This window comes from Phacochoerus africanus, chromosome 13 (genome assembly GCF_016906955.1).
Source record: "Phacochoerus africanus isolate WHEZ1 chromosome 13, ROS_Pafr_v1, whole genome shotgun sequence".
In the NCBI taxonomy this organism is placed as follows: domain Eukaryota; kingdom Metazoa; phylum Chordata; class Mammalia; order Artiodactyla; family Suidae; genus Phacochoerus; species Phacochoerus africanus.
In genome coordinates, this window is record NC_062556.1 from 49,911,517 (window position 1) to 49,983,605 (window position 72,089).

General features: G+C 41.5%; 1 protein-coding gene across 1 annotated transcript; it reads right to left on the reverse strand.

Annotated features, from left to right (window-relative positions):
* Window positions 1-20,123: 20,123 nt before the first annotated feature.
* EDNRB (endothelin receptor type B) lies at window positions 20,124-48,542 on the reverse strand. Its single transcript, XM_047756224.1, has 8 exons — window positions 48,169-48,542; window positions 46,840-47,376; window positions 27,113-27,225; window positions 26,773-26,977; window positions 24,424-24,573; window positions 23,890-24,023; window positions 22,957-23,065; window positions 20,124-20,635 (listed from the first exon to the last, which is right to left on the reverse strand). The coding sequence occupies exons 1-8, from the start codon at window positions 48,403-48,405 to the stop codon at window positions 20,501-20,503; spliced, it is 1,620 nt and encodes a 539-aa protein (XP_047612180.1). The 5' UTR covers window positions 48,406-48,542; the 3' UTR covers window positions 20,124-20,500.
* Window positions 48,543-72,089: the final 23,547 nt, after the last annotated feature.

The following is a 72,089-nucleotide window of genomic DNA, read 5'->3' on the forward strand; positions in this document are numbered from 1 at the left end:
AGACAGGTTATTATTCATACTGGATCACTAATTACTAGACCTTGAGGAGGCTCTGTGACACAGTTACCTTATCCATAGAATAGGAATGGTTAAACATCCTTATTTTTAGTTGAAGAACTCCTTTATCTAGAAACCCAATGTATTAACCAGAAATAAGAGGATTTGCTTCATCTGGAATGGGCTGAGAAGCTAAGCGCCTCAAGTTTTGCTCTTGGGGTGGTGACCTCTCTCTCTTGTGGGTAGCACCATCACAGATCGCTAGGAATCTGCAGTAAGGAAATCGCCAACCACATCATCTGTGAATTCCCCCTCAGCAACAAGGACTATATGGGTCATAGCTTTTCAGTTCTGGGAAAATTTTCTTCTGCTGCATTGTATAGATTTTACCACTGCGAAGAAACAGCTGGCATTAAAGAAGCGCAAACGGGTTATTCATAATCTTTTACATAAAATGTCTAATCTCAAAGCAATGTGTTAATAATATTTTACATAGAATTCAAAGCAGGAGTTCCTGTTGTGGCTCAGCGGTTAATGAACCCGACTAGGATCCATGAGGACTCGAATTCCATCCCGGGCTTTGCTCAGTGGACTAAGGATCCGGCGTTGCCATGAGCTGTGGTGTAGGTCGCAAATGTGGCCAGTGGGCTAAGAATCCAACATTGGCATGAGCTGTGGTGTAGGTCATAGATGCAGCCAGTGGACTAAGGATCCAACATTGGCATGAGCTGAGGTGTAGGTCGCAGATGTGGCGGCTCGGATCCTGGCTCCTGGCATAAAATAGTGGCTACAGCTCCTCATCGACCCCTAGCCTGGAAACCTCCATATGCCATGGGTGCAGCCTAAAAAGACAAAAAAAAAAAAAAAGAATTCAAAGCATATAATGCGAGTCGGAATCCAGAGTGTTTTGTAAAGGAGAAATTGTGCTGTAAAAGGGTGAGAGATTTCCCTGCCCATCTTAACTCAAAGCATTAGGAGAGATATGCCTGTAGTTTTTGTAATAAAACCTCTTCGAGGAGTTCCCGTGGTGGTGCAGTGGTTAACGAATCCGACTAGGAACCATGAGGTTGCGGGTTCGGTCCCTGCCCTTGCTCAGTGGGTTAATGATCCGGCGTTGCTGTGAGCTGTGGTGTAGGTTGCAGACGCGGCTCGGATCCCACGTTGCTGTGGCTCTGGCGTAGGCCGGTGGCTACAGCTCCGATTCGACCCCTAGCCTGGGAGCCTCCATATGCCGTGGGAGCGGCCCAAGAAATAGCAAAAAGACCAAAAAAAAAAAAAAAACCTCTTGGGAGGAGTCAACTCTTAACACATCATTCTCATAATGAGTGAACATCTTTCATAGATTCACCAAACTCTTTCTGACAGCTAGCACACACCCATTCCTGAACCAGGTACTAGGGAATCTGTTTAAGAGATGAAATTTCTTTTATGTAGAAAACATTGTCTCTTTAGAATACTCTATTGGGATTTATTGGGAGAAGACCAGTCTTTGTAAATGACTAAGATTAGGTTTTGGAACCCTGATAATTCTCCTTCATTTCTGTGATGAAATCAGCTCTATCTGTTGACACTCAAATACCCAAGGTCATCCTTTGGAGAACCCAGATAATAACATAGTTAAAATAAGAATAAGAGTTGATCTGTGCTCCCTAATGGGGAAATGGGGACCAATTAAATGGAAAGATGTTGAGATTAGGAGAAAAGGCGAACCAACAGAAAGACTGATTAAACAAAGGACTTTACGTCTGCTAGGAAATTGGCTCAGAAATTATTTTAAGGAATTTTCGTAGTCACGAAAGTTAGAATTGAACCTTTCTTGCCATTAGTTCAATTTGATTATCCATGGAACACTGGTTTAAATTCCAAAAAAATGGTAGAATGGCATTTTTACCCTAGACCTCTAAAATTTCTATTTTCTTTTTAAGAGCAAGGGAGACTTAGTTAAACTCTAGGGAAGGGATCTAAGTACTGTTACTGTTTCTTTATTCCTACTCTCATCTCTTGAGGCTTGGATTTTGTCAGGTACCTAGAGGAGTACCTGGAATTCAAATAGCATTTTGTGGATTTAATAAAAATGTACATTTCATCTAATAAGATGTATAGAAAATGTGTGTTACTGTTTCTATCTTTATAAATTGGGAATAATAAGCTTTTCTCAGTTTTTCGAATAACAGAAAAGACCAATTTAAGTAGAGCTTATTGTTGTTTCCAAATTATGTTGTTCATTACTGATATAACTCATTTATTAGATCTGAAGTTATCCAGTGGCTTAGAATCCTTCTCAATAAGAGGACACATTTTTTTTTTCTGTAGGCAGTTTTAAAGTTGGTGTTATGAAATGATCAGGACGTAGATATACTCATGTTGACTTGTTCAACTGAAAAAGTTTGCTACATGCAAAAAAACTGTTTCCTGTTCCTGAGTTGTTGCTATCTTATCTAATTCAAATGGACCACGTTAATTATCCATAATCGAATGTCTAAAATGCAAAGAAATAGGAAAGTTCACTTTGCCCTTCTTTGATGCACTTTAAAAGTGTGGAATTTTTTTTTTTCACTGCATAGTTGTTACCTTCTTGATTTTTAATTTAAAGCATCTATAAGAATATAACATACCATGCGGGCACCACCTCATGACCTTTTAAATACACAGGTTGCAGAAAAGCTATCAATTCTTCTAAGCAATTATTGGAAACACTAGTTTCCAAGTAGAAGACAGTATGACCTACTAGAAAGAGCACAGGACTGGGGATTGAGGGACCTGAGCACTCCTTCTGGCTCTGTGTCCAACCAGCTATGTTATCCTGGGCAAGAACATTCAACAATAACTGGCCTGGAGTTCTTGTTGTGGCTCAGTGGTTAACAAACCCGACTAGTGTACATGAGAATGCAGGTTTGATCCCTGGCCTCACTCAGTGCATTAAGGATCCAGCGTTGCCCTGAGCTGTGGTGTAGGTCGCAGACATGGCACAGATCCCGTGTTGCTGTGGCTGTGGTGTAGGCTGGCAGCTACAGCTCTGATTGGACCCCTCGCCTGGGAATCTCCATATGCTGTGGGTGAGGCCCTAAAAAGACAAAAGACAAAAACAAACAAACAGCAATAACTGGCTGGAACCCAACAAGTTCATCATAAATACTAGGTGAAAGAACAGATTAACTCGGCCAATACGTGTGTGGTGTGTGTCCATCATGTTCCAGGCACTGCTGTCTGTGGGCGGGTGAGAGCAGTAAACCAAAGATTCCCTGCTTTTATAGAGCTGTGGTTCTAGCTGAAAATGACCTCAAAACAAGTACATTTATAGGGTGGCAGATCTGATAAGCATTGTTATTGTTGCTGGAACTCAGCCTCTGCTCACCGATGCCGAGTAGAAACTTGAAGACAGCGTTTTGGGTGAAGGAGGAGAAAATAGCTTTATTGCTTTGCCAGGCAAAGGAGGGTCACAGCAGCCTAATGCCTTAAAGACTGTGCACCTCCTCCCCGCTTAGGAAAGATTGGGAGGTGGATTCATCGTTTTAGAGTTTGGGGAGTGAAAAATAGGGCTGCAGATAAGGATCAGGGTAGAGGCCAGCTTGCATTGTTTTCACAGCTGGTGTTCGGTGATCTGGTGGTCTTCTTTCCAGAATAAAGAATGCTTCGTGAGCATCTTCCTTTTGTTGGGGGTTTTGGTTCTGCAGAAGAACTCAAAGATAATGTTATCTATATTCCTTGAGGAGGGATCAGGACCCTGTCCCAAAGCTGCACCTTGTGTGTGTGTTTTGTCTTTTTAAGGCTGCACTTGTGGCATATGGAGGTTCCCAGGCTAGGGGTCTAATCGGAGCTACAGCTGCCAGCCTACACCACAGCCACAGCAGCACGGGATCTTTAACCCACTGATCAAGGCCAGGGCTTGAACCTGTGTCCTCATGGATCCTAGTCAGGTTCATTAACCGCTGAGCCACGTTGGGAACTCTCGCACTATTTTTTCATGACTGCTTCTCCCTGGTGTCTGCAGCCCCTCCCTTCCCTGATTAGCAACTGTTTGAATCTGTCCTCTGGAACTCGGGGAAGGTCATGGAGGCTGAAATTTATTCCCCAAAACAAGAAATGGGGGACAGAGAAAGGCTTGTGTGCCCAGGAGCCCCACAGGGCCCTGCTCGGTTTCATCATGGGGAAAAATAAAGCATCAGAAGAAGGTGCCATAGGTGGTTTGTGTCCCCTCAACACTGACATGTTGAAACTTAATCATCAGTGGGATGGTGTTGGGAGGTGATTAAGACATGAGAATGGAGCGCTCACGAGTTGGGGTTAGTGCCTTTCTGTAAAGTGTGAGCACCCAGAGAGCTCCCTTGCCGAGAACACAGGGAGAAGACAGCCGTCTATGAACCAGGAAGAGGGTTCTCTAGATACTGGCTTTGCTCTGACTTCCCAGCCTCCATAACGGATAAGGAGGGCTGCTGCTGAGGGAAAGGAAAGTGTGTTTTGTTTTGTTTTCTTGTTAGGGCTCTACTTGCGGCATATGGAAGTTCCCAGGCTAGGGGTCAAATTGGATCTTCAGCCTCCAGCCTACACCACAGCCACAGCAATGTGGGATCTGAGCCTTGTCTGCAACCTACACCACAGCTCACAGCAACATTGGATCCTTTAACCCAGTGAGCGAGGCCCGGGATCGAACCCTCATCCTCATGGATACTAGTTGGGTATGTTACCAATTAGCCACAATTGAGGTTTTATTTTCTCATGCAGGGCTGGGTTTTAAAAACACTTTGTGGGAGTTCCCGTCGTGGCACAGCAGAAATGAATCCGACTAGGAACCATAAGGTTGCAGCTTCGATCCCTGGCCTCACTTGGTAGGTTGAGGATTCGGTGTTGCTGTGAGCTGTGATGTAGGTCACAGACGCAGCTCAGATCTGGCGTGGCTGTGGCTGTGGCATAGGCCAGTGGCTACAGCTCCGATTAGACCCCTGACCTGGGAATCTCCAAAACATTTTGTGGTGTTGGAGGTGGGAGTCTGTCTGTGAATGCTCATTGTGTGTGTGCGCGCGGCGCGCTCATACGTGGTGGGGTAAAAGCAGGGTGAGGTAAGCTGTTAGAAAAACTCCTCTCCTGGCAATTGCAAGTACCACTATTTAGAAGGCAGGAATACATGCAGATCCTGGCTGTAAGTGGTAGCAAATAGCTGTGATGTCTCTTCCCATCCGCTTCTTATCAGCTCCCTTTGCATACTATGTATTTACGATCAATCTCTGAACAGGACGAAAAAACATGCAGTATCTTGATTTTGAATTTCCCTTTTGATTTCATACTACATGTGGTCTTACTTCTTACCCACTTTTGGCACAGTTGATTTCCTAGGAAAGACAAGATTTGGAGAAAAAGATACCCTAAGAATCTTTTTTACTGACTCATAACTCTTCTCCTAAGTAATAGAGTTGAAGGTTGAAGCTAGGTAATTGCCTAGAAGTGCTTTTTAGTAGATTTTTTTTTTTTTTGGTCTTTTTGCTATTTCTTGGGCCGCTCCCGCGGCATATGGAGATTCCCAGGCTAGGAGTCCAATCGGAGCTGTAGCCACCGGCCTACGCCAGAGCCACAGCAACGCGGGATCCGAGCCGCGTCTGCAACCTACACCACAGCTCATGGCAACGCCGGATCGTTAACCCACTGAGCAAGGGCAGGGACCGAACCCGCAACCTCATGGTTCCTAGTCGGATTTGTTAACCACTGCGCCACGACGGGAACTCCGCTTTTTAGTAGATTTTAATGGTTTGGGGTAAGCAATAGGAGCAAGAAAAACAGGCTATTCCCTTTACTGTGTCTAAGTGGTGGAATATACTACAGAGAACTCATCATGACAAACAGTGATGGGTTTTTTGAGTTGACATCAACTTCATTTATTTTTTTCTAGTTGCTTTCATGAGCTGAATAGCCTATAATTGGTTTTTTTTGATATATTGGACTTTATCTGAATTTATTATCCTATTTGTTATGCCTTGACCTATTGACATTGGATTAGAACAGGTTAAAAAGCTAAAGCCGACCTTCAAAAAATAACTTCTCAAGCAAGAGTCCTGGAAAAATAAAAACCACCTGCCGCTTTTCCCTAAGGTGATTTCTTGGCTCATGTATTCTTGGTAAAGGCACACTTAAAATGTTTCATTAGACAGAGTACATGTTTAAGGTACTTGGCTATGTAAGTAGGCAATTTTTTTTTTTTTTTTAAGAAGGAAACGGAAAAATGAATCTCATTTCACCATACTGATAGGGCTGGAGTAGGCACAGGTAGTTTAGAAGTCCCAGTAAGGGACCACAGATGGAGAGGGAAACCTAAGGGACTTCGGGGAGATCACTGTATGTTAATAACTGTGGCGCAGTGGTTAACGAATCCGACGAGGAACCATGAGGTGGTGGGTTCCATCCCTGGCCTTGCTCAGTGGGTTAAGGATCCAGCGTTGCCGTGAGCTGTGGTGTAGGTCGCAGACGCGGCTTGGATCCTGAGTTGCTGTGGCTCTGGCGTAGGCCGGCGGCTACAGCTCCAATTGGACCCTTAGCCTGGGAACCTCCATATGCTGTGGGAGCGGCTCTAGAAAAGGCAAGAAGACCAAAATTAAAAAAAAAAAAAAAAAAAAAAAAAAAAAAGAACAAGGCAGGCTTGCTTGACTAGCAGAGGCTTGAAATATGCCTGGGATCATTGGGTGGGGAATGGGTGAGGCCTGCGTTCAGGTTCAGACCAAGGGCAGGTGTTTGAGGACCGCCCTTCTGCTGATTCGAATAAGCACCATGTTCGTCCTCGTTTGACTTCATAGGGTCAAATACTCTTTTAATGGATACGCAGGAAGAGCTACCACTCAAAGAAAGAGGAAGAGGCGGTCCTTTCCCACCCCACTCCCCTTGGATGATAAAACTGTAGCCCACCTAATTCTCCGGGCAGCGCCTCCTCACCTGCCAGCTTGCATCTCGCACAAGCGTCCTAAGTTAATAAATCTGTTTCTTGCCCATCACTTTGTCTCTTGCTGAATTCCGTCTGCGCAGAGGCACAAAGAACATGAACCTCGGTAAGTCCAGACACCACGTGAGTGTTTCTGATTTAAAAACTGTGGGTTCCTCATGGACTTGGAGAACAGACTTGTGGTGGCCAAGAGGGAGGAGGAGGGAGTGAGAGGGGCTGGGAATGTGGGGTTAATAGGTGCAGACTATTGCCTTTGGAATGGATAAGCAATGGGATCCTGCTGTGTAGCCCTGGGAGCTATGTCTGGTCACTTGTGATAGAGCATGAGAATGTGAGAAAAAAGAATGTCTACATGTATGTGTGACTGGGTTATCTTGCTGTGCAGTAGAAAATTGACAGAACACTATAAATCAGCTATAATGTAAAAAAAAAAATCATTATGCATATATAAAAAAAAGTAGGTTCAAGCCCCAATCTGGGTTTAGGCTGGGTTCAGGCCATAAATGCTGTCAGTTTCAATATTATCAATCACCTCCTTTTCCATAAAAGAAAGGCCATTTCCCCTCGCAGTTGATCTGAGTTAATCAAATTGCTCTGCTTATGACAAGTAAGATGCGGTGTTCCCCCAGAACACCGGGGTCAGAATAGGCCCCAGGCTTGAGGAAAGATGAAAAATCATACCCTACTAGAACATCTCTTCTCATTGCTCTTTTACTGACCAGTGTAAATGAGTGGGAGTAAAGAATTAAATCAATTCAGGAAAGAATTATAAAACCAAGCAATGTCTTAAAGGAAAAAAAATCTTTGAAAGTTTTCTGGGAGTTGAATTTTTTGTCCAGAACAAGAGCACGTTTAAAGCTGAACAAACAGTTGTCTCACAATTATTTCAGAGATTATTTTTTTTCTTTAAATAGGGAGTGTTTCACTCATTTAATAACTACTTCTTGGGGAGTTCCCATTGTGGCTCTGCAGTTAATGAACCCAACTAGTATCCATGAGGATTCGGGTTCGATCCCTGGCCTTGCTCAGGGGGTTAAGGATCTGGCGTTGCTATGAGCTGTGGCGTAGGTCACAGACATGGCTTGGATCCTGCATTGCTGTGGCTGTGGTGTAGGCTGGTAGCTGTAGCTCCAAATCGACTCCTACCCTGGGAACTTCCATATGCCACCAGTGCGGGCCTAAAAAGACAAAAGAAAAAATAAAATTAAACAAACAAACAAACAAAAACTACTTCTTCACCCTAAATGTCGCCTGCCCCAGGAAGCCTTCCCTAGGCTCCTCTTCTGTGTTTTTCCTATGAGAGTTCTTACCGAACTCCATGCTGTGTGATTGATTTTTCATCTGCCAGTAAGAGTCAATGAACAAGGGTGCTGATCTCAGATTTCTAACTTGGCTTTCTTCACAATCTTTTGAATATGCACTGAACAGTGAGTCTCCAGATTTGACTACAGAGACAATGAAAGCAACCAAAATAGTTAAGACACTCCTGGTCTGGAAGTACACGAAAATAATACTTATTCATATCATGTTGATTACACTATATTTCAACCTTCTGGAAAATATAAGTTTTCTAGCATCACCTACAACATATTAAAATGATCTTTAAGGGGATCCTGTCGTGGCGCAGTGGTTAACGAATCCGACTAGGAACCACGAGGTTGCGGGTTCGATCCCTGCCCTTGTTCAGTGGGTTAAGGATCCGGCGTGGCCGTGAGCTGTGGTGTAGGTTGCAGATGTGGCTCGGATCCTGTGTTGCTGTGGCTGTGGTGTAGGCCGGCGGCTGCAGCTCCAATTCGACCCCTAGCCTGGGAACCTCCATATGCTGTGGGAGTGGCTCTAGAAATGGCAAAAAGACAAAAAAATTAAAAAAATAATAAAATAAAATGATCTTTACTTTCAGTGCCTTACCATTGTTTTCTTTTTCCCCTCTGTTTCCTTTGATTTGCTAAAAAAAAGTTAAAACTTTAAAGAATTAATTTAGTAAGGCATTAGAATTTAGCTGCTTATTGTATTAAATATGTTATGGTTTTCAAATCCCCTTTGGGATTTATTTGCTTAATAGATCTTTAGTCAACATTTCAAAATGCTTCTTTATTGCCAATTTAGTAAAATAACCTTGTTATAGTTCTGCCAACCCCAAAGAACGCAGCCACTGCACATAATAAACACCATTGTGATTAATAAGCAGCATGAAAAATCTAGTCAGAATGATTATATGCTTATGACCCAGGAAATGTGTTCACGGGACTTACTCTACCATTATTCCAATTTAAACATTAATTTTTATAATTACTAAACTAACATATGTACCTAGTTTACTGTAAGAAGACTTATAACCAATAATAGCTACTTCCTGCCCTTTCCCCATATCCTTTGCTCTGGTAAATTCCACACTCTTAGTTAATAATTTCCCTTTTTTCTTTTTTTCCCCCCCAGCCTTCCTAACCTTTTCAGGCTTTTCCTTTCATATTTCTAAATAACATCATTTTACTGCTATTTCTTGGTTTTTCAATTAAGGTTGAGGTGTTATCTATAATTATCCTGTTTTTGTTTTTGTTTTTGTTTTTTACTGCACCTGTAGCATGTGAAATTTCCCGAGCCAGGGACTGAACCCTCACCCCAGCATCGACCCAAACTACTGCAGTGACTGCATCCTTAACCTCCTACGGCACAGAACTCCCTTGTTTTTTTTGTTTTGTTTTTTTGTTTTGTTTTTGCCTTTTTGTCTTTTTAGGGCCGCATCTGACGCACACGGAGGTTCCCAGGCTAGGGGTCTAATCAGAGCTATAGCCGCCGGCCTACACCAGAGCCACAGCAACACCAGATCCGAGCCACGTCTGCAACCTACACCACAGTTCGTGGCAAAGCCAGGTCCTTAATCCACTGGTCAAGGCCAGGGATCGAACCCTCATCCTCGAGGATACTAGTCAGGTTGGTTACCACTGAGCTACGATGGGAATTCCCTCCCTGTTTATTTATTTTTTAATTTAAATTGTGGACTATGACACAACCATAGAAGAGGGCATAAGACATGTATACTTAAAGAATTATAAAAATTCAAGAGTACGGGAGTTCCCATTGCGGCCTGGCTGTTAATGAACCCAACTAGGATCCATTAGGTTGTGGGTTCGATCCCTGGCCTCGCTCAGTGTGTTAAGGATCCAGCATTGCCCTGAGATGTGGTGTAGGTCGCAGACATGGCTCGGGCCTGGCATTGCTGTGCTGTGCTGTGTGCTGTGGCTGCAGCTGTAGCTCTGATTCGACCCCCTAGTCTGGGAACTTCCATATGCCAAGGGTGTGGCCCTAAAAAAAGGCAAAAAAAAATTAAGAGTAGGTAAAGTATATCATATTTTATGTAATATATGTGTCATGTATTTTATACACTATGTGTAATTTTCCAAGGTACACATGTAACATAGACTACAACCTATAATATACATAATACAGCTATATGTTAAGTATACAGATTTATATATAATACAGTTATATATTAGCATATATAAATATTACATGCAATTATATAATGTACATGTTTACATAGAGAGTAACTATAAATTAATAATATAATAAATAATAAACACCTCTCCAAAGCCAGAAGAACCCTGTGTTTCCCTTTTAAATCACAACGATCTCCTATCTTCCATGAATAACAATGGTCCTAACTGTATAGTTATTTTCTTGCTTTCCTTTATTTTTTGTCATCGATGTATATGACACAGTAAAATGTAGCTTTCTTTTTCAAGATTTTGAACTTTGTGCTAATGACCAGCAGTGCAGTGGTTCTCAGCAGGAGGCACTTTGGTCCCCAGGGGACACCTGTGAATGTCCAGAGGCATTTTGTTTGTCACACCTGAGAGGGGGGTGCTGCAGGTTGGAGGTTGGATGTAGGAATGTTGCTGAAGCTTCATCCTGCCGTGAACAAGAAAGATACTAGAATAAAGAATTTTCTGGCCAAAAATGTAAATAGCTCTGAGGCTGTGAAGTCTGTAATGGAGGGTTTCATTGTATGGCTCTACCACAAATTGCATCTATAGAAATTACCATTGATGGAGTTAGAGATTTTCCATTTTTGACTGTCAAAATACTTCTATGAGCATTCTGATATCTATATCTTGGTTACATAAGCAGTTTCTCTACAATTTTTTTTTTCCTAGAAATTTTGGTCATAGGATAAACATATCCTCAGCTTTTTAAGATAGTCTTCAATTGTTTTCCCAAGTGGGTATTAGATTTTTACTATAAAAATTGGGGTTCCTGTCATGGCTCATTGGTTAACAAACCAGACTAGCATCCATGAGGATGAGGGGTCGAACCCTGGCCTCACTCAATGGGTTAAGGATCCAGCATTGCTGTGAGCTGTGGTGTAGATCAAAGACACGGCTCAGATCTGGTGTTGCTATGGCTATGGTGTAGGCCAGTAGCTACAGCTCTGATTAGACCCCTACCCTGGGAACCTCCATATGTCTTGCTTTGTCTCTCCCTAAAAAGACAAAAAAAAAAAAAAAACACATCAATTTACCTTTGTTGAATGATAACCATCACACCCTTTTCTTCCCCCTTTTTCTTCCAATTTATTTATATCACAATTCTATTTGTGTCACAAGATTATTTAAAACAACCTTCAGTATCTGTATGGATGATACAACATATTCAAGTCATGTAGCAATGATTATATACTTTTTCTCTACAAGAAAAAATTTTGAAGATTAATAATTGCCTAATTACTTTTTGTTTGCTTAACATTCTATGTTAACTAGTACTCATTTGTCCACAGATGCTTTCATGGACTCACAAACTCCTATAGATATGGCTAAATATAACTGGCAATCTTTCTGTTCTTTTTTTTCTTGGAGATATCCTTCCTTTGCTTTTTAAACTCCTGACCAGATTGATTGCATTGTAGGCAGATTAAACAGCGTTCACCATCCCTCCCCCCCAACCCCATCATCTTGGGAATAGTTTTTGAGTCCTTCCTGTGTTGGATTCACCTGTTTCCTGGATTCCTTAACTTCCTTCCTCAGTTTAGCATAAGCACAGGTGGGTAGAATAGCTTTACGTTCTATTTTCCTCCACTTCATCTTTGAAACCCTTTAATTGTATTTTATTTCTCCCATCATATTTTCATTTCCCAGGAGCATGTTTTCTATCTTTGAATGTTCCTTTTGCTCACAATAGTATCCTGTCTTTGCTGTTTGTTTTCTATTGCTCTAGGAAAATCAATTATAATTTTGTTGCCTTCTTTTCTTGCGCTCCCTGCACTTGTTTGTTTCCTCAGTCTCTCCACTTTTGTTGTGTCCCGTTTTATTTCTTTACAAGACCTTTTTCTAAAATATCTACTGGACTTTGCCTACTTGTTCTTGAAAAGTGTGGCACTAAGAGGAAAACTGGAAATTCTATGGATGTGGCAGGGCGGAAAACCCATGCCAGTGACACCCTTCCTCACCCTCAATATTGATGGCTGTGGGTATTTTTTCCTTTGCGTTGACTGGTTATTTCCTCAGAACAGAATCTTCAGAGCCTTGCTTGGGACACTGAAGGCTGTAGTCACTCTTCTGGTGTGTCTAGTGGGGGATGAGGGCTGGAGCGTTCAGTGTCTACAGGCAGGGCTATGCTTTATCCTTTCGATTCCAGTTAAGGGGCCTCCTTCCTTTCCCACCTTCAGTTGTCCTCAGCGTGGCCAGTGTGACCAATCCTCATGGATAGTCTGGTACAGTCTCTCCAGAACATAAGCCACATGTCTTTAGCCGACTAGGGACAACCCCTGGTTGTAGAGGCTGGAAATGGATGCTAGAAACGGATGCTAGAGCCTGATCTCTTGGACTTTCTTTCTTTCTTTCTTTCTTTCTTTCTTTCTTTCTTTCTTTCTTTCTTTCTTTCTTTCTTTCTTTCTTTCTTTCTTTCTTTCTTTCTTTCTTTCTTTCTTTTTGTCTTAGGACTGCATCAGCAACATATGGAAGCTGCCAGGCTAGGGGTCCAATCAGAGCTGTAGCTGTCACCCTACATCACAGCCACCCCACATCACAGCCACAGCAATGCCAGATCCGAGCCATGTCTGTGACCTGCACCACAGCTCACAGCAACGTCTGATACTTAACCTACTGAGCAAGGTCAGGGATCGAATCTGCATCCTCATGGATACTAGTCAGATTTGTTTCTGCTGAGCCATGATGAGACTCCCCCTTGGGTTTTTGTTTGTTTTTGTTTTTAAGGTTTTCTTGAAGTATACTTGCTTTACAAGGTTGTGATAATTTCTGCTGTACAACAAAGTGACTCAGTTATACATGTACACATATCCACTCTCTTTCAGATTCTTTTCCCACATAGATTGTCACAGAATATTGGGTAGAGATCTCTGTGCTCTATAGCAGGTTCCCATTAGCCATTCATAGACTTTTAATTAGTTCTTTTGTTTCTGGCTTCACTTCTGTCCCTTGTCTTCAAAGCCACCTGCTCCTCCAGCTCCTGAGTCTCTTCTGTGTGGTGAGACATGTCTGTCTGCCTTCCTGGCAGCCACTGTGTAGAGAAAGCTGAAGTCTCCCTACATGGTCCCTCCTCTCTCTGGTTTTCATCTTACACAATTCTGTTAAAGTTTCTAGACAGCTGATAGCTCCTCTTTCATCTCTATCTTTATGGATTTATATCATTTCCTTTATTTTTTTTGTATTTTAGTGAAGTTTTAGAAGAAGGATGAGGAAAAAGGGGTATATTTTTAATACACTATCTTTAACCAAAAGTTTAATCCTTACTGCTAAGGGGACATGATATATGAAACACACACACACACACACACACACATAAAATACCAGAGGTCCATGATGTTTCTCAAATTGCCAGTTTCAAAGGTCACTTTAACATTCTTATTTTACTCTGATTGCCAGCCTCATCCTGTGTTTTTGCATTACCTCCCCCTGCCTTTGGAGATACCACGCTTCCTTGTTCCTTGCAGCCTCTTCTGAATTTCTCTTCTCTGTTCACCCCTCGTGCATCTGTGACCCCTGTTATTTTTTCCTACTTTTTCTGATTCTCCTTGAACATTTCCATTCACCCCTTTAATGAGCATCTCTAGGAATAAGGCAAGGATGCTCACTCTCAATACTTTTATTCAACATAGTTTTGCAAGTCCTGGGCACAGCAATCAGAGAAGAAAAAGAAATAAAAGGAATCCAGACTGGAAAAGAAGGAAAACTGTCCCTATTTGCAGATGACATGATACTATATTATACACAGAAAAATCCTAAAGGTGCTGTCAGAAAACTACTAGAGCTCCTCAGTGAATTTGATAAAGTTGCATGATGAGCACATTTTTGCCTTGAATCTCAGTATAGCTCCTAAATTTCTCTGCCGATCTCCATGGTACCTTAAGCTCATTCTACCCCAAACAGACTTCACTTCGTCCCTAGAATTCTTTTTTCTCCTCTAAACCAATTGCTGTCTCTCCTTACCCTTAATGTTGTTTATCCCAGTTGGGGGTTGGCAAATGTTTTCAGTAGAGGCCGGATAATGAAAACTTCAGGCTTTGGGGGCCATGCAGTTTCTGCCACAATTGTGCTGTTGTGGGGAAAGGCATCTATAGTCAACATATAAACAAATGGATGTGGCTGTCTTCGCAAAAGACTTTATTTACCAAAACAGGCCAGTAGGCTGGCTTTGACCCTTGGGTCATAGTTTGCTGATCCATGATGCAGATTAATGGTCATTCCAGGCAGAAGCCTCTTAAAAGCTTTACCTGCCGTATCTATCTGCTCGGTAGATTAGATGACTCTATCTTTCCAGATCTGCCCTCCACATCTCCACACACTTTCCTCTCTCAGACCCTCTTCTCTCTCACCTGGCAGTTGCAGTAGCTGTTTATCTATCTCCTTGCTTTCTGGCTCATAGTCCATGCACGGCTTCCAGAGCAGTGACTTACTAGAACAGAACCGACCCTGTTACTCCTTGTTTAAAACACCCAATGCTTTGCCAATATCTGCACTGTGGGGCTTCCCCAATTCATTAGAGCTACTTGAAGCCTTTGTTGACTTAAAGGCTAAATTAAAACCCCAGAGGTTCTGATTATATGAATCAGAGTTAGAGGCCAGGAATCTGCATTTTTTTTTCTTTTTACGGTCGCACCTGTGGCATATGGGAAATTCCTGGGCTAGGGTTCAAATCGGAGCTGCAGCTGGGACCTATGCCACAGCCACAGCAACACTGGATCTGAGCCACGTCTGTGAACTAATGTGCAACTTGCGGCAACTCCTGATCCTTAACCTACTGATCAAGAGGCCAGGGATTGAACCTACATACTCAGGGACACTGTCAGGTTCTTAACCTGCTGAGCTACAACAGGAACTCCTGGGAATCTGCATTTTAAACAAACATCCAGATGAATCTATGGCATTCAATCCTTAGACATTTGAGGAACACTGACCGTGGGAATGGGCAGAGCCCTTTGTCTGGAACACTGGCCTTGCCTGACTTGCCCATGTCTCCAGCCCCACCTCTCACAATTCCTCCTCCAAAGTGTTGGAGGTCAGCCCTTTTCCTGTACTGGCCATGCTGGTTCACCCCTTTCAATTTCCCCACAAAATAGGTATTTAACTCCTTGTCTGCTTGGCAAACTTCCTTTAAGGCCCAGATACAGGAGTCCCTGTTGTGGCTCAGGGGCCAAGAACCAGAAATAGTGTCCATGAGAATGCAGGTTCGAACCTGGCCTCGCTCAGTGGGTTAAGGATCTGGTGTTGCCATGAGCTGTGGTGTAGGTCAAAGACATGGCTCGGGTCTGGCATTGCTGTGGCTGTGGTGTAGGCCAGCAGCTGTAGCTCTGATTCGACTCCTAGCCTGGGAACTTCCCTATGCGGCAGGCATGGCCCTAAAAAGAAAAGAAAAAAAAGGCTCAGGTACCAACCCATCTGATGAGTATCTTTGAACTCCCAATTCTTACCATACTACAGTACCTATAACATATTAACTGCTTTTATTTGTTTATTTTGTCTATTAGATTGTGAGTTTCTGGAGGGCAGGAATTATGTCTTCTGCATTTGAGTATAGCTATATTTTAGAGGATATGATCAAATTATACAGTAAGGATGCTAAAAATTTGTTGCCACATTATAAGAATTAGGGTGGGATATTACTATCTATATTTTATAGATAATTAAACTGGGACTCTGAGATGTTAACTGACTTCTTTAAGGTCAACCATATTGCTGAAACTATCAAGGGTTTTTTTCTGTCTTTCTTTTTTTTTTTTGACTTTTGGTATTTTTCCATTACACATGCTGCCTTTGTACCATGATGAGGTTATTCCCTGTGCTCCAGTGAGCCTTGAATCCTGAAAGCGTTCAGTGGGATTGTCTAATTTGGGTATACACATTCTATCTGTTGATTATTTAATGTTGTCACTTCTGAGGCTGACTAATGACCGAAAGCAAATAGATGCAGCCAGAGTCATTGCTTTTTACAAACTTGGCCTCTGCATTATTTGGATTTCTGGACATTTCCATCTTAAGGCTGCCACATCTTTTGGTTTTCTTCCAAGATTCTAAATTGTATTTATTTTGCCTACTTTTTTTTTTTTTGGTATGAATTGTGTGGGCATTATTATTATTGTATAATGATTTTTATTTTTTTCTTTATAGCTGGTTTACAGTGTTCTGTCAATTTTATACTGAGCATTATTGTTATTATTGTAACTCGACCCCTAATGGTTCAAGAGAAGGTAGGCTTTTTTTTGGTGACTCCTTAGAGAGGGTTCTGCCTGGTTTTTCCTTTATGTAGCCCCTGGAATTCAGAACACCTCTCTCAAAATGCCCAACTCAGATTAGGCAGCTGATATCCAGCAACAGTGAGAAATGACTCATTGAAAGTTCTGAACACTAGGTTGAGTTAAAGACGATTATTTGGAAAAAGAGTAAATGCTAGTTCTTGCTTATTTTTGTCAGGGAAAGGAAAGGATTATGTGTGTGCTAAGAGACAGAGATTTGGTTGGTATATAGTTATTTAGTGCTCACTTCATTTTGCATATTAAATTTTTTAATTATTTCTATCTCCTAGCAAACAGGAGCCTTTCCTCATTTTATTAATTTCACCCCATCTTGCACATAGTCAACAGTCAAAAGGAGCTTGCGAAATGAAATGAGGGATTCCAAAATCTCATTTCAACCTTTCACATTTGACCTGTGGTACAATGATTTAAACACTGAAATGCTCCAAAGGCAGGAAATCAGAGAACAAAAGACATGAGGTGCGGCGTTCCCTTCATGGCTCAGTGGTTAACAAACCCGACTAGGAACCATGAAGATGTGGGTTCCATCCCTGGCCTTGCATAGTGGGTTAAGGATCCAGCGTTGCCATGAGCTGTGGTGTGGGTGGCAGATGCAGCTTGGATCCTGAGTTGCTGTGATTGTGGTGTAGGCCAGCAGCTGTACCTCTTATCTGATTCCTAGCCTGAGAACTTTCACATGCTGTGGGTGCTGGTGCGGCCCTAAACAGCAAAACAAAACAAACAAAAGCAATAAGGTGCCTTTGGAAAACATCAATCAGATGATCAGTCTCGTAAAATTGAATGCATATGTATCTGGTTACGCACAAAAAAATGTGATAGAAACTTGGCATTTTAATTTCACTGCTTTCATGTTTCCTTGATAAATTACATGTTTGACATAAATTATGTCCATTGTAACATTTATATTTCCTTTAAACACTTAATAATAAATTAGTATTTAATGAGTTATTGCCTACACAGTGAAAAACAAACTGATCTCTTTTTTTTAAACAAATTTTTATTGATTTTGTTTGCATAATAAGGAATTAGCAACTACCGTAGCTGCCACTTTAAGTGACCACAGGAAAACAACATAGATAATTATTTTACATGGTTATATTACAATTTTATAGTTAGTTGCAGCATACCCATGTTTTGTTCTAAACTATATTCCTTTGGCCATCTGTCATAAGTTCTCAATACTAACTTGCGCCCATATTAGCAAATACAAAGGAGAACATAGTCTAAAATCACTTATAAATCTTTTAACATCCACGTCAACACTGTTTTTGTCCATTGTCATATTATACAATCCTTAATACTAGAAAATATGTTTTAAAATTAAACAGTAGCACCTTTTCCTATACTGAGTTTTATTTATGCTAAGAAACCATGTCTGTTCCTTACCAATCTTTGTCAGTATGTTAACATTTCGAATCAAACATTTTTAGAAAAGCTACTGAACACCACTGCATTATCAACAGTGCATGTGTATTGTATACTCTTTCTGTGCAGTTCAAGATTTGGCAAGATGATTATAGACCAAGACTCTGACCCAGAAAAGGAAAGAGTGTAATGGTGCAAATGAGGAGGAAGAAAAAAAAATTCGTGGTAATAAATCGAGCTACACTTTAAATAGGAATAAAAAACATATTAACAACCTGAAAATATAAGTGACCCAAGGTTCATTGACAACCCGAAGTTGGAAATGTCTTTCCTGATGACAAGCTCGGAAAAAGTGGTTGGGAAGAAATTAATAAACAAGACGGAGCGATTTGTAAATAGATTCCACGAGGCATGTGAAGTAATTATCATTCTTCCTGTTAGGCCCCATTAGGTGGGTTTGGTTGAACTGTGTCATCACATGAGAGGCTGGCGGAAAACAACACTGCCAGCTTATTCCCAACATGAGGCCCTGGGTTAAAAAAAAAAAAAAAACAACAAAAAAACACAGTAGAAATTCTGTTATATTTTAGGACAGAGTCAAAGCTCTTGGGCCCAATTTGTTCCTGAAGTCACTCTGAGAACATTGCGCTGTGTTTTGCTGGAACAGAATCAGGACCTTTTGCATTGAAGTGACGGGCAATGACGAACATCAGGCTGAGAATGGGAATCTGTCCCGTGGGTTTCCTCAACCCCGTCTCATTTCCTCTGCCTTCCGTTTTCTCTCATACATACTTTCACACACATCTCATTCACATTAACCCAAGGCACTTTGCTGGGGAGATGAAAGGAGGCAAGAAGGCGCAAAGCTAGAGGTCCTTGAGAGTCTCAAAAAGCAGTTTTGGGAGTTCTCATTGTAGCTCAGTGGAAATGAATCTGACTGGCATCCATGAGGATGCAGGTTCGATCCCTGGCCTCACTCAGTGGGTTAAGGATCTAGCGTGGCAGTGAGTTGTGGCGTAAGTCACTGATGCGGCTCAATCTTGCATTGCTGTGGCTGTGGCACAGGCCAAGGCTACACTCTGATTGTACCCTTAGCCTGGGAACCTCCAAATGCCACAGGTGCAGCCGTAAAAAAAGACAGGAAAAAAAAAAAAAAAGCAGTTTTGCCTGTGACAGGAAAGCACCACTTCCAGAACTCTTTTCTATTAGTTATTTATAAAATAATATAAAAATTAGTAATAAGCTTTACAGGTAACCGTTACCTTGTCTCTAAATTCTGCGGTCTTAACAATAGTCAGTATTTTAACTATGATATTGTACATACGCCAGAGACCCTTCTACTTGCAGCAGAAGTAAGAGAAGATGCTGCCTTCGCCTTTGCCGTGTGGACACTGCTCCAGGCAACTCACATTCCGTCCATGATGGGGTTACGGGCATCACTTCACGGTAAAGGTATGAACACGGGGGCCTGCCCTGCGTTTAATCATCTACTCGTATTTACAGATGACAAAACTAAACAAACAGCATTTAAACTACAAGTGGGAAAAGAAGAATGTTTGAATAATCATCCAAAAATTGTAGGTTGTATTTTCTTACTTTCTTTGCAGAGTATATGAGCTGGTGATTTCAAAGCAGTCTTTCGGGCTGGCATTCCAAACCTCTCTCTGCCCCTTTGTGACATTTGATCTTATCTGAATGTAAAGTTTAATGATTTTCAAAAACCTCCATCTCTCGGATACTCCCTTCCAATCATCTAAATATGTCTCTAATGTCAAAAAATACACCAGCTAAACTGCTCTCACAGGCTGCCTCCAATTAGAGTCTAACTAATGTTGAGACCATGTTAATAAAAAAGTTCTTTTGAAAGATTTTTAGGAGTTCCCTGGTAGCCTAGTGCTTAAGGACCTGGCATTGTCAGGGCCGTGGCTCGGGTTACTGCTGTGGTTTGGTTCAGTCCCTGGCTGGGGAACTTTGGCACTACCACACACCAAAAAAAAAAAAAAAAAAAGAAAGAAAAGATTTTTAAAAATTTTAAATTGAGTGATTTAAATTTCATTTTAAAATGCTGTTTCTCAGTGACCCATTTTTCCTCTATATCATATCTGATTCACCTTAATTAAAAAAAATCTTTCATAGGAATTCCGAGTGAGCTCAGTTTAAATGTAAGTGGTTCTGAATATACTGGAAGTTCTGAAAGCTACACTGAAGTGCTGACTGTAAAGAATTAAGTGCTTTCACAATGAGGCTTTCTTAATTCTCACTGCTTTTCTGCTTATGCAGTAAACAGCTCGTAACTTGTCACATGCGTAACTCCGAGCGTTAAGAAAATATTCACGCTTACATTTTTACATTGTTTTGTGCAAACACACAGTTGTTTTGTGTTGTTTTGACAAATGTCTCCTTGTTTTAATGATTTCTGTCCAAAAGAAAGAAAATGAATATTCCTCCTTTCAAGATGAGCTGTATTTATTACTGGAACGGAAGTTGTCATATCCGTGATCATTAGCTTTGAACTTTAAGCATGACTGCTTTTCCTCCAAGGACTGTTTTTCTTCAAATGACTGGCACCAGCAGCATAAGCATGACTGTATAAAACAAAGTAACTCATTATATGTTTAGACCAGTTACACTGTCACAACCCTTCCTACTCTCTAGGGTTCTTTCTTTTCGAGATCTGCAGTTCTTGGACCACTTTCTCTCCATGCCTTCTTATTTTTTCCCCTTAAAAACATATAATGATGTAAGTAGCATATGATAATTCTTTTAAACTAGGAAATACAGAGAAGAATATATATACTTAAAATTCCTCATCTTTTACTTCAAATTCAAAGCTACTTTCAATATTTACACTTGAGAAATGCTGAATATTTGATAAATGTATAACTCAAGACTTTTTCCTATGCAAATAGAAATAGTACCACACACATACACATGACTGTATATGTGCATGTTTGTGGAAGTGTGTGCTTTATTTATTATTTTAAATTCAATGAATTTTATTAATTTATAGTTGTACAACCATCATTGCAATCCAATTTTACAACATTCCCATCCCAGGGAGTTCCCATTGTGGCACAGCAGACACGAATCCGACTAGGAACCATGAGGTTGTGGGTTCGATCCCTGGCCTCGCTCAGAGGGTTGGGGATCCGGCGTTGCCGTGAGCTGTGGTGTAGGTTGCAGACGCAGCTGGGATCCTGTGTTACTGTGGCTCTGGCGTAGGCTGGTGGCTGCAGCTCCGATTGGACCCCTAGCCTGGGAACCTCCATATGCCGCGGGTGCAGCCCTAAAAAGCAAAACAAAGAAACCACACCATTTCCATCCCAAACACCCAGCCCATCCCTCTCTCTCAACCTGTCTCCTTTGGTAACCACAAGTTTTTCAAAGTCTGAGTCAGTTTCTGTTCTGCAAAGAAGTTCATTGTATCCTTTTTTTAGATTCCACATATAAGTGATAGCATATGATGTTTGTGTCTCACTGTCTGCATACTTTATTTAAATGAAACTGTACTATCCATAGTACTCAATGACCTTGACAGGGTCATAAACATCTTTGCATGTCAATAAATTTACTATTACATCACCATTTTTCCCAGTCACATGTTATTCCCATGTAAGATTAAGGGTCTCAGTTTTACCCATCTAAATTTTTCTTGGATTTTTAAAAAACCTCCGTCATTTTTTTTTTGTTTGTTTCCCAAGAATTTATATGTATAAGAAAATGAGAGGGGCATTATTGCTTTCTGTTCTATAAAATGAAGGACCTGATTTGGTGAACCTTTTCTTCTAGCTCTAAAATCTTAAAGTTTATGACTAGGCAAGAATTTTATATATATGTATATATATATATAAATAATGTATTAGGGAAATAACAATTGATTACAATTAAGACTACTTGATAAGAAAAAATAAAGAAAAAAAAGAATTTTATAGATTGCCTTTGATTTTACAAGGAAGCTAAATTCTTGGCTTTCAAGTAATGAACTTCCAGGGACAACTGGATCATTCCCATATAAGGGAAGAGAATATTTTATTTCATGCTAGAGTGTTGAAGGAAGGAAGGAATGGATGGATAGATGTTATACACAAAGGCAAGCAGCCAAATGAAGAATAATTTCATATATTTCACATCAAGTAGCACATCTCTACTACAGAAGGAAGGCACAAAAGTGAAGGGAGAACCTGGATTCACCTGCTTTATTTGACTCGTTATCACATCTGGAGAAAGTGTATGAAAAAGAGACTATTTTAGTTATAATCAAAACTTTGGAGTTCTCTTCGTGGCGCGGGGTTAACCAACGTGACTAGGATCCAGGAGGATGCCGGTTTGATCCCTGGCCTTGCTCAGTGGCTTAAGGATCTGGCACTGCCGTGAGCTATTGCGTAAGTCACAGACAAGGCTTGGATCCCGAGTTGCTGCGACTGTGGTGTAGGCTGGCAGCTATAGCTCCGATTTGACCCCTAGCCTGGGAACCTCCATATGCTGCCGGCGCGGCCCTAAAAAGAAGAAACAAAACAAAATGAAACAAAAAAAACCACACTTTGCTGTGTAGTCCAAAAATCTACCAAAAATGAGAACAGTGCATTTAATTCATGAGTCGCTCTTATTTTATCATGAGATGTCTGTCAGACCTCAATGCGTGTAATTTTTATTAGTTTTCCGAGTAACTATATGAGTCAAACTGATTGATTGGAGAAGCAGGGCATGCTTGACAAAGATTTGTAGGCAGAAATCAGCTACAGAGATGAATGAGCAAAAGAGTTTGTAAAAGATCACCTACCATGTAATACAAGAGACAACTATAAAAAAGTTTACTAGATCTCTCTAGGCAGAAATGCTAATAGTTTGGAGAGGTTATATTTGATGTCAGATTAAAAAGGGCTTTTATTTTTGAATATGCTCTTACCTTAAAGCAGTTTTTGAATCTTTTGCTCACCAAATACAGAGCTATTGGATTAATACAGGAATTCAGGGAGGCCATGTTGATGCCAATGTAATCCAATACCAACAAAAAGCTACAAAAAAATAATACAAGACATGCTTATTAAAAAAAAAAATACTGCTATGGGAATTCTCATCGTGGCTCAGTGGTTAATGAATCCGACTAGGAACCATGAGGTTGTGGGTTCGATCCCTGGCCTTGCTCAGGGGGTTAAGGATCCGGAGTTGCTGTGAGCTGTGGTGTAGGTCGCAGACGGGGTTCAGATCTGGCGTTGCTGTGGCTCTGGCATATAGGCCGGCAGCTACATCTCTGATTCTACGCCTACCCTGGGAACCTCCATGGGAGCAGGCCCATAAAAGGCAAAAAAAAAAAAAAAAAAAGACAATAAAAAAAAATACTGCTCTAAGCATGTATTTTTTGCAGACTTTTGTGAAGAAAAAAAAAATTACTCCTATATAATGGTTTTGGCTTTATCACTAGTGTTTGCTGATAATGAGCCAGCCATTATCTTTTTGCCTGTCTGTTTGTCTCTCTTATTCTCTGTCCCTGTCATCGCCCCACCCCCATTTATGCCCAATCTTCCCTTTTTAAAATAAAATCTCTTTTGGAGGTGCTGAGGCTGGCTGAAAAAGGATTTACCAAGGGCAAAGGAGACCTGCTATTTTCAAACATGCTGCTCACTCATCATTTGGACAACGCTGGCTCTCCATTCCCAGTGTTCTCATAAGTCCCCTTTATTTCTCCCTCAAAAATAGGAGTACAGGTAAAAATGAGCATCTTAATTGCTCCCTAAGGATGAGAAAAATGGTACCCTCTCTTCCTGCTAGTGAAAGAAGTCAATGAAAAAACTTCTGAATGGCATTTATTTAACAACTATTTCTATTTTACCTTTCTTACCTCAAAAGTTCACATCTATTCGAATCATTTTGATCATACAGAGTGAGCTTCAAAATCCTGCTGAGATGAAGGGGAAGCCAACACAGGGCAAAGACAAGGACCAGACAAAATACGGTTTTGGCCACTTCCCGTCTCTGAAATAAAACCATAGTCAGACACTTGAATAGGTGGGTCATTATAATCACATGGTTTTCTCTTTCCAAATAAAATGTTTAATATTTTTTTACAATGTCAGTGGCATTTGAAAAAATTCAGGACACTGGGTTTTAAATTGCATAGTCAATCTGACTTAGAACCAAAATGATTCAAGATTCATCTTTGAAAAGTAGTTTCTCTTTTTATATCCTTTTAGATTATACAGAACATCTCCAGTTAGATGATGTAGAAAACAGGGTTTGTATATCACAATACCAGAACAAGAAAAAGGAAGTATGTTCTGGTGTATGCTAATTTTAATTTATGATCATCATAGTAATTTTCATATTCATGATCAGGATTGTAATAATGAGTCAGCAAATACTTCTATTTCCTTACCTGCTTTAAGTGATCATTTAAAGCAATCTGCATGCCACTCTTCTTTCTCAGCATTTCACAGGTCATCAGGGTATAAAAAAATGCAGTGATGGCTAGTGGCAAGCAGAAATAGAAACTGAATAGCCACCAATCTTTAGCTGTCTTGTAAAACTATGAGGAAGAGAGAACGTTATCATTAATATTCCTCCGTCAGAAAATCTTATACACTAAAGGTTAAACTAAAAACTTATTCATAATTATCTCCTAAAGTAGATCAATTTTATAAATACTATGTAGAATCTTTCAGGCCATTTCTACTGAATAAATAAATAACTTAAACGCAGTAAACTTTTCCTGAAAAGCATTTCAATTCTCTAAGGCAGTGTGCTATCATGACACATAAAAATGTAAGCAATTAGGCAAAATTTAAAATAATTGGTAATTTAAATATTTTTGTCTTCACGTAACCAAGTTAGCCTTGAGGGATTATTTATGTGAAAGACCACATCCAAATGTGTAAAGATATCCTAGTGTTTAAGGGAGGTTCTCACTTTTCATTTATTTATTTTTTTTTGCTTTTTGCTTTTCAGGGCCATACCCTTGGCATATGGAGGTTCCCATCCTAGGGGTGGAGTCAGAGCCGCAGCTGCTGGCCTACACCACAGCCACGGCAATGTGGGATCCGAGGGGAATCCTTGACCTACACCACAGCTCACAGCAACGCTGAGTCCTTAACCCACTGAGCAAGGTCAGGGATTGAACCCACATCCTCATGGATACTAGTTGGGTTCGTAACCCACTGAGTCACAATGGGAACTCCAGGTTTTCACATTTTAACAAGTTTATTTCATGGGAAAACAGGTATGAAGATTCTGTAGTAATCATTTAGCTCAGTAAAGTATATATCTAACCTATTAATTAAAAACCCAAACTGCTTATGACATGCCTTTTCTCTTTTTCTTTTTCTGTTCTTTTTTTTTTTACTTTAAATTCTTGTTCCAGATACGTCTGTGCTGGAGCAGAGTTTATGTAATCTGTGCAACACTTTTCTCTTTTAACTAAACAGAAACAAGAAAACAGCAACCTCATTCTCAATTTCACATTCATGCCCCTCTTTATTCTTTTAATTACTATGATCTATACATATATTCATAAGTCTTATGTAGTCTCCTTATATGTAAACTAGAAATATCATTGGTGACACTTGGACTAGCTTACCCTTACATTAACTCCTCTTAACCCATTCTGCTGGGAAGCATCCTTTTTTTTTTTTTTTGTCCTCTTAGGGCCGCACCCATGGCATATGGAGGTTCCCAAGCTGGGGGTTGCATCTGAGCTACAGCTGCCAGCCTACACCACAGTAATGTGGGATCCGAGCCACGTCTGAGAACTACACCACAGCTCACGACAATGCCAGGTCTCTAACCCACTGAGCAAAGCCAGGGATGGAACCACATCCTCGTGGACCCTAGTCAGGTACATTAACTGCTGAGCTACAAAGGGAACTCCTGGGAAGCATCTTTTACACTTAGGATCTCTTCTTTTGATGACCAGCATTGCCATCCTTTTCCTTTTTTCTTTCTTTCTTTTTTTTTTTGTCTTTTTGTCTTTTCTAGGGCTGCTCCCATGGCATATGGAGGTTCCCAGGCTAGGGGTCTATTTGGAGCTGTAGCCACCGGCCTACACCAGAGCCACAGGAACGCGGGATCCGAGCCGTGTCTGCAACCTACACCACAGCTCACGGCAACACTGGATCCTTAACCCACTGAGCGAGGCCAGGGATTGAACCCACAACCTCATGGTCCCTAGTCGGATTCGTTAACCACTGCGCCATGATGGCAACTCCTGCCATCCTTTTCCTAATTTCTGATTATATGCCACTGAATAAATGGCCAAGATGTTCTCTGCAATGGCAGCTTTCCCTTTAGAGAGAAGACAGGCTTGTCATTCATCCCAATATTCATGGATTCCCATAGACACCTACCAATCCATCCATACTGGGGCGACGTCTACTTGATCATTGCCTGAACCCCCCACTCCCTCTGCTGTGTTGTTTAATGCGAAATATGTGGTAGCTGCCAGTCCTTAGGGGAATTTGAGTCGAAAAGCTATAAATTTAGATCAATTCTCTTATGTAAACTTGGTTTATCTGTATCCCCGAGCACCAGGGGATTCTTAGAGGAGCAGTGACCCAGCTTTTGCAGCTTAGATCATTAGTCACGGTTAACCTCGCAGTCCTGGGACCTACTCTCTGAATTTATGCCAAGAACAGTCATAAATCAATAGCTTCCCAAGGAGAGGAGATCAGGGTAAAAATAGCTAAATATTTATAAGGCAAGAACAGAAAGGGGCAAAAAAAGCAAAATTTACCTGCATGAAGGCTGTTTTCTGAGTAGGATGGAGCAAGCAGATTCGCAGACGATTTCCTTTATAGTCAGTGGTAATCATGTCAAAACCTAAGGCTTCCGGGACGGCCAGGACCACGGAGACCACCCAAATTAAAACAATTTCCACTGCTGTCCATTTTGGAACCCCGATTCCTTTAATTCGACTCCAAGAAGCAACGGCTCGATATCTGAAGAGTAGAAACAGAATAGTTTGCCAGGCTGGCAGAGCGGGGTTTTATCGAATTATGGAGTTTATTTTCTAAATAACATAGCATCACTAGGAGAGTGGTGAGGATATACCTGCCTTAGAGATACACTCTTACCTGTCAATACTGAGAGCACATAGACTCAGCACAGTGATTCCCACGGAGGCCTTCTGTATGAAAGGCACCAGCTTACACATCTCAACTCCAAAGGGCCAGTCCTCGGCGAGCAGCTGTATGAAGGAGACACGAAGCTCTGTTAGGGAGACGCTCCCAAGGAGCCCTCTGATCTGCAGGTATTGCTTCGTGGAGAGAAATGCACATGTAGAGTAAAATAACAACTTCCAGTTCTTACTCTTTGACTCATGGGCTACTGCTTTGTTTTGGAGGGTTTTTTGTTTGGTTTTGATTTGGCTTTTTAGGGTTGATCCTGCAGGACGTGGAAGTTCCCAGGTTAGGGGTTGAATCAGAGCTGCAACTGCTGGCATATGCCACAGCCATGGCAATGCCAGATTCAAGCTGCACCTGAGACCTACACCACAGCTCACAGCAATGCCAGATCTCTAACCCACTGAGCGAAGCCAGGAATGGAACCCGCATCCTTATGCATACTAGTCGGGTTTGTTACTGCTGAGCTACGATGGGAAATCCAACCACTCTTTTGAAAAGCACCTGCACTCACTATCTGGAACAGGAGAGTGGCTTGGGAATAATGCAAGGGCAGCCAGATCTGAAGAATTTCTTACGCAGGGATAGGAGCTTGGGGTTGAGGTCTCCTCTACCACAGGGCCAACTAGGGTGTAAGTTCTCCTTACAAAACTGAACCCACAGAGCTGAAAATGTCTCTGACACTGCCATGGAGTCTCAAAGGCTCAGGTAGTAGACAAATTAAAGGGACATTTTAAAATAAGTGATGGAGAAGTTCCCGTCGTGGGGCAGTGGTTGGCGAATCCGACTAGGAACCATGAGGTCGCGGGTTCGGTCCCTGGCCTTGCTCAGTGGGTTAATGATCTGCTGTTGCCATGAGCTGTGGTGTAGGTTGCAGACGCGGCTCGGATCCCGCGTTGCTGTGGCTCTGGCGTAGGCTGGTGGCTACAGCTCCGATTCAACCCCTAGCCTGGGAACCTCCATATGCTGCGGGAGCGGCCCAAGAAATAGCAACAACAACAACAACAACAACAAAAAGACAAAAGACAAAAAAATAAATAAAATAAAATAAAATAAAATAAGTGATGGAGTTCCCATCGTGGTGTAGTGGAAACAAATCCAACTAGGAACCATGAAGTTGTGGGTTTGATCCCTGGCCTCGCTCAGTGGGTTAAGGATCTGGCATTGCTGTGAGCTGTGGTGTTGGTTGCAGATATGGTTTGGATCTGGTGTTGCTGTGGCTGTGGTGGAGGGCAGTGGCTACAGCTCTGATTAGGCCCCTAGCCTGGGAACCTCCATATGCCGTGAGTGCGGCCCTCAAAAGACAAAAGACCAAAAAATAAATAAACTAAAATAAGTGATATGTACCACACCTTCTTAATCCATTCATCATGGACATTTAGGTTGTTTCCATGTCTTGGCTATTATGAATAGTGCTGCAATGAACATAGGGGTGCATGTATCTTCTTGAATTATAATTCTGTCCTGATATATGCCCAGGAGTGGGATTGCTGGATCATATGGCAGTCCTATATTTAGTTTTCTGAGGAACCTCCATACTGTTGTCTACAGTGATTATCCCAATTCACATTCCTACCAAGAGTGTAGGAATGTCCCCTCTTCTCCACACCCAGTCATAAAAAAGAACAAAATAATGCCATTTGCAGCAACATGGATGCAACTAGAGATTTGCATACTAAGCCAGACAGAGAAATAAAAATACCATATGATATCACTTATATGTGGAATCTAAAATGTGGCACAATGAACCTATCTACAGAGCAGAAATAGACTCACAGACATAGAGAACACACTCACAGTTGCCAAGGGAGCAGCGGGAGGGAGTGGGATGGACTGGGGAGCTTGGGGTTAGTAGATACAAACTATTGCATTTAGAATGGATAAGCAATGAGTCCTACTGTGTAGCGCAAGGAGCTGTATCCAATCTTTTGGGTTAAGATAATATAAGTAAAGGAATGTATATATATGTAAGACTGGGTCACTTTGCTATACAGTGGTAATTGACGCAACAATGTAACTAATCAAATATACTTTAATAAAAAATGTTCAAAACAAATCTCTTACAGGGCTGATAAAAAAAAAAGTGATAAATGTTCCTTGGCTAGAGAGACTGGACGACTCCTGTAAAGAACAGTGTGGGTTCAGGTACTTATTCTCGACTGCAGCCACCCAGCTGCACGGCCAAGTGCACACAGCTCCTTGAACACACTGGGCGCACTCCTTCCTCAGGTCTTCCCTTGAGCTCTTGCCTTTTCCTGGAGGATCTTTCCATGCAGAGCCACTTGGCTAAGTCCCTTACCTCCCTCAAATCCTCCTCCTCCAACTGCATCTTTTTACCATGGGCCACCCTGGCCACACTCACTGTTAAGTACAGGAACTGGCCAACCCTCCCCATCTCCCGTATCTTCTCCACACCCCTCTCTATGCATAGCACTTCTCAACTCCTATGGCATCTATTAGCACATACTTGCTTGTCTTGTTGAATTTTCGAGATCTGAAGCCCATAGCATGTCAGACAGAGTCCAGTTTCTGCAATTGCCTAGTATAGTTCTGCGCACACATGAGATGCTTACTAAACAATGCAGCCCCTAAAGTATACGGGCACTGGCTATCCAGGGAGTGAAAAGACATCGTTCTCACTACTGTACACATATCTCCCTCGATCTGACTTCAGACTGTGCAACCATCTATTGTTAAACTCAGTGATTTTTCTCTTTTAGGACAACTGGGTGTGCCCCACACTGGTAAATGAATCACTTTAGGTAAACATCTGGATCGAGTGTTCGTGAGGTTTCGAAAATAAAGAAAAGAATTTCCAATCGATGTGTGTGTGTTTACATGTTTAAAAAAATAACCTTCCAAAAGTGAAAACTATTTTGAAACACAATTGGGTCTTTCCGTGCTTTCACTTGTGAAGGTTCTCGGTGGAGTTTGTCATGCTGGATGATTGTTCTAGAATTAGAAAGGCACTAAAAGCTGATGTGTGTGTCTCAGTATGAATATGACTGGGAGCACTAATATGGGACACATTTCATTTCTAAGTGAGACATGAAAAATTACACTGACATGTAGAACAAAAGTTGGCAAATGTACCAAAAATATGCTTATTCTAGGATCTGAAAGCCTACAAGCCCAGGCAGATAACAAGAGTGGAAGGGAGTTCCCGTTGTGGCACAGTAGAAACAAATCCACCTAGTATCCATGAGGATGCAGGTTCAATCCCTGGCCTCCCTCAGTGGGTTAAGGATCCAGAGTTGCCATGAGCTGTGGTGTAGGTCGCAGATACGGCTTGGATCTGGCATTGCTGTGGCTGTGGTGTAGGCCAGCAGCAATAGCTGCGATTGGACCCTTAGCCTGGGAACCTCCATATGCTGAGGGTGCAGCTCTAAGAGGACAAAAGACGGAAAAAAAAAAAAAAAAAAAAGGCCTAGTGAGTGGAAGAAACAGCACCAAGGCTCTTGAGGCTGGAGCGGGAGTGATCCAGGCCAAGCATCTAGGAGATGTAGTTGCAGAGAGAGGAGTTTGAATGTTTTACTTTATTGTTGCTGTTTGAGGAAATCCACTGAAAGATTTTGAAGAGGAAAATGGTACAATCTTGACTTTTAAAAAGATCACTCTGGATGCTTAACATAGACTAGAATATGGAGTCAAGAAAGGATGCCTTGATGAGAGACTGTAGGCTGTACCCTGTGGCGCCCTGGGGCTGAGAAGAATGGGTTATAGACAGGATACATTTTGAAGATAGAGCCAGCAGGACTTGGTGGATTGGATGTGAGATGAAAGGAGTCAGGAAACTCAAAGTGGTTATCATGTGAATGATGGGGACGTTTACTGAAATGGGGAAGACTCAGGCAGGGTCCCTTAAATCTGAACCAGCTATGAACTCAACGTGCTTTAAAAGACTTGCCAATAACCATTGGAAACATAATAATAATTTAAAAAAAGTTAGATTCTGCCAAACTCAGTTTGGTATAAACAATCCAGGTAATATTCTGTCTAATCATTCTAATTGTTTTTATATAAATCAGGGGGAAAAAAAGGGGGAAAGCAAAACCAGAACTTACATGGTACTTACAATAGGTTAGACATTGTCCTCGGTACCTTAAACATGGGATATCATTGAATCTCCAAAGCAATCCTATGAGCTGGTATTACTATTATTCCCATTTTCTAGGTTAAAAAAAAATCTTAGAGGGCACTTAGAAGTTAATCAACTTGCTGTATTGGTTTTAAATATGCCCATGCTTTCTTTACTACTCCTCTTTTCAAAAGGTGGAGCCTTAGAGTTCCCATCATGGCTCAGCAGAAACAAGTCTGACTAGCATCCAAGAAGATGAAGGTTCAATCCCTGGCCTTGCTCAGTGCGTTAAGGATCTGGCATTGCCGTGAGCTGTGGTGTAAGCTGTTTTCGTGAATAGAAATGTGGTGGGAGTGATGATGAGTGATGTCTGAGACTAATTCATGGGAAGCATATGGTTTTCTCCTTGCTCTCCCGTGGATCACTCATTCTGGGGGAGACCAGCTGCCATGTCAGGAGGAGACTCAAACATCCCCATGAAGAGGCCAACATGGCAAGGAACCAAGGTCACCTGAAAACAGCTGGCATTACTAATTTGCCAGGTGTGTGATTGAAGACACCCTTTAGAAGTTCCCAGGCTAGGGGTCAAATTGGAGCTACCGCTGCTGGCCTATACCACAGCCACAGCAATGCAGGACCCAAGTCACACCTGCAACCTACACCCACAACTCATGGCAACATTGGCTCCTTAACCCACTGAACAAGGCCAGGGATCAAACCTGCGTCCCCATGGATGCTAGTCAGATTCATTACCCCTGAGTCACAGTGGGAACTCCTCTCAGGCAAACTTTCTGATGATTGCAGGCCCACCAGCATCTTGGACCCCCGGAGAAATGATGAGCCCAAACCACTAGCCAAGCAGCTCCTGAATTCCTGACCCACAGACACAGAGTGAAGTAGTACAGGTTACTGCTCAGGTCACTCAGTTTGAGGGTGATTTGCTACTCAGCATTAGAAAACTAACAGATTTGTCCCTGGTCACTCACTTAAGTAATAGATCCACATTTGAACCCACGTGGTCTGATTCTAGAATGTTTTGAAAAAGTTGATCTTAGAAGAAAAATGCTTAAAATTACCTCAATATTAGTAGTTTAAACCCCATAACTATATGTGAAATCATGGTAATATATCTAGATTCAGAGTACAATTTTCTTCTACCTCCCTCCCCATTTTATTCATCTAATGTCCAAAAATTCAGATAGTTTCGAGCATCTTATTGTCTCAAACGATTTCCAAATCTGCAAATATTAGTATCACCGAGACACAGCCATCAGATGAGCCAAGATGAATGAGTGTCCAGGTCACTGAAGGGAGAGAAGTCTGGCCAATGAAAATGAGCTCTGCACCAAATCCGGGCCCTGTTTTGAGGTTACTATTGCCCTTGGCTCGGCCTAGGAATCGGATGATTGCTTCTCATACCGCTGGGAGGCCTGCAGCCCAACCTCTGACCCAAGTTATCACAGAGGCTGGGGAAACACAAACTGAAAATTGTAGCAGTTCTCTTTAAGTTCTTCCCAGAGACAGTCAGACACCTAATCGCAACCAAGAGATTGCAGTTTTCTGATCTACCCTTCCAAAGGGAAAGAGACTGCCAAAAAGAAAGAAAGAAAAAAAAAAAAATCCATTCATATACCAAGCATTCAACTCAGACCTGAATGCTGCCAGTCCTGAGGGGCCATGGAAAGTGGGGAACAGGGTACCCACTGTCACTTCTATTATTTTGTTGTCAGAAAGATGACTTTGGCAACCTCTGCTTCTCTGATCAGAAGGCTTTGTGGAGACACTGAGAAGCCTGACACCCTGGGACAGAGACCGTGCCCGCTACTGATGCTCATCTTTGGCTGAATGGCCTCCAGCTGGACTGTCTTGGCAATTTAGGGCTCACAGCTCATTTAAAATGCTAAGACAACAAGCTTTTATTTAACAAAAAAGCCCTGGATGGGGGAAAAGCTGTGAACTTTTATGAAAATAAATAAATAAATAAATAATCACTCTCAATCAGGATGACATCTTAAAAATTTGATGGAAGAATGTTCTTATAGACTTCTATAATTCCTGGAAATTAGTTATTTCACTATTTGTCGACAAATTAATGACACCCACCATCTAGATTTGAAATCCAACAATACAGCTTTCCTCTTTATAAAGGAAATTGATTCTCTTTCTGAAAGAGGAAGCAACTCAACTTTAAACCCAGCAAATAACACATTCTGATTCCTTCTTTGAATTTCTTCTTTGGACTTCACTCTGTTCAATTAGATAATTTAAAGGCGAGGTCTGAATACTGATGACAAATCATGCATGCAATCAAATCTCTCTGATGGCAAAAAGAATTTTAGAGTTCGACAGTACTTCCAGGTCCTGCCACATGAATTAAAATTTTAGGTCCCGTTTCAAAATTCAGTTTGAATAGATATTACCCACCATTTATGGGATGTGAGCCAGTCAGAGAACACTCCCAGAACGGACACTGGTTTTCATGTGGCGGATGGTTCATGAGAGGAAGGGCTTTTGTTAGTGTTGGTCCAAAGAGCACAAGGGTGTCCATTTGATAAATGACAGCCTATTCTCGTGCTGGCCACTTTCCCCGAAGGCTAATACTGCTTCCCTAGCACTTTTCCTTTGTATGAATAAACGCAAATAAATAAATAAACACTAGAATGAAAAAAAGACCTGACCCTACTGACAATAAGGTTTCTACTTAAGGATGGTCATGAGTTTATAACTTTACATTGGAACAGCTGTTTGAGAAAGAAAAAAAAAAAAAGCAATAGAATCCAAATAAATTATTTTTATATCATCAATAATACGGAAATATAAAATAATTCTATATTTAAGTATAAAATAATTTTATCTATAAATAATTTAAAAATTCTTTATATTATGGAGTTTTAAAAAAATTTCTAAAAGGATAAATAGCATGAACAGAAAATAAATATCCTTTCTTGAAAGGCATTGTTCAGTGAACGCTACAAAATCTCCCCAACCGGGGGATTTACATTTTTCCATTCTCTTTTTAATTAAAAATTACATTCTTGAGAAATTAAATGGAGAAAATCCTGTTAAAACACACCACTCTTAATGCCCAAAGGCATCTAGCCCCATAAAATCAGGAAATGCCAAAGTTAACCATCCAGCACTAACAAACGTTCAATTGCCTCATTAACCGCCTACACCATTTTCTCTCTTTTTATTAGCAGCATACACTGAGCTTTAACAGTTTACTTGTTTCAGAATGTTCTGCAACATTTTTAATGCCTAGCACAGTGCCTGGTGCACAGTGACCACTCATGAAATACTGTTGAATAACAGCGAATGAATGAGTTCATGGATGAATGAATGAGTTTGATCATAAGGCAGAGATCTTGTGTTAGAACTTCTGTCATGAGCTTTTCAGTTCTCATATTTGAAACACATTCTTTAGAGAACTGAGATGACTATGTTTTTGTCTTTTGTCTTTTTAGGGCCGTACCCGAGGCATAAGGAGGTTCCCAGGCTAGGGGTCCAATTGGAACTGTAGCTGCCAGCCTAGCCGGAGCCACAGCAACATGTGATCCGAACTGCCTCTGCGACCTACACCATAGCTCATGGCAACGCCAGATCCTTAACCCACTAAGCAAGGCCAGGGATCGAACCTGCATCCTCATGGTTGCTAGTCGGGTTCATTAACCACTGAGCCACTACGGGAACTCTGAGATGACTAGGTATTTTATTTACCTCTTTACTGTTGTATTATTGCCTAGTCCATGTTCTCCTCCACTCCAGATGATCAGGTCCTGAATTGAGGTGCTAGCTCTTCTCTTGTTGCAGTTCTGCCTTCCTCGTAGCCCGGAAAAGGTGGAAAGCAAAATTCCTCCCCTACCCTCTCTCTCAAGTCTGTCAGGGAAGTGACTGATAGAAAACAGAACCTACTGTTTCTCACTATCTGAAGGGATTTCTCTGAGGAGCTTTCATTGTAAATTTGGAGGAGATGGACACAGGAAGCATAGGGATGCTGGAAGAGACAGTCATTTAAGAGAGGAGGTGAGCAACGCAATAAAAATGACAAGGGAGTTACTTTGCCAGATTGCTGTCTGCTCCCTTTTGTAATGAACGGTGAACATTTCTTTCAAATAACTGGTATTATAGAAATGTTTTTACAGTAAGAGTCAGAGAAGGAAATAATGGGGTGGCTGTATTTCATGAGGTTGGGGAAGAGTGTATTCTGCTTTTATCTCTGTTTCCTGTAGCAGATAAGAGTTTTTCTGCATTGGAACTGGTGTTTTAAAACAAGATAGGACACCCTCATTCAAGGATTTCCCACCTCAGATTTTTCTTTCTTTCTTGCTTTCTTTCTTTCTTTCTTTTTTTTCTTTATTTCTTTCCTTCTTTCTTTCTTTTTTTGAAGATGAATAATATGCTTTCTTTTTTAAAAATTTTTTTTTTTATTTTCCCACTGTACAGCAAGGGGGTCAGGTTATCCTTACATGTATACATTACAATTACATTTTTTCCCCCACCCTTTGTTCTGTTGCAACATGAGTATCTAGACAAAGTTATCAATGCTATTTAGCAGGATCTCCTTGTATATCTATTCTAAGCTGTGTCTGGTAAGTCCAAGCTCCCGATCCCTCCCACTCCCTCCCCCTCCCATCAAAACAGACAGACAGACCAATGGAACAGAATAGAGAAACCGGAAATAAACCCTGACACCTATGGTCAATTCATCTTGGACAAGGGAGGCAAGAACATAAAATGGGAAAAAGAAAGTCTATTCAGCAAGCATTGCTGGGAAACCTGGACAGCTGCATGCAAAGCAATGAAACTAGAACACACCCTCACACCATGCACAAAAATACACTCAAAATGGCTGAAAGACTTAAATAGAAGACAGGACACCATCAAACTCCTAGAAGAAAACATAGGCAAAACACTCTCTGACATCAACATCATGAATATTTTCTCAGGTCAGTCTCCCAAAGCAATAGAAATTAGAGCAAAAATAAACCCATGGGACCTCATCAAACTGAAAAGCTTTTGCACGGCAAAGGAAACCAAAAAGAAAACAAAAAGACAACTTACAGAATGGGAGAAAATAGTTTCAAATGATGCAACCGACAAGGGCTTAATCTCTAGAATATATAAACAACTTAAATACAACCCAACAGCAAAAAAGCCAATCAATCAATGGAAAAATGGGCAAAAGACCTGAATAGACATTTCTCCAAAGAAGATATACAGATGGCCAGCAAACACATGAAAAAATGCTCAACATCCCTTCTTTCTTTCTTTCTCTCTTTCTCTTTTTCTTTCTCTCTCTCTTTCTTTCTTTCTTTCTTTCTTTCTTTCTTTCTTTCTTTCTTTCTTTCTTTCTTTCTTTCTTTCTTTCTTTCTTTCTTTCCTCTTTCTTCTCTCTTTTTCTCTTTCTTTCTTTGTTTATTCAAATGTACAGTGAGAATTTAAAGTAAGCTGCTGGTCAAGAGCTTAGAAAATACTTTCTTGGAGTTCCCATCGTGGCTCAGTGGTAACAAATCTGACTAGGAACCAAGAGGTTGAGGGTTTGATCCCTGGCCTCGCTCAGTGGGTTAAGGATCCAGCATTGCCATGAGCTGTGTAGGTCGCAGATGAGGCTCGGATCTGGTGTTGCTGTGGCTCTGGCGTAGGCTGGCAGCTATAGCTCTGATTAGACCCTAACCTGGGAACCTCCATATGCCGTGGGTACGGCCCTAGATAAGACAAAAAGACAAAAAAAATACTTTCTTTATAGACATTGTACCTGTGCCCTTGGGGACAAATATCAGTTACAAGTTTCATCCTGCATCCATTAAAATGCACTTGATCACTTAGTTTAGACCATGTGGGAGTTCCTGTTGTGGCTCAGTGGTAAGCAACCCAACTAGCATCCATGAGGATGTGAGTTGGAACCTGGCCTCACTCAATGTGTTAAGGATCCAGTGTTGTTACGAGTTGTGGGGTAGCTTGCAGACAAGGCTCAGATCCTGCATTGCTGTGGCTGTGGTGTAGCCTGGCAGCTGTAGCTCCAATTTGATCCCTAGCCTGGGAACCTCCATGTGCTGGGTGTGTGGTCCTAAAAAAACAAATAAAATAAAATAAAATAAAATAGATTAGACCATGTGGATTAGAACTATGTGGGTCAGAAGTAATGTCAGCTTATCCCCCAGGGGTGCCATTTAAATAGATCACAATGTGAACAGTGCCTCCTAGAGTTGTGCAAGGCAGAGGCCCCGTCCTAGGAATCTGTTGTATGCACATCCACAAAGCGCTTTCCACTGCTCTGGAAAATTTCTACAACTTGCATAAACGAATTATTGCATTTAAATGAATTATTTTTCTGAAAACAATATCTCTAAGAGAAGCAAAGAGAGAAAAATGATTAAAAAAATATGTCCTACTGTAAACCAGCTATGATGGAAAAAATAAAAATCATTTAAAAAATATGTCCTAGAAGAAACAAAGTTCACCTTAAATATATATCCCTACTTATGTTGGAATTTATTCCCAAGTCTATAACAGGCCAACAAATACATGGATTGCTACCTCCTATTATTTGAACTGAAAAATATATCCACAATTTGTTCTTAAAAGTGTTCATTGCCATGTTACATATTTTGAAAAGATTGAACTAAGACCATTAAGAAATGCTATTCACAAACCTAGCTTTATTGTCTGATTCGCTTATCTGAGTTGGATCTTCTAAGATCACCGTGACACCTGAAGAAACGAAAGAATTGTAACCTGATGGCTTCATAGTTCAGAAAGTGTCTCTCAAACTTAGTGAATTCAACAAATCTTATTAAGTAATTTCATGTCTTACTTAACCCTACCCAGAGAATATCTTATGGGATAAGTTATTATGAGAAAATGTTTGATGACTATGGAACTCAAAAGCCCTTTAATGTAATTTGAAAATACTATGTGAGGGGGAAGAAGATATGAACAATATAAACACCAGAGGATAGTTTTCCTCCTTTCTGGAAACTACGATGAAGCTAAGGAGGAGAGAAGCAGAGTGGACAGAATGCAGGAGGCATGAGTATGGCTGGGAGTCTCAGGGACAAAAAAATCTTTGAAACATGCTTCGGTCAACTTGGCTAATATGTTTCTGACTCCAGAATGATCCTCTTTCTCTCTCTCTTCTACCACCACATTTTGGCCATTTTCTTGTTCTTTTACACTTTCACTAGAGAATCTGCAGGGAAAGAGATAAGAAATCTCTCAAATGAAAGCACCGGAAAGAGGAGTTCCTGTCGTGGGTAACGAACCCAACTAGATTCCACAAGGATGTGGGTTCGATCCCTGGCCTCACTCAGTGGGTTAAGGATCTGGCATTGCCATGAGCTGTGGTGTAGGTCCCAGACATGGTTCGGATCCCATATTGCTGCACGTGTGGCATATGCCAGCAGCTTTAGTTCCAGTTTGACCCCTAGCATGGGAACTTCCATATGCCACAGGTGTGGCCCTAAACAATAAAAAACAAACAAACAAACAAAAAAACCGCTGGAAAGAAAAAAAAGTCTTAGAGAAAATGTAGGCTAAGGTATACCCACACACCACGCTCAGTGATCTCCCCAACATAATCAACCTCTTCTTAACTTTGCAAAATCCCAAAAGGGAATGTTTCACATCATAAATTACATCTAGAGTTTTATTTAAGCTCAGGCTTTATCTGTCAACACCTTTGAAAACACTTAATAGTTGATTAGCATTTGGCATGTTTCTCTAAAAATAATCAACTATAGCATATTAGCCACACAGTGATAACCTTATATGGTTTTCTTTGGAAATTGAAGACCATGAGTCTTTGGCCCTGAAACAACACGGTCTTGGCTGTGTCATCTTCATGTACAGCTATGAAAATACCTTCAATTTTGAATGATTCATTTAAGGGAACAAAGACAAAAATGGAAAGCCTTTGATAAGCCTTACAGTATTGAAAGAAACATTGCCTTGACATTTTAAAAGCCTTGGATTTATGGAGTGACCGAGTGGTAGATCAAAGGCAAACACAAGAAGCACCATAGAGTTAACCTGGGAAACCTTTCATTGTCCTAGGCCAAGAGTTTGCCAAGCATTTTGTCACCAGGATCCATGGCCAACGTTCAAAGCAGTGAATCAGAAACAGGAAGTCTTGAGTTTCTGGTTATTTGACATCTGCTATTGACCTATTATTTGGTAATGACCAATCTCCTCATAATTGGAGAAAACAGAACAAAATTTCCCCCTTCTTTTTTATTTGGACAGTTATAAAAATATGAGTATAACATCTTTTGCCAATAAGCATTTGTCTGGAATTGACTGTTGCAAGTACTAGGCTAGGTGGGTGCTGGGGTGTTAGTTTTATTTACTAATGGATTCAAGGCTATTCAAAGCTAATAGTCTTATTCTTTATTAATACTTTACAAATGTTAGTACTTCAAATGTGCATAATTGGTGCTCCTTAAATTTTTTTTTCTTTAAATATACGAATCTCAAAGGTATATAGGTCCTATTTGGGGGGCAAAATGCTTCTGCTACTAAGATACCTCTAAACATCACTAAAATATCACTACAATATCTCAGAAACTTAACTGGAAATAAGAACAGTGTTATTATCTTGGGCAAAACTAGATTCTCTTACCCAATGATACCTTTACTTCTTGTATTTCTCTATATGCCGAAGCTTCCATTTACTAAATCAGAAAATTATAACTTTGAAAGTTAAATTTGACGGTGTTCCATTAACTTTTACTTCTTTCTATGAAACTAGAAGTAGTCTGAGATTGGGTAGTGAGAAAGGCGATTTTGCTCAGGAAGACAGCTTTGATTGTAGTCAGGAATGTCTGACTACCTGTTGAGGTCATTTCACTCAAAACTCATTTGAGGGTTCAGTGGAGCAATTCCCATTTTGACATACCAGCATTTTAATGTTACACGTACCCCTACCCTAAGTAGTTAAACGTTAAAGATCGGTAGTTTTGCCCCTCTGAGCTAGGAAGCTAGCCTTTTTGCCTCTAATAGCAGCCTACAAAGTCTTAACAGCAAAACCACCTACAGGCACTCCAGCAGGTCACCAGGCTAATTTTTTAGAAAGCTCTCCACCACTGCTGGATTTCTGATTATACTTAGGTCCTTATCAAACTAATGCCCATATAGATATCTGTCTTAGTTTACAAGGGGATTTGTTTTCAAATGCAATTTCCTTACACATAAAGGAAGCTATATTTTTATATTTATTATATTTATATACATTCTATATGTATGAGCTATATACATTAACTCAGTTATCCAAGTAAATACAGCACTAAGAGAGTGCTGTATAACTTGTTATCTTTTAAAAACTCATTATTTAGGGAGTTCCCATCGTAGCTCAGTGGTTAACGAATCTGACTAGAAACCATGAGGTTGCGGGTTTGATCCCTGGCCTTGCTCAGTGGATTAAGGATCCGGCGTTGCCGTGAGCTCTGGTGTAGATTGCAGACACAGCTTGGATCCTGTGTTGCTGTGGCTGTGGCTCTGGCATAGGCTGGCGGCTACAGCTCCGATTAGACCCCTAGCCTGGAACCCTCCATAGGCCAAGAGTGAGGCCCTAAAAAAGACAAAAAAATAAATAAATAATTAATTAAATAAATAATAAATAATTAATTAAAAATAAAAAATAAATAATAAATAAAAAAATAAATAAATGCACACAGTGCCTCATCCTGTTTCATATCCTGAATTCTTCTCAGGATGACTGTCGGTCAGATTCTGCAGTGGCTAATGACCTAGTCCTTGTAGAACTTGTTGACAAGTAACCCTCTTTTTTAAAAAAATAAAAAACTCATTATTTATTCAAGCATTTTTCACTTCTTGAGATGATAAGAGAAGCTAAAGAAATTCTAACTTCAGTCTGCAATCAAGGCTTGTCAAAAATCACTACCATACTAAGCAAAGCCAAACCAACTACCTAACCAACCACTGACAACATGAAAAACTTCACAGCATCCACAAATACACAGTTCTCGTGTCCCACAGCTTTGACATCGAATCTACTAGAATTTAGTAATCAGGCTCTCATAAGCAACAAACATCTAGATTATCCCATTCATTTCAGTCTACACAGGAAGGACACAATAAGTAGCTTGTGAATCAGGATAGATTCATCCTCACATCAGATGCTTAAACATTGGCTTTTGGGTCAGGTACATACACAGACCATGTAAATACCAGCATGGTGACCATGTATGTAGCACAGACATTAACACACACACACACACACACACACACACACACACACACACACACACACAAAGAGGGAGAGAGAGACTGAGATTACATAATGATTCAGACTAAGACTATAATAACTTTGGGGTACAGGATGGCAACATCTATCAAAATTACAAATGCACATATCCTTTGATTCAATAATTCTAACTCTAGAAATTTACCCCGCAGATATAATCACACATGTGTGCAAGGCTATATGTGCAAAGATGTTATTTGTAGTTTGATATGGTGAAAGTTCAGGAGTTCCTTTTGTGGCTCAGTGGTTAACAAAACCAACTAGGATCCATGAGGATGCAGGTTTGATCCCTGGCCTCACTCAGTGGGTTAAGGATCGGGAGTTGCTGTGGCTGTGGTGTAGGCCGGCAGCTACAGCTCCAATTTGCCTCCTAGCCTGGGAAACTCCATATGCTGCAGGTTCAGCCCTAAAAAGCAAAACAAAAACAAAAAGAAAAAGTTGAAAAAAAATTTTCATTCTTCTTCTCACACACATGCTAATAACATTGTCTTTTGCTAACTTTGTGCCAGGCGCTGTGATCAGTCATATTCACCTACCTACTTATGTATCTATAAACTCTTATAACATTAGTATATTTACATATTCACGTGTACACACACGTAGATATATATGCCTTTAAATATCCTCCTTGGATGGTTGCATTTTCATCTTTCATCTGGATGGTCTCATGTAATGGAGTGGGTAACAGCCCTCGTGTGTGCTGCTAAGAAGAAAGGAGGCTTTTATTTCCAGCGTGGTCACGTGGTTATTTGAAGCTCTTCAAGAGCTTCCATTTGCTGAATCTCCACACACCTCTCTGTTAGGGAACACTGCTGAGACATTTCCAGAGAACGACTTCCTTGAGGGAGTCAAGGCCGAACAGACATACTCCCTAGGGTTTGTCAGCCCTACGTCAGCCCCTCCCTGGGAAGCTCCATCCGCTTCTACAGCTTCATCACGGACCTTGGCTTTTAGCAAGAGCCGTGACATTTTGTGGTTTGTCAACTTTACTGAACTCTCAATGGACTGAACTCCAGATTCATGTAATAGATTCGTGTTGACATTTCTGGGCCCCTGGGTAAACCAACAGAACATTTGGGGGAGTCCATAAAATCTCAGAAATTGTGAATGTGTGCATGTATATATGCATGTATATGACATATTAATTATAATACAAATCACAATTTTTTCTGTCTTTTTTGTCTTTTTAGGGCTACACCTGAGACATATGGAGGTTCCCAGGTTAGGGGTCAATTCGGAGCTGTAGCCACTGGCCTACACCACAGCCACAGCAAACGCATCTGCAACCTACACCATAGCTCATGGCAATGCTGGATCCCTAACCCACTGAGTGAGGCCAGGGATCGAATCTGCATCCTCGTGGATGCTAGTCAGATTTGTTTCTTCTGAGCCATGACAGGAACTCCTAAATTACTATTTATAATATAAATTATCCATTTATATATTAATTACATATAATAAATAACATACGTCATTAATTAGATTCTCAACGGAATTGTGACACCTCTACAAAAACAAAATTAGGAATCACTAGTTCAGAAATTCTAGTTCCCTGACTTTAGGATACATTTGAACAACACTCATAATTCACTTAAATTACTTTGTGGGAATCATCATACCTGACAACTCTGAAATTCTAAATGCTTTTTAAAACTTGCTTATATGGGGTCATAATAGTTATTTAAGGGAATAAATGGCTTTGAACTACTCCTGGATTGGGTGTTTTTGTAAATAAAGCCTTTAGAATAACAAACAGTGATAGGATCAATATTACACATTGCAGATCATCTGAAGGGGATTTCAGGAGATAGAAATCTTCAGATGACTCAGCTGAAAACTGAAAATGCTTACCAAGTATCCTACTGTGCAGTGGTATGTCACATAATTGCACCACTGCTCTCAGAGGAGGTCCTGACAGTACTGCAGGTGGGAGAGCTGAGCTGTCTCTATGTGGGGAATGGGCGGGGGCGGGGAGGTTCTAGCGCCAGATGGTCTAGGTTCAAGCCTTAGTTTTATCACTTTCTGGTAGTACGACATAGTTCAAATTGCTTCCTCACTGCTCCAAAATGCAGTTTCCCCATAAAACAGGAATGATAACAATACTTCCTCCACAGATTTGTTACACTGATTTAATGGACTACACCAAATACCTAGCGCATAACAAAGGGTGGCCATCCTTGTCATATTATGTCTCAAGTGACACATATTTATGCATATTATAAAATAAAACAGGAGTTCCCATCATGGCGCAGCAGAAACGAAATCTGACTAGGAACCATTAAGTTGTGAGTTCGATCCCTGGCCTCGCTCTGTGGCTTAAGGATCCGGCATTGCCCTGAGCTGTGGTGTAGGTTGCAGATGCAGCTCAGATCCTGCATTGCTGTGGCTGTGGGGTAGGCCATCAGCTGTAGCTCTGATTCGACCCCTAGCCTGGGAACCTCCATATGCCTCGGGTGTGGCCCTAAAAAGCAAAATTAATTAATTAATTATATAAAATAAACCAAAGGCCACTATGTAGGATTCACTCATCAGTGAATAGGACCTAGTGACAGCACTTAATTCTATGTGATGGATTGGTTCATGACCAATGCAGATGACTACATGGCCAGATCTGTAATGACCAACTGGTCTGTTTATTTCAGAAATAGAAACACAGCTTTAATGGACTGAATTGTTTCAGGCAAAAGGATGTAACTTCCTAGGGAAATCGTAGATGAATTTGAAGTGAAAGGAAAAGCTGTCTGTCCCTTTGGGAGGAGGATATTCTCTGACTGATGGAATGTAATAATTGGACCAGACAGAGAAAGTAAGATGGTCCTGAAAGAGCTGATTTACAGCTGATCTGGAGGCAAAATGCCCTCAATGCCACCTTCTATACAGCCCTTGGTCTGCTGGCTGACTCAGGAGGGTTTCTAAGTGGGCTGACCAAGTGGGGCTTCCTGGGACTTCCCCAAACAGACCTTTCACCAAACTCTAGCAAAACCAGATGTAATCTCCCTTTTCAGAAGGATCTTATCACTTATTTTACAATTCCTCACAATACTTTGCACTCCAAGGTTTCTCAAGTCAGGTTAGAAGAACCGAATTGAAATTCCTCTGCCACATTGGAACGGTAAGACTTGGTCTGTGGGTCTCCTAAAATGGGTGACTTCTGGCCCTAATGAAGCTGTGACTGCATTTAAGGGACCCATTTCAGCCTGTGCCTCTCCCAGGAAACCCTGAGAGTTTACAAGAACCGGTAGCTATGCAAGAGTTTAGGATTTCTTCTATTTATCCTCCATTTCTGGGAGTGTTTCCTTTTAGGACCTGGATCCTAATCTGAACCCTATTGTGAAACCTCAGAAATCTCTAGAATTCCTTAATGCATGGCTATTTGGATTAGGATTTCCAGAGATTCCTGAAAGGCCATGTAAAGCCATGCCACATGCTGTCTTCTCCTGCCACAAAGTTCAAAGTACCCCCCACAACCCTTTCCCAACCCTATGTGGCTCTCCCCCCTGCCCCTTGTACTGAGCCCAAGACTAGCTTTAGGCAAATCCCCAAAGCACATTCCTATTCCCTTACCCTTTTGTTTCTGTTTGTATGTGTGACTTTCTATTGCTGATCATGATGGGGAGGCAGAGTTTTACATATTCACGGAGTCCTCTAGAATTTTCCAGCTCTTTTACCTAGGCTATTTTTCTTTCTTTCTTTCTTTCTTTTTTTTTTTTTTTGGCTTTCTGCCTTTTCTAGGGCCGCTTCTGTGGCATATGGAGATTCCCAGGCCTGGTGTTGAATTGGAGCTGTAGTCGCCGGCCTACGCCAGAGCCACAGCAACGCCAGGTCCGAGCCGCATCTGCGACCTACATCACAGCTCACAGCAACGCCAGATCCTTAACCCACTGAGTGAGGCCAGGGATCGAACCCGCAACCCCATGGTTCCTAGTCGGATTCATTAACCACTGAGCCACGACGGGAACTCCTAAGCTATTTTTCTTGACACCACAAAACCCCAGTAGGTGATCACTGGCAGCCTTATTGTAGAGTTGAGGACACTGGGGATCAGAGATCTGGGATGTGTCCAGAGTTCCAATGCAAGCTGGAGTCAAAGAGTATATGGGTTTATGTCCTGCCCTAGCTCTTCATGCCTGTCTCCTCGGATGCCTGGGGTTATCACACAACGATGGTAGCTACTGAAACCACTAGAGACTTTAAGTTGACCGCTCTTACTCTTATCCACTGAGTATCAGTGGGATGAAGTTTACACTTTGGAACCTGACATACCGAGTCTGATTCTTGTCTCCATCACTTAGTTATTGTGAGACCTTGAGCATCCTATCACTCATCAGTAAAATGCAGAAATAGCTACTCCAGGTTTATCAGAAGGAGTAAAGAAAAGTAATACCTCTATCCCAGTGCTTGGCTCATCGGAGGCATTCAGTAAAGAGTGGGTTCAGCAGAGTCATTCACAGCAGGTGAAGTGTGTTTTCCTACTCCCCTGCATGGGTCTCTTTCTTTTAGGACATTTGTTTCCTAGAAACCTACTTGAGCTTCCCTACTTTCAGGGTCCTTTAAGAAAATGCTTCTGGAGGTTGGTATACACATGAACCACCTGAGTATTTTAAGATGCAGATTCTGATGTAATAAATCTGGGGTGGACTTGCAGTACGAACATGCTCTCAGGTGATACCCATCCTGCCAGCCCATGGACCATTAATCTCCCAGAGCCAGCTGGACTTAGCTTTCAGGACCAGCGGCTCTCAAACTTTACAGTTCATCATAATCACATGGAGGGCTTGTTAAAATACAAATTACTGTGCTTCACCCCAGAGTTTCAGAATCAGTAGGTGTGAGGTGGGGCCATAAGATGTCATTTCTAACAAGTTCCCAAGGGATGCTGATGCTACTGGTCTGGGGACTACTCTTGCTCCAGGCTTAGCAGGGGGCTACTGAAACCACAAGGGGATTTGGGTCCAATTATTACTGAGCTTTAGGAGGGGATGGGTCAGGTGTTTGTTTGTTTGTTTGTCTTTTGAGGGCCGCCTCTGTGGCATATGAAGGTTCCCAAACTAGGGGTCGAATTGGAGCTGTAGCAGCCGGTCTACGCCACAGCCACAGCAACGCCAGATCTGAGCAGCGTCTGCGACCTACACCACATCTCCTGGCAACGCTGGATCCTTAACCCACTGAGCGAGGCCAGGGATGGAACCTGTGTCCTCACGGATGCTAGTCAGATTTGTTTCTGCTGAGCCACAACAGGAACTCCTGGGCCGTCCCGAATAAGCCCCCTGTCAAGGCTCTCCCATCTCTGCCTTCCTAACTGGGTACCCACCCTTGGCGATATTAACAAGCCCCCGTTACCTTGTAGACGTTGATGGGGATATCAATGATGATGTGAAGCAGGTCTCCCAGAGCCAGGCTGGCTATCAAGATGTTAGGGCCGTTTCGCATGCACTTGTTCTTGTAAATGATTCGCAGCAGTGTGGAGTTTCCGATGATGCCCAGCACGAACACTAGGCAGGACACCACAGTGTTGATGTACTTGAAAGTGTCCTTGATCTCGATGGGTCCCTCGCACGGAGGAGGGGTGAGCGTGCGTGCTGGGGGTCCCGCCATCCTCCCTCCTTTAGGCATCTGCGGAGGGGAGGACGACCGCGGCAGGCTGGCGTTGGACCCCCTGGGCCAGAAGGTCTTAGTAGGGGGCGCCACTATCTCTCCGGTCCTCTGGGCTGGTGGAGTGGCCCCGGCCGGCGGGAATCCCCTCTCCTCAGACTGGACCCCGGCCACGCCACAGGCAAGGATCAGCGCCACCAGGGCGCGTCCGCATAGGCTGCGCAGCGGCTGCATGTTGCTGCCTGCTCCGGTGGACGTTGGTGGCTGCTTCTCAGCTTTCAGAGTCTAGAGGCCAGCAAGGGAAGGAAGACAGGACGCCCGGGTCAGCTACCCCAGCCACGCCCCTGCAAACCACTCGCGCAGCCACGCCCCCACCATCCGTGCGCGCAAAAGTAACTCAAGTTTGCGCGCCAGTGAGGAACTCGGGAGCCTGTCACCCGCCTGCGCCCGTCGACTGTTCTTCCAGAACTAGCTATCGCTGTTTCCCCCACACCCCCCGTGACCCCGAGGGGTAAATGACTCACAGTGGGGGGGGGGGGTATTCTGGAAGGGGTGTGCCAGGGAGGAAAGGATGGGTGTCCAAAGCAAAGCTTTGAGCTCCTGGTGTGGCCGGAGGGAAATGTGTTGGTTCTGACTAAGGGCGCTTGGAGACGGAGAAGTCAGGGCATCTAGAGGTCGAGGGCATGTGCCAATCGCTGCCTTTGACTCCGCGGGAACCCCAGTGTCTGAACGCCAAGACTCCTTCCTCCCGCGGGTGGGGTGGGGCTGAAAACCGCTACTTCCCCGCTCCCTGCGTTCGGGCTCCTTCTCCACCCCCAAAAGTGCGCAGGTGACTCGGAAAATCTCAGATATTTTCCCACCAGGTCCGACTGAGAAAGTATCTGCATTAACTCGGAAGCTTCTGTCCCCTCCAAGAGGCTTCAAACACCAACTCCATCTCCTTCACTCCAAACCCATTTTAATACGGTGTATTTATACTTAAAAAAAAAAAAAAATCCCCCAACTAGTAATCCAGGCTGAAGCCCCCACGATAAGATTCAATCTTTGATTTTAATTCGACACCAAGCCAGAACGTACCTCGAGGACCGGACACCCCAGACGCAGAGCGACAGGCGGGGACCTCCTTCGCAGGACGCGCTCTTCTGGTAGCTGGGTTCCAGGCTGCCCGGGAGCCGAACACGCCTCCCTTGAGCTGCAGGCGGGTCTCGTTCTGACGACACACTGAGGGAATGCCTGGCCGTGTAGCCTCCGCAGCTTGCTCGGAATCCTTGCTGTCCCTAGACAAGTACTTTTATTCATTCGTCCCTTCCCCATCAATCACCGCCAGACTCCTCCCGCCCCTGGCGACCGCGCGGCAACCTTTCCCCTTGGGCGACGCCTGGACAGCATCAGCAGGACCTGCCGGCTGCTGCAGAGGGCAGTCCTCGCCAGAGACCGGTCCTCAGAGGCTGGGGAGTTGTCATGGCTCTAAGGTCTTCAAATGAGCCTAAACTAAGGGCAAGTTTTTACACACCTCGCAACGCTCTCCAGACTAGAACCCCACTCAGAATGAAAAGTGTTTAAGGCCCAATCTGACTTTTCAAAGCAAAGTTAAGTATCCTGCCCGTGATACCTAAGACTTGATTAGTTGGGGCGGGGGCGGGGAGATGGTCTTTGCTCTGTTTTTGTTTTGCCCATAAGATTCAGGTCAGCGTCGGCGCCCACCCACAGGAATGAGCAGGATCCTTTCTTCTCAAGCCCTGTCACTGCCCTAGGGGAGAACTAAAATTCCTCCCTCTTTTTCTCTAGTAGCTGCCATTCTCTCTTCCTGCTCTGTCTTGGAGTGTTGTTGGCAGTTATCTCGGGATTTTATTACTGGCAAGGGGCCTGATACCTAGGAGGGCATGAAAATAATCAGAGAGCTGCCTTTTAAAGGTAGAATATGTATTTATCAGGCAGGCCATAAAGTAAACTCTTCCTATCCATTCTTTTTGTTTGTTTTTGTCTTTTTAGAGCTGCATCCGGGCATATGGAAGTTCCCAGGCTGGGGTCCACTTGGAGCTACAGCTGCAGGCTTAACACCACAGCCGCAATAAGGCGTGAACCCACCTGTCTGCGACCTACACCATAGCTCACTGGCAATGCTGGATCCTTAACCCACTGAATGAGATCAGGGATCAAACGCAACCTCATGGTTACTAGTCAGATTGCTTTCTGCTGTGCCACAACAGGAACTCCCCTATCCATTCTTGAACTCAGTTTTTAGGGGATGGAAAGAAATCCTAGTGACTGTCAGTTTTACCCAAAGATTGTATAAAACAAAAGCCAGAAATTCAGGCTGTGTGATATACCCTGGCTATTACTCTGCTGTCTTCTAGTTAGCTAAATTCCGTTTGGAGCTGTGCAATTTCAGACCCAGGAGGAGCCTCTCATTGAAGCAATTGACCTAGAGTCTAGGTGGTTCATTCTGAGCTTCACAGTTGGTTAACGGCATAGGTGGGACAAGAATCTTAGATTTTTTGGCTTCTATGCGGTGTTTTCTGGGAAAGTTAAAATCTAAAATCAATTGCTATTTAAAAAGGTGAACTTTAAGTGTGAAATATGGTCTAAAGAACATGATTAAGGAATAATGCTAAAGGAATGAGAAATATGGTCTAGGGTTGTGAGTGCTAATGCCAGATCTGGCTATTTTGAGCATAGTACTCAGCCTCCTCCTCTTGGTAAAAACAAGGTCAACATACAACTGCCTCAAAGCTGGGCCAAGTCACAACACAGAGTGTTATGTGAATGAGGAATTAATTTTTTTTATTTTTTAAATGATTTTTATTTTTTTCCATTAGAGTTGGTTCTGTCAATTTCTACTGTACAGCAAAGTGACCCAGTCACACATATATATATACATTCTTTTTCTCACATTATCCTCCATCATGTCCCATCGTAAGTGAGTGGATAGAGTTCGCCATGCTATACAGCAGGATCTGAATGAGGAATTACATGGATGCATTTGGAGTATGAATATTTCACCCAGTTTTGAAACTGCCCTTCTTCCCATCATACGGAGAGTCCTACAGGTGGGGTGGGGCCACTTTTTCTTTCCTCTCAATCACTCTGCCATTTCACTATTTCTGCCACAGGGTCCTGGATGTCCATTCTAAGCCTCACCAAGATCTCTTTCTCTCAGCACCTTAAGACTACTAAACACAATAGAGCACTTGATCACATTGAGGCTTTTATGGCTCAGAGTTGATTTCATGTGTATTCATTTCTTTTTCAGGACAGGGACATAGTGATAGTCTTTCTAGACCATCACAATATACCTGCTACAAGTGGAGCTCAAGAAATAATTTTTATAGATTTGATAATCACATTTAAGTTAAAGTGAATTATATTTTAGTAACTCTAGTCGCGGGTCTCAGGGTCAAAGCCAAATAATTGTAAGGTAAACATACACATTCCTCATCTAGAATTTAAAATACAATATAGGCTCCCTATTACAGGACCTGTATTAGGCACAGGATCTCATTTACTCCCTCACAGCAGTCTTTGGGTTAGGAATTTTTTCATGATTTTATGCGTAGTGAAATGGAACTTTAGAAATGCATTCAAGGTCACAGGGCTGGTTCGCTGTGGGACTATGCTTTGGAGTTAGGATTTTAATCCAAGGTGATGTAGTTATACAGATGGTGCATTTGATTAATTCCATAGGGTCTAAACAGATTTTTTTTTCTTATTTTGAGAAAGCAGTATTTGAGACATCAGAATAATTGAGTGGAGACTAACCTTGAATTGAGGGAAAATGCAAAGGTAATCAATTGAGTGAAAGATTTATTATTTGATCTTCATGAGTGACTTTTTTATTGTTATTATTATTTTTTGTCTTTTGCCTTTTCTAGGGCCACTTCCCGCGGCATATGGAGGTTCCCAGACTAGGGGTCTAATCGGAGCTGTAGCCACCAGCCTACACTAGAGCCACAGCAACTCGGGATCCGAGCCGCGTCTGCGACCTACACCACATATCACAGCAACGCCAGATCTTTACCCCACTGAGCAAGGCCAGGGACCGAACCCGCAACCTCATGGTTCCTAGTCGGATTCATTAACCACTGTGCCACGATGGGAACTCCCCTCATGAGTGACTTTAATCAAGTCACAAGAAATCGAGTCTCAGTTTCCTCTTTTGTAAAGTGGAGGGAAAGGATTAGATGATTCTGAAACTGCCTCTCTCTAATATGTCAGTTTGACAGACAAATTAACTGATCCTCTAAGAGTGGTCTGAAAAGCAGAAAAGTGAGGAGAGATCTTATGCCAGACCTTATTTTTCTTCTTTGTACTTTCCCTGCTCATGCCTTGGGCTACACTATTCAAAGGTTTTTTGTTTGTTTGTTTGTTTGTTTTTCACCTGATAACTTAAAGGCCTTTCCTAATAAACTTTGCAAATCCACCAGTAGGTAAAGTGCTGTGTAAACTTCATTTGGAAATAGGAGCAAAAAGTTGGATCAAGTTTTAATAATCCTTTCCTGAAACTTTTGGGTTTGAACTAATTTTGCAGTTAGTATTACGAAGGATTTTTTTTTTTTTTTTTTTTTTTTACTTAGTAAGGGTGGACTCTTTTGCAAAGCTACTTACATGAAGACACTTTTTGAAGTGTCTTAGGAAGTCTATCAAAATCCTAGATTGGCTCAGATCACCCATCAAAGACAGAAAGGATGGCGAAGAACAATGCTGCACTCTCCCTTTTAAATGTGTTAACTAGAAGTTCTTGAAGACATGGTTGGATGCACTTCTGAATTCATTTCTCAAAGACTTTTGCCATGGGAAGCTTGCCCAGAGCAAACCTTTTCCCCTGGTAAGAGAACAAAGAAAAGCCCTTTTAGTCACAAAAAAAAGCTAATACTTTCATGTAATCCCCTTGCTATGATTGTACCTTTCCAAAGCTACCTTGCATTCTCTGAATCATGAATGCCAGGGAATACAGTATGTGGAAAACACAGAAACTGTTGGTTCAATTGCTTCTCCACACATTTCCCCTAGGAGCAGAGCTGATGATCAAATAGTGGTTGAAGTAACAGCAGGTAGAAGATTTAAAGTGACTGCACAAATCAATAGCAAACAGCCTGAACATTTCTATTTTGGGATTTTTCTCTTATATTAAGTGACTGTAGCTCTTTGGGCCTTATGGTTAAGGATGCTTTTTAAATTCTTTTAAAATTAAGGTATAGTATATAGCTAAACAGAAAAGGCCTAGGTACATGGTAGGCACTTTCTAAAGAATTTTAACAAGTGCATACCTCCCTGTGACCCATACTTAATAGGGATTTTTGAAAGTGCATTTATTCTTCTAAAGTAGTAAAAATTGAATATTTTAGATTTTAGATTCCTATTACTATTTTTATTTAGACATGATTTCTGCTGCATTAACTTGTTTTATTTGTAATTTCAGTCTCTGCAACCAAAACATGATTCATAAATTAGAGGTGTGCTTATAACTGAGAGAATCTAAGCTTTGAAATTGTATCGATGATTGCTTGATAATCCCTTTAAAGTAATGAAAATTTGATAGCCTAAGAGTAACTAGAAATAAGACATAATTATTTCTTTTCTACTTATTGAAAATATGAGAAATAGGAAGGCCACATTTCCTTTTCTTTTTTTTCCTGTCTGAGAAAAGCAATATAATTCAGCTACTTTAGGCTATAGTCTACTTTAATTAAAGGATTGAATTAAAGGATTTACTCTCCTGCTTATGGCTTAAGTAATTTTTATATTCCTTTCTTTGATGTATTTTTTTTGACACAATTGTCAGTCAAAGAAAAAAATGAGTGTAACTTGGTCTACAAAATCCTTAAGCTGTTCACAAGAACTATTTGGCACAACTTAAAAATGTATTAGAAATTCCCTGTAAGCAGGCAGCCCAACCTGGGTTTTCTCGCTTTGCCAGTGCACTCTTGACATTTACAGAAATTATTCTTAGGTCATACATCTAATATCCTTGATATTAGATACTTTCATCACGTCTAAGACATGCCTTTGGGAGGCTGTTATTTCATTGGGATAAAACTTATGATGAGCTTATGGATCATTTCCTCTAACTTCAACTATTGTCTTTAATTTTCACCTTCCCTTATTTCCAGTCTTTTAATATCCTAATGATATGTCCAAAAGGGTGTGAAATAGTCAATAGAAGTTAGAAAGAGAGGAGAGAGAGAAAGTTGGGAATATAACACTTCACTGCTGAATAAAGGAGAATTGCTGTTTTCTTAAAGAAAAGCTCTTTGCAGTACAAAATAGAGTGTTCTAGGAGACCAGAAAAAGAATTTCTGCAGTAGGCTTTTTTTTCAAAATTGTACTTAATCAATGAACTATTTTATTTCATTTATGCTAAAAATTGAGGTCTGAGTTTTAATGAAAATCTTTTCAATCAAAATCTTCTGATATCTTGGGGCTCCCTGATGACTCATCGAGTTAAGGCATTGTCACTGTTGTGGTTCCCCTTACTGCTGTGGCACAGGTTCAGTCCTTGGCTGGGGAACTTCCACATGCTGTGGGCATGGCCAAAAACAATACAAAACAAAACAAAAAAAACCTGAAAAACAAACAAATGAACAAACAAACAAACATTCTGACATCTTTAAAAAGTTTCCTATCCACTGAGATCTAGTTGTAGGAGAATAGGACTACTCGAAATGTAAAGAGAAACACTGAATTTCCTGAAAGTTCATGTACCCTGCATTAGACAAATAATTTGATCTCCATTCTAAAGGAAAAGAAATGGCTCAGAATTACGGCATCTTTGTTAAGGTGAGGGATCATCAGGGGCTTTCGAAGCTGTGCCCAACTTGTAAGGTTGTTGATGGCATCTCCTTTAAGGATGGATGTGCAAAGAATTGTCTCTTCTCTTTCGGGCCTTCAAAGAACAGTTATTTCTACCTGTGGAAACAGGGATTCTGAAATGGTCTTATCAGCTATGGGTTATTGAAATGAAATTGCTCACATGATCTCACAGGAAATGAACAGAAGACATACTTCCTTCAAGGGGTGCTGGTCCCGATGCAAGACTGGCATTTGAGGGGCCACTGCAGAGGCAGTGGGTACCAGGTAGCAGGCAGAGGGGCAGGTGGACTATAGTAATAGGGAATCCAGTGAGTGGCTCATCCTTTGAAACTCTACACTGTTTTTTTATTGTGATTAAAACCACAAATCATAAAATTTACCATCTTAATCATTTGTAAGTGTCCAGTTCACTGGCATTGTTATAGATCTCCAGTTTTCATCTTGCAAAATTGAAACTCAGTACATTTGGCCTCTCCTCCCAGGCAGTGGTAGCCACTGTTCTAATGTTTCTATGAATTTTACTGCTTTAGATCCCATATAGCAATTACCATTTGTGACTAGTTTATTTAGTTAGCATAATATCCTCAAGATTCATCCATGTATTGTAGCTTCTCTCTCAGGCCGAATAATATTCTATTATATTCCACTGCATGTATTTCCCACATTTTGTGTATCTGTTCTTCTGTCCACGGACATTGGGTTGCTACCACCTCTTGGCTATTGTGAATAACAATGCAGTGAAAATGTGTAGACTGAATGAGTGCCTCCAGAATTCATATGTTGAAACCTAATCCTCATGTCATGGCAAATGGGAAAACACAGCCTGGGACTGGTGAGCAGAAAAACTACTGGGCAGGAACCATTTGCTGGGAGTTTTAGCAGAACTTTAGCAGATGGGAACGCCTGGGGACCTGCATGCATGCTGCTGGCCCACAATGTGAAGCTGAGTCTTAGCTCATGTGAAAGCTCACTTATTTCCCACACTTAGTCTTAAGAGGCAACGCCTTTGCATTGCAATCCCAACTGAAGGACATTTACCAGGGTCCCCACTCATGGTATGTCCTGGACTCCCCAACTTTTGTCCTCCTAGCTCTGCAAGGCTGGAAAGAAACTGCCTCTTTCCACACCTCATTGGCCAATACCTGGAGGCAGCAAAAGCAGCCTCAAAATGACAGGCTTACTTCTCTGGTTTTCTCATTTCTCTGAGAACCTGGCTCAATAATTCATTACCTTGTTAAATCTCTGACGGCTTTGAGCTAGTTAAAACAGACACATTCACACACATACACGACACAGTGTATATAACGTATCTATCCTTTTCTTATCTTCAACAGAAAACTTGTTTTTTTTTTTTCTTTTTTTTTTCAAGCTGCACATATGGAAGTTCCCAGGCTAGGGGTCAAATCTGAACCACAGCTGCCAGCCCACGCCACAGCCACAATCACATCAGATCCAAGCCGCATCTCTGACCTACACTGCAGCTTGTGGTAACCCTGGATCCTTAACCCACTGAGCAAGACCAGGGTTTGAACACGCATCCTCCTGGATACTAATTAGGTTCTTAACCCACTGAGCCACAATGGGAACTCCAGAAAACTTCTTCATTGCCTAGCTCTCTGTTCCTGGCGGTAGAAGTTAGAGATTCAAGGATCACTATAGGAGCACTGAGCCCTCAAGTCCTTAACTTGGGAGATGGAGTAGTTCAGAAAATTTCAAGTTGAGGTGGGTTGAGGGTTGAACTCTTGAACTATACTGTTGGGCTCAGAACTTGCTCTTGATTGGTGTAGGAACTGGGCAGGCCTGAAATCACATAAGAAGGATATTAGCAGATCCATGTGGGGGGTTGTGAGGATTGGGGAAGTCTGCGTCTAGAAACCAGGTCAAGGGTTAATAAGCGTGGGAGTGCTCAAGACAGATTTAAGACAAATTTCCCCTTTTTGACAATTCGGTAAGAGACTAACCCTGGTATTTAGGTGAATTTGGCAATCAGGAACTTCATAGAAATGTTTTCCTGATATTTTTCCAATTGCAAGGTCATTGAAAACGTATGTGAATGGTTATCATCACTGGGGTGCTTTGGATAAAATTTATCCTGAGTAAGAGCTATAACATCTTCAGATTGTCATAACTTCTTTTCTTCTATCTACATCCATCTATCCATTCATCTAGATATTCACAATGAATAATTCATATCTTGTGAGGGACTCAAGCATTTGTAGAAAAAGATTTTTGTTACTCAGCTACATATAATTATTTATTTATTTATTTATTGCTTTTTGCTTTTTAGGGCCGCACCTGCAGCACATGGAAGTTCCCAGGCTAGGGGTCGAATCGGAGCTACAGCTGCCAGACAACACCACAGCCACAGCAACGCCAGATCTGAGCCACATCTGTGACCTACACCACAGCACACGGCAATGCCGGATCCTTAACCCACTGAGCGAGGCCGGGGATTGAACCTGCAACTTCGTGGTTCCTAGTTGGATTTGTTTCTGCTGTGCCACGACGGGAACTCTGCATATAATCTTTTATATTTAAGCAAGAAGGCAAACAAATCAATTAATCTTTTATGAAAATTTGGAGCTACCACTTTTATTATATGTACATATATGTGTGGATTTAATACTATATATGACTGTAATATATCATTATATATTTCAAAGCTGTAATGTCACCCATTGTCTTATGTCAAGAGCCAAGTGACCTGATCTTTGGTGGTCCTCCTTTAACACCAAGAAATATTTTGAGGAACTATTCCATCGCTCTTGTTTACCACAGGGTGGTTTTGGTATTGCTACAAATATTTTATATTTTTTCACAGTAGTGTTTTATTTTGGTGTAAAATTAGCCAGAGTACATGATATTTTAAGGAGCTTTGTTTCCAAGAACGTCTTTTCCTGAAAATGTTTACCACTGGAGGCATCAACAATGTGTTTGGCTTAAAATGAGCTCTAAAAATACATATTTATGTTATTCAACCTGAAATATATAAGTGCAAATAGATTTGCCTGAAAAACAAAACTGGCTCTTTTTCCTTGGGATTCCAGACATAATACAGCTTCTCGGAAGTCGAGAGAAGATCAAGTCTGAGAACAATGGGATCCTTACCTTTAGTCTGGAAAAGCTCAGTTTGCTCAAGAGCTAAGAAGCAAAGGCAAACTGTCATTGGGTAATTTTTCACCAAATTATTTAAGAGGAATCTCCTAAGTATCTCTCGAAATATTTTTCTTTTTTTTTCCTTTTTGTCTTTTTGCCATTTCTTGGGCCACTCCCGTGGCATATGGAGGTTCCCAGGCTAGGGGTCTATTCGGAGCTGTAGCTACCGGCCTATACCACAGCCACAGCAATGCTGGATCCGAGCTGCATCTGCGACCTACACCACAGCTCACAGCAATGCCGGATCCTTAACCCACTGAGCAAGGCCAGGGACCGAACCCGAAACCTCATGGTTCCCCGTCGGTTTCGTTAATCACTGTGCCACAATGGGAACTTTGGCCTTGCTCAGTGGGTTAAGGTGTAGCCGTTGGTGTAGGCCAGTGGCTACAGCTCCGATTCGACCCCTAGCCTGGGAACCTCCATATACCGCAGGAGCGGCCCTAGAAAAGGCAAAAAGACAGAAGAAAAAAATAAAGAAATATTTCTAATGCTTAATTTAACAATAATCGTCTTCCCATTGCCAACTGTCAAATTAATTTCCGTAAGTATCTAATTTCCTGCCCAGACCATTAGCAAATGACCCAAAGCAATAATGACTGAAGCATTTTCAGTTGAATTCAAACTTGTGTCAGGTTTAAATTTTAGGTGCAGACACCGATGAAGGTCAAAAGGTGAGTGATTCATTTCCTGTGCTTGTCATGATGCCGCTGGTTACAACACGTTTCTGGAAGTGACTGACAGTGGAGATAATCGTGGAAAGGGATTGTGTGTCTTGCCTGAGCAGGTATAATGTGGACCTAATATCATGAATTGTGTTGATTATTAGAAATCCAGAGAGAATATAAGTGAGATGATCAAAATACATAGGGCTCTATGTTCCTAAACAGTCACAAATACGATGTAGGGGAAAGGGGTGAGATCAATATCTAAGATCTGCTCATGGTAGCTGTACCTCTATGCATATGCATGAATATTCTTTGATACTTTCCAATGTTAGATTGGCTTCAACTTGGTCTTATAACATAGCTACTGTTCTCTTTAGGTGGCCTTTATTTTTTAGAAAAGACATTATAAGTCTTCTCCTCCTGTGACTTCTTTGCTATTATTTTTTGGCTGAGATCTATCTATGTATCTTAGAGCAATGAGATATCAATTCTCTTAGTTCTTATGTAGGCTAGATGTTTCGCAAGCCCAGAAGACGGATTTGTACATGGCAGGTAAAATTTTCAATACCTTCCTTTTTTTTTTTTTAATTTTCCAAATTTTTAGGGCCATACATGGAAGTTCCTGGGCTAGGGGTCAAATCGGAGCTGTAGCTGCTGGCCTACACCCCCAGCCACAGCAATGTAGAACCCAAGCCACAGCAAGGCTGGATCCTTAACTCACTGAGTAGGGCCAGGGATCGAACCCATGTCCTTATGGATACTAGTCGGGTTCGTTACCACTGGGTCATGATGGGAACTCCTCAATACCTTCTTGATAAGAACCTTCTTTTTAAAACCCTGACCTAGAAAAAGGGGAGAATCAGGTCCCCTTACAAGAGATGTGGCCTGGAAAAGAGAAAAGAGCATGGACCTTGGCTGCTCTGAATCCTGGTCATTTATTTAGCCAAGAAGGCTTATGTGAATCATTTTACCTCCATATACCTCCTGGGAGAATACAGAAAAGAAAAAGAAATGGAGAATAAGAATAGTGACTCCACTGTAAAATTTTAAATCTATAGTTTGAAAGCATTTAGTATAGTGCTTGGAATAAAGTGGCTATCTAGAAATAGCAGAGATCATTTTTATTATGACTGCATTTTCTGGCTGCTTGAAGGTTAAATATTAGGATGGGGGCACTGCACGCAGTCTCCATCATGTGGAGACTCTTTGGTGAGGGCTTGCTTCTAATAGAACTGAATCTATACATATATGAATGGATTGATGAGTTTATGCAATCACTCTTTGTTGTACCAGATTGCCTTCTTTTGAAAATCTAGAAATGAGCAAGGCTAAGCACCTCAGTGATTGTCTCACTTTTTTTTTTTTTTTTTTAGGGCCACACCCATGGCATATGGAGGTTCCCAGGCCAGGGGTCCAATTGGAGCTACAGCTGCCAGCCTAAGCCACAGCCACAGCAATGCCAGATCCTTAAGCCACTGAGCAAGGCCAGGGGCCAAACCTGCAACCTCATGGTTCCTAGTCAGATTCGCTTCTACTGTGCCACGATGGGAACTCCTGATTGTCTCACTTTAAATGGCCTTTAAAGACCAATGGCTTTAAAGACATGGTCGTTGTCTTTATAACCAAATCAATAATAACCATTTGAAAACCAGCCAAGAAAACTGAAAAGCATGAAAATTAATTATTTAGTTAGCAGATGTTGCATTACTTACAAAGTTAGAAAGGCAAAGATTCAAATGACTTGTTTATTTCAGTAAACTCTTAAAATGTACTATCATACAAGAAATGTGCTCCAGTGAGCTACTTTTGAGAGGAGTGTATACATAACTGATCCATGGTGGTGTCAGTTCTAATTTTTACTTCACATTTTATATTTAATATTATTAAGCAAATGTAACATGGCACAACAAATTAGCATCAATGGTTTGTTCATTATTTGGATGTTTGCTCTCTGGAAGACAATAGCTTCTTGATGGAGCAATGGTTTCTGGTAGAAATTTCAACAATGGTAGACTTGTAGCATCCATCAGAGCAGACCTGAGGGCAAAATTATGTCAGAAATTTTGACAGTTGGTAATTTATTAACTTTTAGAAAGTACATGAAGAAGGCTATTTTTAAAAAATCCAGGAGTTCCCAAGTGGCTAATTAGGTTAAGGAGCCAGTATTGCCACTGCAGTGGCTCAGGTTCAACCCCTGGCCTAGAACTTCCTCGTGCTCCAGGCAGGGCAAACATTTTTTTTTTTACTTTTATTTGTTTATTTTTTGTCTTTCTTTTGGTCTTTTTGCCTTTTCTAGGGCTGCACCCATGGCATATGGAGGTTCCCAGGCTAGGGGTCTAATCGGAGCTGTAACCACTGGCCTATGCCACAGCCACAGCAACGCAGGATCTGAGCCGTGTCTTCGACCTATACCACAGCTCACGGCACCGCCAGATCCTTAACCCACTGAGTGAGGCCAGGGATCGAACCTGCAACATCATGGTTCCTAGTCGGATTTGTTAACCACTGAGCCAGGACGGGAACTCCCCCCCAATTTTTTTTAAGTTAAAGTAAAATAAAATAAAAATCTAGAATTTATTGATACATCTATTATGTGCCAAAATAGAACTTTTAGCCATTCTTTTTTTTTTTTTGTCTTTTTAGGGCTGCACCTGAAGCATATGGAAGATCCCAGGTTGAACTGGAGCTGCAGCTACTGGCCTATACCACAGCCACAGCAACACAGGATTGGAGCCACATCTGTGACCCAAGCTGCAGCTCAAGCCACGCTGGATCCTTAACCCACTGAACAAGGCCAGGGATCGAACCTGACTCCTCATGGAAACTAGTCGGGTTTGTTACTGCTGACCATGATGGGAACTCCGCTTTTAGCCATCCTGAGATGTTCTCAGAAATAATGAGACTTGGTTAAATGCATTCGGTGCCTACAGTTTGACCTTGGAGGAGTTTAACATGCACAGCTGTGTCTTGTTATTGGTGCCAGTGGAATTTGGAGCACTATCTATTTTATGACTTTTCCACACCTATCTTTACCTTATAAGGTAAAGACCCAAACTCTAAACACATAGGCCTATATTTAGCAGCAAAATACTGATTTTTTCTTTTTTTTTGCAAGCCAGAGAAAGAGAAATTCAGTCTTCAGATGCTGTTTTTGAAAAGCAGCATCCAAATAGTCAAATAGTTGCTGCCCAATGTCATAATGATGTTGTGGACTAAGATAATTTCAGCCTGTTTTCCTAAAAGCATTATATAAAGCCAGATTTCTGTTTTTGTTTTGTTTTTTGAGGTTTTTTTTTTTTTTTTTGCTTTTTAGAGCCATACCCACAGCATATGGAGGTTCCCAAGCTAGGGGTCCAATCAGAGCTGCAGCTGCTGGCCTATGCCACAGTCATAGCAGTGCCAGACTCTTAACCCACTGACCATCTGCGACGTACACCACAGCTCATGGCAACGCTGGATCCTTAACCCACTGGGCAAAGCCAGGGATCGAGCCCGCAACCTCATGGTTCCTAGTCAGATTCGTTTCTGCTGTGCCAAGATGGGAACTCCAGATTTCTGTTTTTTCAATACAACATCTAAAATACTTACATGGATAATGGAGATGGAAATAAAATGAAATTGTGATTATTATAAAGGCAGTACATTGATGCAGTGGTTCAGTTTTATTAGAGTTTAGGTTCAAAGTCATGCCCTTGAATCTGCCTTTCCTCATATTGATGAGGAACATATAAAATTTTACATATTAAGTCACATTAACCAACAATGTGTAATCAACCTGCTTATAAATGTTACACTTGGTGAAGCTTCCTGATGCTATCTTGGTTATGCAGGGTGGTACCCCCAAGAGACAGTGTAACAGTCTTGCTAGCACCCGATTGGTAGGGAGGTTCCAGATCCATGCTGTCTGTCCTATCAATGTCCTTTTCATAGTTTTTTTTGGTTTGTTTTCTTTTAAAGCAGATCTGGGAAATTACTTTTCACAGGAGGTGTTATTGGTGGCAAATGGCTGGGGTCAGTACACAATTAGGATAATTTCATGTGCTACCCAAAATGGGTGGGGAAGAGCTCTATTGACTTTAAATCCTTTCATCTAAAAAAAAAAAAAGAGTTCCCATCGTGGCTCAGTGGAAATGAATCTGACTAGTATCCATGTGGACGCAGTTTCAATCCCTGGCCTCGCTCAGTGGGTTAAGGATCAGGCATTGCCCTGAGCTGTGGTGTAGGTCGCAGATGTGGCTTGGATCTGGTGTTGCTGTGGCTGTGGTGTAGGCCGGCAGCTACAGCTCCAATTCGACCCCTAGCCTGGGAACCTCCATAAGCCCCTAAAAGATAAAAAAAAAAAAAAAACAAAAAACCCAACAACAAAAACAACCTTTCATCTAGTTTTTATTTTGGGGGGGTTGGTTTGTTTGCTTTTTAATTTTATGGCTGTATCCACAGCATATGGACATTCCCAGGCCAGGGATTGAATCCAGGCTGCAGCTGTGACCTACGCCACAGTTGAGGCAATGCCAGATGCTTTAACCCACTGTGCCAAGCTGGGGATCGAACCCACGACTCCTCATCTACCTGAGCTGCTAAAGTCAGATTCTGAACCCACTGTGCCACAGCAGGACCTCCTTATCTAGATTTTTAGAGGCCTAGCTCTACCCCTCCCCTTCCTTAGGATTAAAACAGTAGAATATCTAAAAAACTCTTTTTTTTTTTTTTGCCAAATTATGCTCAGTAGGGGATCTTTCAGGAAGTATAATAATCAAAATCGCTAACTAATACAGAAGTAAATTCTATTCCATAACTTGCCCCCTCTTATTCTGACAGGTCATACACTTTTCTGTTTGACTGTTGTCCATCTCACCTCCCTAGGACATTAACCTACAAAGACAAGTTCATACTCATTTCCACATTCCCTGTGCCTCAACAGTGACAGACACATGGTAGGCTTTCAGCAAATATTGGTAAACAAAAAAATGACAACAGTTTAAAGATGATACCCATCAGTGTATCTCTTTTCTGGGGGCAGGGAGGTGTTGCCTGTCTTTGTCAAATATTAGGGGATGGAAGAATGAATTCGTGTGTATGAACTGATAATTGGTTTTTCAATTCATGGTGGCCAAATCAGATGGCCTGCCTAACCTACATCCTTCATGTCTTTGCTAATATGAAATTTTTGCTAACAGGAGGAAGACTTCCTGAAGCTCCAGGAGATGAGGTCTTCTAAGTGCTTCCTTGTCACAATACTTATTACACTGTATTGAGTTTTCTGGTTTGCTTGTCTGCCTCAGTGCATACTATAGTTCTATTTCTATTTTTTTTTGTCTTTTTGCCTTTTCTAGAGCTGCTCCCGAGGCATATGGAGGTTCCCAGGCTAGGGGTCTAATCAGGGCTGTAGCCGCCGGCCTACGCCAGAGCCACAGCAACATGAGATCCGAGCCGTGTCTGCAACCTACACCACAGGTCACGGCAACGCCAGATCCTTAACCCACTGATTGAACCTGCAACCTCATGGTTCCTAGTCAGAGTCGTTAACCACTGTGCCATGACGGGAACTCCAGTATGGTTCTATTTCTGATACTGCCACCAGCACCGTCTTCATCACCACCATCACCACCACCACCAAAGACTGTAGGTCCCTTGAGATCAGGGGCTGTGTGCATGCAAACAAACTGGGTAGTTTTTGAACAAATATGATTAGGTGTATATCCAAGATTAGGATAGAAATATAAGGCTAATATCTCCAAAACGTAACTGAAAGACCCTTTCATGAAATTCTATTTCAAGTGTATGTAAATGCTATTGTGATTAATGCAATACAAATGTATTGAAGTTGGAGTTCCCATGGTGGTTCAGTGGTTAACGAACCCGACTAGGATCCAAGAGGACGCAGGTTCCATCCCTGGCCTGGCTCAGTGGGTTAAGGATCCAGCATTGCCGTGAGCTGTGATGTAGGTCACAGACATGGCTTGGATCTGGCGTTGCTGTGGCTGTGGTGTAAGCTGGCAGCTGTAGCTGTGATTCGACCCCTGACCTGGGAACTTCCATATGCCTTGAGGGTGGCCCTAGAAAAAAAAAAAGAAAAAAAAATATTGAAGAAAACTTCAGTGGAGTTTAGAAGCAACCCCTACATAAAAACATTAAAAAATTGGTTACAACGTAATTTTAGCACATCCATAATACGAAATATTACTTAATCATTGATGATTGGATAAAGTAGATCTATATGGAAAGATGTTCACCATAGATTGCAATGTATGCTTCAGAATAGAATGTACAGCTCCAGATTATTTTTATGAACTACATACACACATATGCATGCACAGACACAGATACATGCATATATGTAGAAACGTAAAGAGAAATTAAAAACTGTAGACAACAGATCATTTATAAAAGCTATATTGCGGTTGTGAAGTGTGTAGAAAGCTTAAGAAGGACACTCATTTTTTAGTTTTAGAAGGATGGGTTGTTTAAAATATGTTTTATTATATTATATATATTTTTTTGTCTTTTTAGGGCCGCGGCATATGGAAATTCTCAGGCTAGGGGTGGAATCCGAGCTGCAGCCACCAGCCTACGCCACAGCCACAGCAACATCAGATCTGAGACGCATCTTCGACCTACACTGCAGCTCATGGCAACACCAGATCCTTAACCCACTGAGCGAGGCTAGGGACTGAACCTGCGTCCTCATGGATACTAGTCAGATTCATTTCTGCTGAGTCACAATGGGAACTCCAGAATATATTTTAATTGTTACACAATTAGTTACAGTGGCAGCCAGTCCCCAGGATGACCCACCATGATCTCTGCCTCCCGGTATCAGCTCTGTGTGCAGGAGTTCCTGTCGTGGCTCACTGGTTAACGAATTTCACTAGGAACCACGAGGTTGCGGGTTCGATCCCTGGCCTTGCTCAGGGGGTTAAGGATCCGGTGTTGGTGTGAGCTGTAGTGTAGGTCGAAGATACGGCTCGGATCTGGCGTCGCTGGGGCTGTGGCGTAGGCCGGCGGCTACAGCTCTGTTTAGACCCCTAGCCTAGGAACCTCCATATGCCTCAGGTTCGGTCCTAAAAAAGATGAAAAAAAAAAAAAAAAGAAAATGAGACCTCTGGCCAATAGCCAGTGAAGAACTGAGGTCTATGAAGAGCTATGAGCTTGAGTTTGGGAGTGGATCTTGCAGGTGTTGTCAAGCTTCAGATATCTGCATTCCCAGTCAGCAGCCTGACTACAACCTGAAGAGATTCTTGGGCCAGAACTGTCCAGCTATACCACCCCCGGATTCTTGGCCTCGAGAGACTATGCGCTTTGTTTGTTATTTGAATGTTAAATGTTTGATATTTGAAGCTACTAAACTTTGGGGGCAATTTGTTCCATAGAAATAAATACCTAATGCAGTTAGTATTTATTGAATGAATAACTGAATTAACTTTGATTTAAAAAAATGTATAACTGTATACAAAGAATGAGAAAGCGTTTTAAAAAAACCACTGAAGTCATGGCACTTTTGTGTCGTTATGTGTGGTCTCAATCAGAAACAGAAAGTAAAACTGCTTTCATATGGAAGGAGTGTTTAAGAAATATATTAACATTGAAAGTATTAATATCATACTTGAAAGGGCTAGAAATGTTGTAGACTATTGTTTATAAAATTGAAGTGATTCTGATTTATATTCAAAGGAAAGCCACTCTTTTTGTAAAGTGGGTTATTTTTTACATAGCCATATATAAATATTTATAGCATATATACTCAGATGCCATCTATGTGTGTACACACATAAACACACACATATTTGACATGCTGTTAGAAATTAGATTGTTTAGGAGTTCCTGTTGTGACTCAGTGGTTAATGAACCTGACTAGGATCCATGAGGATGTGGGTTCGATCCCTGGCCTCGATCAGTGGGATCTGGCATTGCTGTGAGCTGTGGTGTAGGTCACAGATGTGGCTCTGATCTGGTGTTGCTGTGGCTGTGGTGTAGACTGGCAGCTGTAGCTCCAATTGGACCCCTAGCCTGGTAACCTCCATATATTGTGAGTGTGGCCCTAAAAAAAAAAAAGAAATGAGATTGTTTGTTTGTTTATTCATTTATTGTCTTTTTGCCATTTTCTAGGGCTGCTCCCACAGCATATGGAGGTTCCCAGGCTAGGGGTCTAACCTGAGCTGTAGCCACTGGCTTACACCACAGCCACAGCCCAGCCGCGTCTGCGACCTACACCACAGCTCACGGCAACGCTGGATCCTTAACCCACTGAGTGAGGCCAGGGATCAAACCTGCAACCCCATGGTTCCTAGTTGGATTTGTTAACCACTGAGACACGACGGGAACTCCCTGTTATTAGTTTTTAAAATACATCTCCTATATGAGGGAGGAATGGTTTGCTAAACTTATTTGTAACTTTTCTTCCATATAATAATTCTTTTTCTTTTCTTTTTTTTTAGGGCTGCAACTGCGGCATGTAGAGGTTTCCAGGCTAGGGGTCTAATTGGAGCTACAGCTGCCAGCCTACACCACAGCCACAGCCACATTAGATCCGAGCTGTGTCTGCAACCTACACCACAGCTCATGTCAACACAGGATCCTTAACCCACTGATCGAGGCCCGGGATCAAACCCGAAGCTTCACGGTTCCTCATCAAGATTCGTTTCCACTGTGCCACGTCGGGAACTCCAATTTTTTCTTGATGCTTAAACTCATGATAAAATTCTTGTTGAATTGAATACAGTTCATGCATTTTTGTTATTCATCCATTCATTTATATATTAAAAAAGAAGTTTTGAATGTCTATTCTCATTGTTAAGTATTTATGCAAATGTTCCTAATTGAATACCACTTCTTTATCTGCTTCCTTTAACATCTTGATCTCTCTGCTTTAGATTAGAGTACAGGCCATGTCCTTTGGGGCAATCATTTCTTATCTGGGAAGAGCTTGCTTGCAAGTTAACACTTAGAGTTGGCCGTTGAATTTGGGTACATGTTGCGTTAAATAATACCTACTTCCAGGAGTTCCTGTCGTGGCTCAGTGGTTAACGAATTCGACTAGGAAGCATGGATTTGCGGGTTCATTCCCTGGCCTTGCTCAGTGGGTTAAGGATCCAACGTTGCCGTGAGCTGCGGTGTACGTTGCAGACGCGGTTCAGATCCTGTGTTGCTGTGGCTGTGGTGTAGGCCAGCTGCTACAGCTCTGATTCGACCCCTAGCCTGGGAACCTCCATATGCCACAGGAGCAGCCCTAGAAAAGGCAAAAAGCCAACAAAACAAAACAAAACAAAACAAAACAAAACACAAACGATACCTACTTCCAGGCCTAATTTTGTGTATTCTTTGACTACTCGCTGAAATGTGCTGATGAAAAATGTCAATCTATCTCCAAGGTGATCAATTTACATGATGCCAAATATCCTCATGTTTGAGAGCTCCCTTGTCATATCCTATATTTGGAATTTTTCCTTTGGATTTTTCTGTTTTGTCTTTTTTTTGTTGTTTTGTTTTTTTCTTTTTTGGCTTTTTAGGGCTGCACCCGAAGCCTGCGGACATTCCCAGGCTGGAGGTCAAATCAGAACTGCTGCTGCTGGCACAGGCACAGCAACAGGGATCCGAGCCACATCTGTGACCTACAGCTCACGGCAACAGGCAACACCGGATCCTCAACCCAAATGAGCGAGGACAGGGATGGAACCCGCCCCCTCTTGTATCCTAGCTGGGTTCGTTAACCACTGAGCCACGAAGGGAACTCTTGGATTTTTGGATCTTAAAGGTTCTATCTATATTTTTCCCTCTCACCTGTGGTGGAGAACCATGTCCAATCACAGATTTGGTGCCTTTGGGCAGGGTCTACCTTGACGAGTGGGTGGCTAGGCTTAGGGTATGATGAGTAGATAGAGACCCAACCTGCCACAAGGTTTTAGCATATAAATAACATTTGGAAAATTCTGGCCTGTGTGGCTGATGTTGGGAATTCCATTGTCAGGGAACTCTGGTGAAAATTCCTACAAAGGCTGATATTAAATAATTTTTAGATGGAAATTTTCCTTATCATCTTAGAATTTTATTCTGAATTCTCAGTACTCATACTGTGCACATTCTGTGATCCACAATACAAGGAGTGGGATTTTTCCCAGATACAAAATATAACAGTAAATTGTCTTCTGCTTATAAAAATTGGAAAAAAACCCCACTATTTAAACATCTGCACAGAGAAAATACTAAAGAGCATAGAATATCATCTTGTAAAACAAATATTTAAAGGAATAAGTATGTTGGCAGTATTTGAAGACTGGTCACTAATTCCTAGCTTAGGAATAAGACTTAACCATGATCTTAGTTTCTTACTGTCCTATTTATTAACTTAAATCAGCCTGTTTATTAACTTACCCTGAAATGTGCCTTTGAGCTAACTCTTTGCCATGATTAGCATTTAGCTCCCAAGTCTTTAGAGAAAATTAGCATCAAACTTCTTTCAGATCACTTCCCTTAGCTACTATAAGTAGCTTTTCCTCCCCTTCTTGGACCGTCTGCGTTATTTATTATTTATTTATTTATTTATTTATTTATTTATTTATTTATTTTGTCTTTTTGCCTTTTCTAGAGCCGATCCCACAGCATATGCAGGTTCCCACGTAAGGGGTCTAATTGGAGCTGCAGCCGCCAGCCTACACCAGAGCCACAGCAACTCGGGCACCGAGCCGTGTCTGCGACCTACACCATAGCCAATAGCAACGTTGGATCCTTAACCCACTGAGCAAGGCCAGGGATTGAACCTGCAACCTCATGGTTCCTAGGCAGATTCGTTAACCACCGAGCCACAGGAACTCCACCGTCTGCATTATTTAAATAGATGATATTTGGTTTGAACTTCTGGGTTTCTGATCTTTAGGAAATCTGTACTATTAGTATCTTCTCTGTCTTTTCCTCTCCTAAGAGCTGAAGGAAAAAATAACAGGAAGGGACCGCATGAGGTTTCTCTATTCTGAAAATATACAATGATTAGTTATGTCTACTTGAAGTGAAGTAGTTTCCATGTTATTATTACACAGGGGTTAAATACACTTTCATCTAATAGCAGTTATCTCTGGTTAAATCTACTGGCTAGGGTAGCTCAAATCATACAATAAAAGTCCCTTTTAGTAAGAAGTATTTGATCACAGATGAACTTTTATGCAGGTGTTTTCTGAAAGACTCAATTCTGTTTCTTGCAAACAATAATAAGACAAAACAATACTGGACTCCAATTTTATAAGACAGACATAACTATCTTGGCAAATCAGATTATTAGAAAAATGGGGGAGTTTCCATCGTAGCTCAATGGCAAAGAATCTGACCAGCATCCATGAGGACACAGGTTCAATCCCTGGCTTTGCTCAGTGGGTTAAGGATCTGGCGTTGCCATGAACTGTGGTATAAATCATAGACACGGCTTGGATCCGAGTTTCTGTGGCTGTGGTGTAGACCAGCAGCTACAGCTTTGATTTGACTCCTAGCCTGGGAACCTCTCCTGCTGTGGGTGTGGCCCTAAAAAAAAAAAAAAAAAGATAATTAGAAAAATGTGAAGAAAGAGTTAAGAACAGGAAAGGAACAGACCTGGGTGGAGACGGAATTCTTGAATTTTGGACACTGTCTGGGAAAGTAAGGCTGAAGAGGGTACAGATACAAACGGATGAAACCAGGATTCTGGGGACTGAAGATGCTCACAATTTCTGAAGTAAAGTGAACATCATAGACAGTTTTACCTGTCTCCTAATCTTTTCAGTGTCTCTCCTTGGTTCTAATTTACCAGCACAGAATTATCATCTAGCGACAGGTGGAAAAGATAGGAGTAAGATAAATCTCTGTTGATTATTTAACAAGGTGTATTATTTAAAACAATACTAGCAGAAGTAGTTTTCTTTTACTGAGTGAAGTCTCGATGACATCAGTGACAATTTCTTTGTGTATGACTTAATTAAAATCTTATTTAAGAAATCTGTGAAGTAGTTGTTTCTCCAGCATTTAAGATAAGGAAACCGATGCAAAGAAAAAGTAAGTCTGAGCTTATGGAAAACATGCGACCAAGTCCATCTGACTCCAATCCCATGGTTTTTTCCCCAAATGTTTTGATCTTTCTTGTATTGACAATGCAGATCAAGGTCCATACATGGCTTCCACTGACATACTTATTGGAAATGACAACAAATACAATCAAAACCAAAAATACCAAGTGAATCATTCCAATGATTGGTGTTAGCCAAAGCAGTTTTTCTTTCAATTCCTTTTTAGGCGGAACTCAACTTTAATGTTTTAGTTACACAAATTTAGAGTTCAATTCAAATCTCTCCAAGACTGAAACAACTAAATAAATCAGGAAACATAATGACTTCTGGAAAACATCCAGTTGGAATAAATCTGTCATGACCAACTGAAGAATCCATCACATTAAAAACCAAACTTTGATGTTTTGCCAAGTACTAAAATATGCAAATTTCCCTTGTGTGGCATTCTATATAAGAAATTTTGATGCCAGCGCTGTTTCAAAGGTTCTACAAGTGTCCTTTTATGGATATATTTGTTTCTGTGGCTATCTTAAGATGCTGGCAGCTCTTCTGCCCATTTCAAAACACCTGTGGATATTGTGGATAGATTGAACTTCAAAATTTAATTTGCTGAACATTATTCTAGTGGGTAGAAACCTAGGCTGGAAAATGGAATTTGGCACTTTTAACTTCGATGAATTTAGAAAATTTTCTAATCTCTCTGAGCTTCAATGCTATCGTTTGCTATTTGTCCAAGTAATATCTTCCTCACAACTTTGTTGGGAAGATAAAATGAAGTCATGAAGGAGAAAAATGCCTTTTATATTGTAGATGCTCAATAATGTCTATCTTACTGCTGTGCCAATGAAATGAGATTATGGTAGTAAAGGATTTGTAAAGTGTGACCACTCAACAAAAGCATGTGATGATCTTCTACAGGCACTCCTTTTTAAAAAAATAATTCAGTGAATTTTATTATATTTACAGTTGTACAACCATCATCACTACTTAATTTTAGAACATTTGCATCCCAAACTTTTACTTTTTTAATTTTTAATTTTTAAATTTTTTTCTTTTTTGTCTTTTTAGGGCCACACCTGCAGCATACGGAGTTTCCCAGGCTAGGGGTTGAATCGGAGCTGTTGCCACCGGCCTACACCACAGCCACAGCAACGCCAGATCCGAGCCGTGTCTGCAACCTATGCCACAGCTCATGGCAACGCTGGATCCTTAACCCACTAAGCAAGGCCAGGGAATGAACCCACCACCTCATGGTTCCTAGTCGGATTCGTTTCCACTGCACCACGATGGGAACTCCTCCATCCCAAACTTTTAAATTATGGCAGTGCATTGAAATTAAATGATGTACAGACTGATATTCTTATGGAATGGGCATCACGTTGGTATTCACCATTACTACAACTATCTTATTGATTAACCCCTAGGTTCCAGGCACTATACTAGGCACTAGGGGTTGAACATATGGAAGGGAAATCAGATATTATTATCTCCATAAAAGAGATTTGTTGTAGGCATGTGATAAAGGTGCGTGAGATCAGAGAGTAGGTTAAAAAAAAAAAAGAGCATGGTTAATTCTAACAGAAAGGAGATTAATAATTTTTTATTTTTATATTTATTTATTTACTTATTTTTGTCTTTTTAGGGCCACACCCATGGCACTTGGAGGTTCCCAGGCTAGGGGTCAATTCAGAGCTGTAGCTGCTGGCCTACACCACAGCCACAGCAATGCCAGATCCAAGCCACATCTGTAACCCACACCACAGCTCATGACAACACTGGATCCCTAACCCACTGAGTGAGGCCAGGGATTGAAGCTTCATCCTTATGGATGCTAGTCAGATTCTTTTCCACTGAGCCATGACGGGAACTCCCAATAACTTTTTTAATAGAGATGATCATGATGGATCTGAGGTTTAAAAGATGAGCAGATGTTCTCAAAGCAGAAAAGGAAGCTAGTAAAGTTTAGAAAAATGGAACAGCTTCATAAAATTCTCCAAGTTATACAATTTCCAAAGGTACCCAAAGAACTTCAACATCAGTATGGCTGGAATAGAGAAGAGAAAAGGGACATTCAATTCAATAAGGGTGAGAAGACAGATCTGGAGAATCATGGAGGCTTCAATACAACAACCTAGGAAGATCGTGTTTACCTTTTAGCTCTAGGGAGCATGTGAACTCACCGTTGGTATCTCTAGCAGATTAGTGTACCAGAAAATCTCATTCAAAGTCCAGCAGAAGATGGATTGGGTGTATGAGGAGGTCAGGATGCATGGAGCGAACCTGGGCTAACGTTGTCACAGTTCAGCCAGATGAAGAGACTTGGGTTTCAAGTGTTTGGAGGGGG

Excerpts from the sequence above, each read along its gene's own strand:
- EDNRB (XM_047756224.1), bottom strand. The coding sequence starts at position 48,405 with ATGGGGAAGGGACGAATGAATAAAAGTACTTGTCTAGGGACAGCAAGG. Across the intron at positions 47,377-48,168 it reads TGGGGTGTCCGGTCCTCGAG|ACTCTGAAAGCTGAGAAGCA; the intron begins GTACGTTCTGGC and ends GCTGGCCTCTAG. Across the intron at positions 27,226-46,839 it reads TCCCCATCAACGTCTACAAG|CTGCTCGCCGAGGACTGGCC; the intron begins GTAACGGGGGCT and ends TCCTTCATACAG.